This window comes from Panthera pardus, unplaced genomic scaffold (genome assembly GCF_024362965.1).
Source record: "Panthera pardus isolate Hobbes unplaced genomic scaffold, ASM2436296v1 HiC_scaffold_21, whole genome shotgun sequence".
NCBI lineage: Eukaryota > Metazoa > Chordata > Mammalia > Carnivora > Felidae > Panthera > Panthera pardus.
This window is the reverse complement of record NW_026526777.1, coordinates 33627769-33699857: the sequence shown is the minus strand read 5'-3', so window position 1 is coordinate 33699857 and position 72089 is coordinate 33627769. Positions and strand designations below refer to the sequence as shown.

The window sequence follows — 72089 nt, the reverse complement described above, 5'->3', positions numbered from 1 at the left end:
TCGAGCCCCGCATCGGGCTCTGGGCTGAAGCTCGGAGCCTGGAGCCTGCTTCGGATTCTTTCTCTGCCCGTCCCCCACTCATGCTCTGTCTGTCTTTCTCTCAAAAATACATAAACATTGAAAAAAAATTTTTTAAAAAAAGCGAAAAGTGGCCCTCTAGATTACCTCTGAAAACATACACAATTGGTAACAACGGTTACTTCAAGAGTGATAAGCTGGATGATGGTTCAGACTTTTAAAATATTGTATATATGCATGTGTTAATGAGTCGATAAATAAAATAAAAATTTGTAAGTGTTTCCCCTGGCTGGGAAGAGACGCTACAGTCAGAACTTTCCTGGAGGCTCTACTTTTTTTAGTCAGGGTCATCAGTAAAGTTGAGGTTACCTTTACATTCAGGAGCCGAAGCCGACCAGCGGGAGTTTCTGCAGGTGATTTTGGACTGTCCAACCAGAACGTAACCTTCATTGCATTTATACTGCACCGCAGTAGTAAAGGAGAAAAATGAGCTCACGTCTTTATGGAATCCATGGGCAACGCTTGGGAACATTTTGCAATCTTGAATGATAAAAGAGAAGGGTGGAAGGCAATGAGCCAAATACAGTGAACAATTCCGAATGAGGGACTCTTCCTGTTTCATAGAAGGAAGTCATTAAGTTATACTGTAGAGGGGTATTTTATTTCCTTGACAAAATCAACAGGAATGATTTGCCGAGGTCTTAGCAACTTGCTAGTCACTGGGTTAACCATTTTATATGTCATACCAATTAACGCTCACACCAGCTGAGTCACTATGATCATCAAACCCATTCTAGAGAAAAGGAAACACAATCTTAGAGGGATCAGATGTTCTGCCAAAGGTCACAGCTAGTAAGTGCTTGCAACAGGAATCGAATTTAGACATTGAAGTAAGGTTTGCCTCCAAGTCCACGGGTACTTACTGGAATACTGTTATTTTCTTTTCTCTGCCGTGATCATTGGGTACTTATTCTACGTGGCATCAGTGGGTATGTAAAGGCCATCAAACGGAAGTCTTTGTTCTTATTTTTTGCAAAGTCAAGTGGCATCTCATAATTGATGAACTTGGTGGCTCAGAATCAGTTAGAAAACCCTTAACTCCTTTGCCCAAACCAAAGGCACGAAAAGATTAGGAATTTCATTTTTGTCACTTAAATTAGTCTCAGGTGAGTCAAATGAGGTGGGTGCATTTCTCCTTCGCAGTGACAGGGCGCACTGAGAAAGCCCAATACATCTCTTTTCAACTCGGAGGGACATTAGACACAGTGGCCTAGTGTCGAGCTCCTGCCTGGGAAATTGAAACTGCAAAGGTGGGCTGCCTAGTGGCCCTGCTGGTGAGAGAAAAGGACAGATTTCTGCTGCCTTGAGAGTGGCCTGTACTCCTGACATCATTCGGGACAAGGGATGAATACATACTTCCGGTGAATTGGAAATGGGCCGCATGAAAAAGACAGCCCTGGTGGTGTTGTCTTCAGGCCCGTGCAGAGGGAGCCCTGGAGGTGGGAAGAAAGCCTCTGTGTAGATAAAATCTCCAGGAGTCACCAGGTATTTAGGAGACAGGAAAGAGGAAGTGATCAGCCAGTATTGGAGATGGACCCGGGATCAAGCCGACCAGGGGACTGCACTTAGCAGATCCTCAGCCATCGTGACGAAGGCTCCACCAAGAAACAACTACAAAAACACCAGCGAGAGAGCACGCCCGAAACACTCTTGCTGGCCAGACTCGGCTCAGATCGAGTACGGTTTCCCTTACCTCTGCTGTTCGCAAAGCTGCAACTCTGAGGCGTTCAGAAAGCATAGGCATAGGAATCCCAAAGTCAGTTCTGTTTTTGTTACGAGGAAAAAGGAATCGGCCTGTGTAAGTCAACAGCTTCCATAGAGCTTTCCTTGAACTGCAGATCAAGCACCCCCATAGAAATATCAAGAATAGCTCTTCGTTTTTATGAATAAACATACAGAGGGAGTTTTGTAGCTCGGGCTCTTCAGGTAATATTAAGGAAACATACTTGCAACGTACTTAGCAAGATAAGATGTCGCCGCATGCGGAGTTATACCACTGTCCTAGTCACTGCAGCGCCAGATTCGGACCGGAAGCGAGTGCTGTAGGAGAAGGTGTTGGCAGAATGGAGGGAAGGCCTCCAGGTGTAAGCTGGAGATACATCCTGAAGGACGGGTGAAAGCTGAGTGGTTGATAAGATAGGAGAGGCAGCGTCTTACGGAGGCAACGAGCCAAGTCTGGGATCAGAAGCTTATTACCGTGAAGGAAGGGAGGTTCAAGTCAGAGCGGACAGACATTATATACCATTTCAGAGGGTTGGGGCCATAGGGAACAGGAAGAGAGGAGGCAACAGCAGAGAGAGAGGGAGGGAAATGGACACATGAAGAAATCATTGGGAGACTTGACAACTTTGACGGGGCCTTCCTCTGCTACCTCCGACTCCAAGAGAGAGGGACTCAGAGATGAAGCTGGAAAACTAAAAATCCCCCGAGCACGAGGTTCTTTATCCTGCATCCACTCTACAACCTAAAATTAATACTGCCACCCAACAATTTTCATGCATCTGATGTGAGAAGTCATCCTCCAGAGAAGGATGCTTCCTTAGTAAACCCACGCTTTCCCCCCCGCGACCACTCTCAGTGACGAAGAAAGCATGGCTTCTACACTCTGAAATCAGTAAGAACATGCAGCCCTTGCTCTGGGTTGGGATTTTCCAGCCAAGCCATCTCAAGTCCTCAGTCTTCAGGCCATGCAAATCTTTTCAGAGAATACGTTTATAAATATTTTTAAATGTGAAACATTAGTTCTCTCAGACAAAAAAAAAATAATATTAGATAACAAAAGAGGAAAATCTCACTTTGCTTAAAGGACATTTCCATTTAAATAACATAGAGGTAAATTTTTTTAAGTTTATTTATTTATTTTGAGAGAGAGAGAGTGTGAGAGAGCACACAAACGAGGGAGGGGCAGAGAGAGAGGAAAAGAGAGAATCCCAAGCAGGTTCCTCACTGTCAGCACAGAGCCCGATGCAGGGGGGTGTTCGGACCCACGAACTGTGAGATCATGACCTGAGCTGAAGTCAAGAGCCCGACGCTTAAGCGACAGAGCCACCCGGGCACCCCTCACATACCAATAAATTAATTACCATAGCAGCAGGTCTTCAATCAGTTCTGGTAAGTTCTCTCAAACACTTTTGTTTCTCATTCTGGTAAAAACTTCTCTATAACGTTCAATAACAACGCCTCACATTTATACGATGGCTTACAGTTCACAAAGTGCCCTATAATTTTACTCTAGAAAATTTACTCAGTATTTGGTAACAGAAAATATTTTAAAATTTTTATTTATTATTAGTTTTTAATTCCAGTATAGTTAACACACAGTGTTATATTAGTTTCAAGTATACAATACAGTGATTCAACAGTTCTCTACATTATTCAGTGCTCATCATGATAAGTGTGCTCTTAATCCCTTCACCTGTTTTACCCATTGCCTGCATCCCTCTCCCCTCTGGTAACCCTCAGTTTGTTCTCTGTTTTTTAGTTGTCTCTTTTCTTTCTTTCTTTCTTTCTTTCTTTCTTTCTTTCTTTCCTTCTTTTCTTTTCTTTCTTTCTTCCTTTCTTCCTTCCTTCCTTCTTTCCTTCCTTTTCTTTCTTCCTTCCTTCCTCCCTCCCTCTTCTTTCCTTCTTTTCTTTCTTTCTTTCTTCCTTTCTTTTGTCTTCCTTCCTTCTTTCCTTTTCTTTATTCCTTCCTCCCTCCCTCTTTCTTTCTTTCTTTCTTTCTTCCCTTCTTTTCTTTTCTTTTCTTTTCTTCCTTCCTTCCTTCCTTCCTTCCTTTTCTTTCTTCCTTCCTCCCTCCCTCCCTCTTCTTTCTTTCTTTCTTTCTTTCTTTCTTTCTTTCTTTCTTCCTTTTGTCTTCCTTCCTTCCTTCCTTTTCTTTATTCCTTCCTCCCTCCCTCTTTCTTTCTTTCTTTCTTTCTTTCTTTCTTTCTTTCTTTCCTCCCACACATGAGTGAAATCATATGGTATTTGTCTTTCTCTGACTGATGATTTCGCTTAGCATTAAACTCTCTCAAACCACCTGACAACAGAAAATATTTTTGCCTTTTGGATGGAAAGTATTTCTAATCAGTCAGTAACTAAGATTTTGGATGGCACAATTAACCTATTTGGAAAGTAAATTCGTCTTAAGCATTTTGCAGTATTTAAATATAAGACATTGATTTGAAAATTCAAGATTATTCCTTGCTAAAGCAGCCTCACAAGGATTTGTGCATATCAACGTGTTTTTATTCTAGACATAATCACAGCTTCTACTTGCATTAAAATAATTTCTTTTATATCTTAAAATTCTTCATTTTTATTAGTATATAGTTGATTATACTCTCTCAAAAAGGTTACGAACTACCACTACTTGACTAAATTCAGTTAGTTCTTTATTAGATATTTGTCCTCCACATCTTAGAGAGACTACCCTCCTTTCCCCGTAACTGTTGTACTCACCACACAAGCCAGAAGGGCACAGAAGTAAGGTCAAGACCCCAAAGAGACACAGTGCTGGGAAAGCGCTCTGCAACTTGGAAGGCATGGCACAGTCTCAGAGGTGCCACACTGGGGCTCAGTGCTTCCAGACCCTCGAATCGATATGAAGAAAAGATCTCTAAATAACAGTTGAAATGGTGCGTAAGTCAAAGCCTTGGCAAAGTCTCAGTTACGTGTCACTAAAGGGGAGGGGCTGGGGGAGTGACCAGAAGACCAAGTGCTGAGCACAGCTCTGATAGGGTAAGCTTTCCGTCTTCTTGGGGAGAAGAGTCTGGAGATTGATGGAAGAGCCCTCTGCAATTCTGTATGTAGTTACTGTTGTAATCCCAAGATTCTCTTGCTGTCCAGATGGGGCACATGATGAGTTCCTTTCTGGATATATTCACGATTCCTCTCCAAGTAACCAAAAGCAAAAAGGTAAAAGGGACTGCAGCCCATGATGCATAGTGCCTGTGGTGGGTTCTACAGGAATTAGAAGTCATAGCATGACAGAAAATAGAACATCTGAGAAGTGGTATCTGTTTGGGAAGTGGTTTCTTTAATCAGGAGTAGGTATAAATTGCCCATAGAAGAATGGATTTTTTTTTAATCTCAAAAATTAAATGTCTTTCCAGACAGCACATGGTCTAACCAGAATAGAGTAATATGAGTCTCCAAGTGTGAAAATACTCAAGAGCTTGGTCCCTATAATTACAATTACAATTATAATTACAATTACCGTATTTCAATGGTAACTCCTTTTCCCTATCCTGGGTTTTCTTTCTTTTAAAAAAAATTTTTTTGTTGTTTACTTATTTATTTTTGAGAGAGACAGAGACAGCGTGAGGGGGGTAGGGGCAGAGAGAGAGGGGGAGAGAGAATCCCAAGCAGGCTCTGTGCTGTTAACACATAGCCTGATGCAACCAAGAGTCAGACGCTTAACCAACTGAACCCACTCAGGCACCCCTGGGTTTACTAACATACATAAAAACACCAAATGATTCCCTCTATGAAACTATTCCAGTGTGGCAGTTATTCTAGTCTGTGCTGCAACACGGAAAAAGCATGCACTGAAAGTTAAATGGTTGAGGATGATTAATTAAGAAAAAAGGAAGATTTATTATGCTTTCAGAATATCTGAATGATGCTGGATCCAGGAGAAGCTCGGCATTTTGTTTCTAAGCACTAAAGACAAGATGATGGAAGGCACATTCGTTATTCTTCTTGGATTGTTAACCCTAAGACTATGGTCTCCTTAAGCATCTAGGCTTGCCTAGATATTCGTCCAGATCACTTCCTAAATTTAGTATTCTTAAGCGGGACAGATGAACCTGCCAACCGGATTCAGTATCTTGCCCACCAACTGTGGATATCTGTTCCTAGAAGAGACAAAGACAGTTGTCTAAATAAAAGAGCAAACTCTGGAAATTGTCTTCACTACTCAGCTAGTACTGGAATGACTGCTACATACCAATAATAGCCAAAATGCCTATCTCTCAAAAATAAGAATTACCAAATATAACTGAACAAAACTCTTTGGAATATTGAGGAAAGCACAATTAAATTTCAACTTGTTAAAGAGAAAAGTAAATAAGTTAAGTCTACCAAATGGCTGTTTCCTTTAAAAAGAGGAACCACAATAAAGAGAAGTAATTTAAATGATCACCCAACATGTTTTGTTAACCTGTTTTTAATCTTTAAGCACGTAGGATGCCAGAACTCTACATAAATTATTGTAATTGATCCTCAAAAACTCCTGTGACAGGGCTCTTGCCTTTCTTGTTGCATAGATGAGGAAGCAAGTTCAGCTAGATTAAATAAACTGTCCCCTAACCTCCTCAGATAATTAGAGGCTAAGCCAAATTCTGAACCAAGACTGATACTTTTTATTTATATAAAAAGTTTATATAAAAAATTTATATTTATTTATATATTCAGCTTTTTATTTATACCAAAAAATTTTGCACTTTTTGGCCAATCACTATTTCCCGTCAGGACACTAAAATAGTCATTTGGGAGTCATTTGGGAGTTACCCAATGGTGTGCCCACCCTCCAGATGCTGCTAGCACTACAATTAATGGCTTAGACCTGTGACCTCCAAAGCATGTACTGTGATGACAAGGGCCACCTCATCCTGATAACCTAGAAAGTGATACCCTGTACCCCTAGGAGAAACCAATGCCCAACTGGCATTTGGATACCAAATCCCCGATTCCTTGCCTCGAGTCTGGACAATTCTTTGGTGCAACTGATGTCCTAGAGACCGCTGTGGATCGGGTAAAGATTACACTTAACCTGAGAGTACATTTTTGCTCAGCTCCTTTCCCTCTTGTTGTTTCATTCTCTGATACTTCGCCCCCGCCCCCACCCCGAAAAGCATACCATCAAAAGCTCACATGCATCTGAATCCCGTCTAGAGACATTGACTCAAGAGAGTTTATACCATAAATGGGTCTAGGGAGCAAACTCTAAGAATGAGATTCTAGAATTGGATCACCCACCAGCCAACTGGCAATCAAGACTCCATCATTAGGGAGAGATGAAGTATAGATAGCCCCGGCCGGCAGCAGCATTGCAAACATGAACATTTTCGCTGTCTGGTAAACTGTCATGAAACATAGACGGAAGAAGATGCATTAGCTAGTGAAATATCTCTGACATTTGAGAGCTACAGTGGAAATAGCAACAAAAAAGGATTGTGAAGTTGGGTGACTGAGTACTGTTGATGCAAGCTCAGTGCCCCTTAGCTGCAAATGCAAGTTCAAGGAAATAAATAAATGTGAAATCCAGGAGGCCCCCCTGTTAGTATTTAAAGAAACTCTTATCTCAGCTAGCTTGGAGATTAATTATTTGAAGGACCAGGGTCAGGATATAATCATAAAATAATAGTAAAACATCAGTAAAAAAATAAATTCTTAGCCCTGGCAAGTCTCTACTAAAAGGAATGTTATGGAAGGAGTGGCGCCTTTAGACTTGGCATTAGGGTATCTGAGCAGATGCATTACAGAACCTCGAACTCCAGATTTCCCTAAACCCAAAGAGCCTGCATAATTGGCCTGCTTTCCCTTGTTATAAGACAGTGCCCCTGTTGTTTGAAGACCATGCATAGTAATCAAATACAGCAGGTTTCTTCTAAGGGCATAACTGCTCTCCTCAAGATCCGTCCCCAACTCCCCTCCAGGCATCAGAACAGTAGCTGACATCAAAACTTGGTATGCACGGACTAAGGACATCTGAGCCTGCTAAGAGAGGAAAGGAATCATATACAGGATCTGTGAGACCTAGCTAGCATGTGTTAGCAGGTGAGAGAGTAAACGTAGGAGGGGATCCTAAAGCTGGGTAAGGGAGAGTTTGTCAGGATGGGGACACTGTTCCATAACACAAGATAGCAATGCAAGTGCCCTGGGGGTCAGCTCTTCGTGTACTTCTAGGATGCTTTGGGAAGCTTAGGAAAAATGATGGTCAATAAATGGAATAAAGATGCCAGAACTGCTAAAGGAGACTAAGTAGGAAATGATTAAGGACTCAGAGAAGAGGACATATTAGAATGATCTATTTTATAAAACCAGAAGTCCTACCAGCTCTTTTCTTCACAGGAACACTGAGGATATACCATTTACCAGGAGAATAAGGAATGCACCAGTGACAGGGACCAATATTATAGAGAAACTCTATTGTGGCTAATCATCTGTAGGCTACATTTTTGGTAGGAGACGCTATTATCAAATGTGGCTGCCTAACAGCAGTAAGGATTATCGAATCCTGGGATAGCAGGGTTAAGTGACAGCCCTTCACCTTCAGAAGCAGGTTGGATGAAAACTACTAGAGGGCCGGGACTAGGTGATGCAAGAATGTGCCTAGGATGCAAAATCAAAGAAGGCACTCATTCTCAGCGTTTTGCAAATGCCGACCCTCAGAAGGAGTGCCTCTTTAAGAATAAGGCGTGTAAGGCAGCAAGGTTGGGATGCAGGCAGGGGAGAAGACACCCTGACCTGTAGGAATCTCTGAAGAGCGTTAACAGAATATGGTGTTCCTTAGGGTAAGGGTCAGCCCACACAGAATGAAATCTTGCCATTTGCAACGATGTGGATGGAACTAGAGTGTATTATGTTAAGCGAAATAAGTGAGTCAGAGAAAGACAAATACCATATGATTTCACTTATATATGGAAGTTAAGAAACAAAACAGATGAACATAGGGGAAAGGAAGGAAAAATAAAATAAGATAAAAACATAGAGGAAGGCAAACCATAAAAACTCTTAACTCCTAATCATAAGAGAATAAACTGAGTGTCACTGGAGGGGAGATGGTAGGGGGAAGGACTTAAATGGGTGACAGGCATTAAGGAGGGCACTTGTTGTGATGAGCACTGAGTGTCATATGTAACTGATGAATCACTAAATTCTACTCCTGAAACTAATACTACACTATACGCTATGTGTTAACTAACTTTACTTTAAATAAAATCTTGGAAGAAAAAAGAAAGGTCGAGAATGAGTGATCCAAAGACTGAGATAAGCAACTCCAATAAAAGTCACGATCTCTTGCCCAATTATCTTTTTTTTTTTTTCTTCTTGGCAATCTTCTCCCCAGTTCTCAGACTCAAATTAAGGACAGATTCCTATGAGGAAGGACCATGCGACATCACAGCAAGCATATATAGTAGTATTTCTCCAATCCTTCCCGAAAGAAGACGCCAGTGACTGACTTTAGTAATTGTGCACTAGAATCTTTAGGGACGTGTTGGATCTGAGCTGTCTCTGAAACCTGGGAACAGAAAGTATCGCCATTACCCCAGGGAGCTACAGGAGCCAGGCAATAAAAGGATCCCTAGTTCCTGTTTATCTCACAATGACCCATTGGGTTTATGGACCCACCTGGTGGTCATTTCTATGGCTCTGAGGTGTGTACAATTTGTAGGACCCTCACATTAGTTCTTTGATCTTTGGAACGGGAGCTATCAAAGTAAGAAAACCCATGTAAAAAATTCTACAAATAATATTTCATACTGAAACACTGAGTGATTTTCCCTTAGATTAGGAATCAAAGCAGGGAGGGGCGCCTGGGTGGCTCAGTCGGTTAAGCATCCGACTTCGGCTCAGGTCACGATCTCGCAGTCCGTGACTTCGGGCCCTTCATTGTGCTCTGGGCTGATGGCTCACAGCCTGGAGCCTGCTTCCGATTCTGTGTCTCCCCCTCTCTCTGCCCCTCCCCCGTTCATGCTCTGTCTCTCTGTGTCTCAAAAATAAATAAACGTTAAAAAAAAAAATTAAAAAAAAAAAAAAGGAATCAAAGCAGGGATATCTACTCTCATCATTCCTATTCAGCAATACATTAGAGGTCCTAGCTAGTGCAATAAGGCAAGAACGATAAATAAAAGACACTCATTTTGGAAAGGTAGAAACAAAACTGTGCTTATTTTCAGATAACATGATTGTTTATTTGGTAAATGCCAAAGTATTTGTAGAAAACCTGCTAGCACTTGTGAAAGAATTTCATAAGGTCACAATATACATGGTCAATAGAGAAAAGTCCATTGTATTTCTACTACTAGCAATGAAAAATTAGAAATCAAAATTTAAAAAGTCCTACCATCTCAAGGGCAATATGCTAGGTGACAAAAGCCATTTTCAAAAGATCACACATTGTATGATTCCATTTTGTAAAACTCTGACAAGGTGACAAAATGATAGAGGTGGGGAAGAGATTAGTAGCTATGAGTGGTGGGCATGGTGGGCCAGGGGAGAGGGGTGAACATAAATATAAAGAGGTAGTTCAAGGGGGATCTGTGATGATGGAATAATTCTGTACCTTGATTGCTGTGGTTGTTACATTCATCTACACTGTGATAAAACAGTACAGAATTATACATAAACATTGACTAATGTCAATGTCCTGATATTATCAGTGTTATTATCGTTCTCTAAGATGTAACCATTGGGAGAAACAGGGTGAAGGCCACATAGGACCTCTCTGTACTATCCTTGGGATTTTCTGTGAATCTATAATTATTTCAAAATAAAAAGGTCTTAAAATGACACAAACTCTATATGGTGCGTGGTAGCTGAAAACTCCAAAGTATTCATGAAAGAAAACAGAAAACCTAATTAAATGTAGTAATATACCGTGTTGAGGAATTGAATTCAAAGACTCGACATTATTAAGATACCAGTGATCCTCAAATTGATCTAGAGATTCATAACATTCCAAACCAAATCCCAGCAGATGTTTTGTAAAAGTTGATGAGCTATTTCTAAAATGTACACAAATAAGGCAAGGCCCTAAAATAGCCAAAATATTTTTGCAGAAGAATGAAATTTGAAAGACTCATACTTCCTGATTTCAAGACTTGCTGTACAGCTACATGATCAACCCATTTTGGCATTGGCATTGGGAATGGACTTACAGATCTATAAGGTCCAGAAATACACTAACACATATATGGTTAATTACAGACAAAAGTGCCAAGGTAATTCAATGGAAAAAAGATAGTCTTTTCAACAAATATTTCTCAATGGCACAATTGGACATCCATATACAAAAAAAATTTTTTAAAAATTGAAAAAAAAAAAGAACCTTGACTCTTACCCTTCACCATATGCAAAAATTAACTCAAAATGGATCATAGACACAAATGTTAAACTAGCCAATTTGGGAATTACTAGTTTATTTTATTTTATTTTATTTTAGGAGATAGTATTTTTTTAATATGAAATTTATTGTCAAATTGGTTTCCATACAACACCCAGTGCTCATCCCAGAAGGTGCCCTCCTCAATGCCCATCACCCACCCTCCCCTCCCTCCCACCCCCCATCAACTCTCAGTTTGTTCTCAGTTTTTAAGAGTCTTTTATGCTTTGGCTCTCTCCCACTCTAACCTCTTTTTTTTTTTTTTTTTTTTCCTTCCCCTCCCCCATGGGTTTCTGTTACGTTTCTCAGGATCCACATAAGAGTGAAACCATATGGTATCTGTCTTTCTCTGTATGGCTTATTTCACTTAGCGTCACACTCTCCAGTTCCATCCACGTTGCTACAAAAGGCCATATTCATTCTTTCTCATTGCCACGTAGTAGGGAATTACTAGTTTAAAAGAGATACTATTTATGTATTTTTCTATGTATTTCACAATCTAATCTTTGTTATAAAATTAGATATTTAGCACATGCATGCCTGGACCTCAGTAACACTTTGCAAAAGAGTCAATGCTGACTTATGTTTTACTATGTCATCTCAGTTTCAATATATTTGGCTTTCTGAAAAACCCATGAACTGAAGTTGAAGGCAATATTACATTTTTCACTGTTCCTTGTAAAATAATTCCTGTGGTTAATTTACTTCCTATTTTCAGAACAGAAAAACAAACTTCTCCTAATATTTTCTTTTACCAAACAATGTAAATATTTGATTCATTATATTTTCCACTTATTTTGACTGAAAATAAACTCAATTGCTATATGAATTAAATTTTTAAAAATTAACTTCTATCTCTTGGGGTGCCCGGATGGCTCAGTTGGTTAAACATCCGACTTCAGCTCAGGTCATGATCTCATGGTTCATGAGTCTGCTTTGGAATCTCTGTCCACCTCTCTCTCTGCCCCTCCTCCACTTGTACTCTCTCTCTCTCAAAAATAAATATTTAAATATATATATAATATTATATATTATAATATATTTAATATATCTCAATAATAAATATTTAAAAATATATGTGTATATATATATGCATATATATACGTATACATATACGTATATATATGCATATATATATGTATATACATATATGTTTTTTAAAAAGAAAATTAACTTTTATCTCTTACACAATTTTAATTTTTCATTTTTATTTTAGCAAGTTTAAATTATGCATGTCTACTATAAACTGATATATTCTACTTTTTAAAAAATTATTAGGCTTCTACTGGGTGCTGAGCAAACCATAAAGGAAAGGAAAACTACTTAAGAAAACGCTTTAGCACGAAAAATGTTCAGTTATATGAATATGCATCATTTGTTAAGTATAGATATTCATAATGAATGGTAATTAATCTTATTTTTAAACCTAAAACTATCAGTACCAGAAAGTTGATGATCTGCTAAAAATGATGGCAATACAGGATTAAGAGTTACTCACAGGACTATTTGTGAATCACAGAAAATTTTGGAAAACAATGTTCCTTTTCTGATCGTTTGCATCCCTCATTACAAAATGGCAGCTAAATCCATAGTCTCCATTCGTACACAAATTCTCGTCTGAAAGCCTCTGATTTACCAACTTCCTTCTCCCCAAGATACTTTCTTGGGAAGGGAACAATCATCTGAAGGAAGAAAAAGGCTGTCGGTGCTGACAGAGTGAAAATAATGTTGCATTAGAAATAGGCTGAGGAATTTAGGGAGAAGCAGAGGAAGTAATCCCATCTTGCACAGTAGAAATTCAAGTTACTGTGAAAGATTCAAGACTGGAGAATCCTCTTAAGAAACTGAACAGCAACAGAGAAGACACCTATAAACACTGATATTTGGGGAATCCTCTGAATTTGTCAGTGTGAATTTGCTAGTTAAGCTAAGCTGCTAAAACCAAGGCAGGAGTTTACATCTCTTTCAGGCAACAATCCAGAGGCAGAAACGTATTCAGGTTGATCAGCTGTTCTGTCCAGCAAGGGCATCTGGGGATAAGGTCCCTTCCTCTTTGTCACTTTAACATCCCCTGGGGCGTTGTCCTCAACAGCTCACCAGCACCCTGTCAGCATCTGAGAGGGAAAGAGGAAGTAGAAGACAAGCAGCTTCTTTTTTAAGAAAGTGACTAGGAAGTTGCACCCAGTAGGAAGTTGTGCCAAGGGAGCACATGTCCTGCTGATATTTAAAGGGGCGAGGGTAGTTCTATTACCTAAAGCAGGTAGGGGGAAATGGATACTGGGAAATAATCAGCAGCCTCTGCTATAGCTCCCAAAAAGAAAAGCACGGCTTACTGTCTAGTCTCTCCATTTACGTAGAACTTAAACCAGCCTGTGTGGGTCTTATCCTTAAGAATGGACATGTAACCTAGAATCATTATCAGCAGAGGTTTGCAGACAATAGAACTTCCAAAGAAAGTATTATTAATATTCTGACATATGTGAGTAGTTGTTACACCCATAAAGAACAGAACACCTTTTTATTTTTTTTTTTTATTTTTTTTTTTAAATTTTTTTTTTTAACTTTTTATTTATTTTTGAGACAGAGAGAGACAGAGCATGAACGGGGGAGGGGCAGAGAGAGAGGGAGACACAGAATTGGAAGCAGGCTCCAGGCTCTGAGCCATCAGCCCAGAGCCTGACGCGGGGCTCGAACTCACGGACCGCGAGATCGTGACCTGAGCCGAAGTCGGCCGCCTAACCGACTGAGCCACCCAGGCGCCCCCAGAACACCTTTTTAAAATAATGTGAACATTTTATAAAATTGATAAGACAATTAAAACACAAAGGCAAGGAAATATCCTCAAAGAACATGGGGGAGGGGTGAAACAGAGATGATGGTATAGGAAACAAAAAATATATATATAAGAAAATGACAGGATTGACGAAGAGGTCCAACACCTGAGCAGTAGGATATCCATAAAGAAAAAGAAAAAAATAGACAAGAGAAAATTACTGAAAAAACTCTACCAAGAAAATTTCTCAGAAAAAAATGAAGGCGTTTCCTTATGGAAGAAAAGAGATAAAGAGAAAAACCCTATACAATCTGTAATAAAAATAGCTTCTGGGGGCGCCTGGGTGGCCCAGTTGGTTACGTGTCCAACTTTGGCTCAGGTCATGATCTCGCAATTCATGGGTTCGAGCCCCTGTCAGGCTGTGCGCTGACAGCTCGGAGCCTGGAGCCTGCTTCAGATTCTGTGTCTCCCTCTCTCTCTCTGCCCTCCCCCGGTCGCATTCTGTCTCTCTCTCTCTCTCTCAAAAATAAATAAAGATTTTAAACACATTTTTTAAATAAATAAATAAATAAAGCTTCTGACGTTTCGATTGCAATACTGGAAACTAATGTACAAAGAAGATCCTCTTTAAAAGTTCTAAAAGAAAATTACTTTTAACCCAGTTTTCTACCTGCAATGAAATTATCAACCAAATATTCAAATAAAACAATTTCAAATATGTAGAAGTGCAATATGTATTTTACTTTCTACGTGTCATCTCCTAGGCAGCTTATTGAGGAAGTCCTCCAGTAAATAGAGGAAAGAAACCAAGAAACAGGAGAACATGAATCACAGAAGCAAACGCAGAGCAGGAAGGCGAGGCTACAGATGTGAGATCACCCATTCATATTAAGTAGGTAGCAGATGCTATCAAGTTCCCACCCATTTTACTAGGGTTCTATTGCTTTGGCACACTCTTGAAAACCTGTAAAAGGCAGTATCTGCTTTGTTTGCTCAGGTTTTTTCAAGAACTATTGAAGGTTACTCCGACAACATGCCCAGCAGGTCAAACATAGCAGGTAATTAACACCTCCCAGTAGCAGACCTTAAGATCCATAGAAGTTACTGTATCAAAACACCAGCTCCTTTGCGGTTTGAGTGGGATAACTCTCGGGTTTGTGTTTGACGCCCCTTCATAGTTTCCCGTGGGTTCAGGTCACTCACAGAGGTAGGTGGCTTGACAATGCACCTCTGATCGGCTGCTAGAAACATTTTGAGCACCTACATAACAATGCATCAAGTGTTCTGAATATATAACACACGTAAAACATTGGTTACCTAAGTATCTATCACTCAGTGAACTCAAGAATGAGTTTTTGCAAGCAGAATGCAGTGCTATGGTACAATACGAAGTACAAATTAGGTGTCCATTCTATTCTCAAAAACAAAAATCGTTTATTCTACTGTAAATGACCAGTGGAATACCTTGTTTAAGATATAAAACTAATTCAAATAGCACTTAACAAAGAAAATGAGAAGCAGCATTTACATTTTATTTTTAAGGATTGAAGACCTGTGAGCCAGTCTTGGTGGCAACAGGGGGGACATGGGGAGGGTCTAATCACTCTGGCTAGTGGGAGAAGGTGAGTGAAAATTAGTGAGAGCAAGTGGGGAAATAGTTATCCATATCTAACCTTAGGGAACTGGTTAACATCCTCTTTTTCAGGCCATGTGGGCCTTGGAAGTACATAGAAAGCTCCACTTCAGGAAGCTAAATACATAAAATGGTCATCTGTTGATGGTGTGACCGCACTGGTGGTTCACCAGCATCCTGAGGACGGTGATGGAGGGAAAGCAGATGTTGAGAAGAGACAAGTTGCCAAGGAAGCGGAACATGAGGCTGTGGAGGTGAGGGTCCAAGGGGATGGCCAGGATGTTGAGCAGATTCCCCATGTACCCAGTCAGATACAGGCTGCAGGACAGACCAAAGAGCACCTGTTGCTACAGGGGCCACTCAGAGAGGCAGAGGAGGAGGAATTCAAAGACTCAGGTTTGATGGTCCATGTCCAGACAGTTATTTTTTTAATGTTTATTTACTTTGAGAGAGAGCATGTGGGTGCACACACACACGAGTAGTGGGGAGGGGCAGAGAAAGAGACAGAGAGAGAATATCTCAAGCAAGACTCCCTCTGTTCTCAAGGTGGAACCAGACTTGGGGCTTGATCTCAGGAACCATGAGAGCATGACCTGAGCAGAAATCAAGAGTTGGACGCTTAACCACCTGAGCCGCTCAGGCACCCCCGAGACACTTCTAACGCCAGAAACAAGGGCGTCAACAATGAGTGGACCCCCCCCCCCCCCGGGAAGAAATGGATCATCATCCCATTACTGTCCTTCCCACCCACCCTTCATGGTGCATCTCACTAACCTTTTCTGAGCCTCAGTTCCCCATCTGTTTCATGGGACTAATAATTCCAGCCTGTTAGGATAATTACGGATTAAGTGAGAAAAATATTAGGGCTTAATTCGATACCTGACATATAACATGAACAATTATTTTTATTACTGGGAACTGCTAGGGAGGCTATCAAAATAAAGAGTGATATGTTACATAAAATAAAATAAAGTGGGAATGTGTTAGGGTTTCCGTTGCTTACAATCACGCAGCTCCTGCTGACGTGAGACTGTTGGCCATTCAGTTTTTGTTTTTGTTTTTTATTGTGATGCGTTGGCCCACCTCCCGATAAGGCAATGGCAATTATTTTTCTGTATGTTTTAAAATTTATTCTTAATATTTGGTATAAAATTATTTAGGCTCTTTCCCTTTCTCTTCCTCCAAGATTCAATGAGATTCAGATTGAACAGGCTCCTCTCTTATAAATTCTGCTGATAAGTCTTTTTGGTGCCTCTTGGTCTCACCGGCAAACTTAACAGTCTTCTCTACTTTCATAGATCAGATTTTCAGTAAATAAAGTGGAAAATGGTATTTAAAATGCACGGGACATTAAGCAGTGAGTAGCAGATTTACTCCTCCTGTGAAAATGTCTAAGTTACGCCAGGGGCTCATGGCACATCCTCACGCCCTGAACCCAAGAGGGAAACTCAATATTGGTCATAATGGATTTTTCACTTATTTGTAAATTTTAATTAAGTTGTGTTTCAGGAAGGTTTAGTAAGAATTTGATTTGCGAGCCTGCAGATAACAAAAGATACATCGATAAGCCCAGAGTCCAATGGCAGATAGAAAAGTAAATGACTAAGAAACTGAAAAGAATTCTGGTAGACACAACTGATATAAAATAGTGCAGGGATCGGATAAAAGGAGGGTTTTGAGTAGAGAGAGAGAGGTAGACCAGAACAGATGTCAGAAGAGAGCCATAGAGAAAAGGAAACTGGAAGAGGCCATGTGTGCCCTGCGCACGTCCCGACCCTGGAGGCTACTGCAGGCAGAGCCAAAGAGCCATCGGGCCACCAGGGTCTCTGTGCCTGATGGTGCTCCCTGGCCACAGGAGACTGCCCAGGGGGCCCACAGGGTTGGCTGTCGAAGATGTTGGAACAAGTCTCCACCAATGGGAGAGGGGAATTGGTGGACAAACGTTCCGGGTCCTCATCCCTGGAAGGACTCTGCAGAATTGTCATCCACAGGCTCTCAGAGAACAGTCTCGGAACTGCACACCTGTCTGCAGCCTCAGTCGACACCCCGAGAAAGCTCCCTTCTTCGCTGTGTTCCCTTTCTCATCTTCTCATCCCGCTACCCACTCGCTCACCGTGCTTTCTGGGGCCACCTTCCGAGGAAATTAGTCACCCACAAACCTCTGTCTAAGATGCAATCCAGAATAAACATCTCTTGGGTTCCCAGAGGCTGGGGCAGACAAATGGCTTCCAGGACCCTCAGTGGAACCTTCCATGCCAAGTGGGTTTCTCTCGCAGTTCCAGCCCATCTGGGACATGTAAAGTTCAGCGAAAGCCTGTGGGACACCAGTGCCTCTGCAGAGTACGTTTGGGGAAATTGAAACAAAGAGGCCAACGTTCCCCTAGAGAAGAGACTCGCTGACGGAGCGAGTTCAGAGGACGCAGCCATCGGAGGAGGTGGTGAGAGAAGGAACAACAGCCTCCAGGATGCCCCAAGATATACAGGTGATTGATGGGGGTTTCTCCTCACGTATGGGATAGTCGCTCAGGCCGCGTCACATTTCCATTAAGGACAACGGGGCCAAATCAGATGGTGGACTTGGGAACACACAGGTGGCCATCAGGTGGGCCTCACATTCGGCAGCCTTTAGACTTTGTTCCCTAAAAAAGGAATCAAGAGGTTCGGACACAAACACAAATCCCATTCGTGTCAGGTAGAAGTTGAGGGGCAGCATTAGAGAGGCAGAGGCCAGGTTCATGGGGTTTGGTAAAGGACGTGACTCTCTTCAAAGGGGGGAGAATGGACGAGGATTTGAGGGTGTATCGACATTTCATCTAGATGCCGACTGACTTGCACATGGGAAACTGTGCGGTGAGGCAAGTTGGAGAAATGCTTTTCTGTGAGCCCACATCCATGTCCAAGGCCCTTACAATGAAGTGAAGGTACAACTTTAAGCAATGGGTTTGTTCAGGTTCCTCATTAAAGACAGAGTGGTAATGACCACACAGACAAAACTGTTTCTGATACGTAAATTTTTTACTTGAAAGAATCATGGGCACTTGGTGTCCAAGAAAGCAAAAACATGAGCCACGAGATGATCAATAATTCTAGAGTCTCAAAGCACTAAATGTGAACAAATTGTCCTTTCTAGACACTTATTACCATGAATGATGGTGCAAAGGGGACAGGAGCATTGGTAAGCTGAAGTGATCCGCGCTGAATTGAAGGCAGCGTGTTTTTCCCTCTTTTGGGAGAAATTACAGTGGGGAGTCCACAGTTGTTTTCCTTGCGTTGTCTCTTTGCAATTCCAGTAGTTCAATCTCTAAAGACAATTTATACATCTCCAGGGATATTTTCAGATCCTCGGGGCTGGGGAGACACTGCATGATCTTTCTGCCTGCGAGCATATGCTCACAGCCTTCAGGCACAACCTAAAAGAGACATAGGTGTTGAGTGTGGTTGACTGGTTTCTCTCCAAATCAGAAGGGGTGGGGGAGGTGGGACCTGCTGACAATGACAAGGCTACAGGCTCAGGGCCAAGGCGAAGCCCAGAACTTGCGGGTGAGCAGGAAAAACAGAAAACACCTCGGGCCCCAACTTAGTCCTCCCTAGATGAATAGGGACGGGTTCTCAGACAGCTTCACAAGGGGCCTCTGTGAAGACAGAGGCTGTTTCTGAGACCATCCAGAAATGGAACACAGAATATAAGATAGTCTAGAAAAAGTCAAATTGGGTCTCAGTGTTGCGGGCATCCGACACCCTCTTCTCCCTGAGGGGCTCAGGTTTTCCTATCTCCAGTGAGAGAGGAAAACTTGTCACTCCTAAGGGACCACAGTGCTTCAAGATAAAAGAGAGTTCCTTGGAGGGACTCAGGAGGAAATCCTGACAAGTCAGATCTCACCATTGCTGGCTGGGACAGCGCTTGTGGAGAGGCACCATTTTTAGGGTTTGATAGGACTGGAACTTTCCTTGAACTGTGCCACTTACCCACTCACACTTGGGCACCTCGGGGTCCCAGGTTGTGCTCTCTGAGCAAGTGATGCTTTGGGGACCGACCAACTTATAGCCAGAGTCACACTGGATGTTGACATTTTCAGCTTGAACGTATTCAGTCTTATCCACGGACAGCTTTCCGTGGGCTATTTCCGGTTTCAGACAGAAAGCTACAAAGAAAACATGGTTTCAAGGAATCCATGAATCTAAGAAAAAGGACACGACAACAGGCTAGGATTATAAGATTAAACTATCATGGGTGCTGCTAATTGCTTTGTCTTTTATTCGGTAGCAATAATATTCATTAGCATTTTTGTTGCGCACTGACCACATATCAGACGCGAGCTAAGCATTTTATATGATTCTCTCCGCTCTGTGAAGGGAGGACTGTTATTAGTCCCATTTTACTAGGAGAAAGGTGAGATATAGACAGGTTAAGAAACTTGTCTGAGGGGCACCTGGGTGGCTCAGTTGGTTAAATGTCCAAATTGGACTCAGGTCATGATCTCAGGGTTCAGGAGTTCAACCCCGCGTAGGAATTTCTGCTGTCACTACAGAACCTGCTTCGGATCCTCTGTCTCCCTTTCTCTCTGCCTCTCCCTCTCCCGCTCTCTCTCTCAAAAATAAATAAACATGTTAAAAACAAAAAACTTGTCTGAGCTCTTCATACATGTAAACATGATAGGTCACATGATAGGCTATATAAAAGCATGTGACCCCAGGTTCTCAGGATTCAAAGCAATATCCCTCCCATCTCGATCCCAGCAAGACTAGGTATTCTATAGTCTAGAAAAAGTCAAGTTAGGACTCAGTACTCCCGGGTATCTGACACCCTCTTCTCCTATTGCCCCCTGTGTGCAACGGAGCCTGTGGTGACAAATAATCCCCGCAGTTGCTGATGGCAAAGTGTTAGTAACCTGTGGGCATGTAAAAATCAGAGCCAATCTGGACTCGTCCTGTCCCCACTACGGATGGTCACATGCAGCCTGCATCGTGGGCAGGGGGTGCATTTGCGCGGGGCTCTGATGGAAGGACTTGGCCACTTTGTGATGTTTGGAATTAGCCCATGAGAGCCCACGTTCATGCCAGAGCAAGCTTCAGTGAAAATTTTGCTACAGGCCATATATCAAATGTTGCACCTGCAGAATATTTCTTGAAAGTGGGAATCGGGCTGAGATTTATGACTGGGAGAAAGACTGGGGAGGTTGATGTTAATGTAGCCCCTTTGTAATGTTTGCATCCGGAACACAGTAATGATTTCAAGTCAACCACATCAAATGTTTCTGTGCTGCCCCTGGCAGGAAGAAGCTGTACTCTCGGTGCTTTTGTGACATTCCACCCACCTGACTGGAAAGGGAGCAGGAGTTACCTTTACATTGAGGGGCTGCAGGAGACCAGCCTGAAGAACTGCAAGAGAGTCGAGCTTCACCAACCAGAGTGTATCCTTTGTCACATTTATATATCACCTCCGTACGAGCGAATACACTGAAAGCTTGAGTTCGCACATAATATCCATGGTCAATGGTAGGAGGAAAATCACAGCCTTGATGGTAAGAGATAAAAGTGACAGGACATGAGCTTATAAAATGTAAAATATAGCTTACACCAGAATCTGCGTGGTTTGTAGGAGGCTTCATTCTGTCCTGTCGTCCTCTCTGCCCATAGGATCACTTAGCCAAACCCAAGACCTGGGCTGCCCTCCTATCAGCCTCAGGCTGAGGAGCCACCATGGCCCCCCTCATTAGACCACTTGATGGTCATTGCCAATATCTTCAAAAGTATAATGGGAATAAACAAAATTAATACTTGGTCCAAACCCCATATCGAGTTCCTAGTCTATGGGGTAGGACAAGTCATGTTCAAGAAATCAAATAGAAAATACTGATACTGTCCTACCACTCCCCCTGAAGCAAAGACACTATATTAAAAATTATATCATATACCAAGGGGAAAGTGGAAATGGGAAAATTGGTGCCACTCTTGAAGAACAAAAGCTATGTTCCCATCGTATTGACATTTACTTCCCCAATCTGTCTACCAGGAAAATTAGGATTCTGGGAAATTACAGTAAAGTATTGAAAACTGAACATTTTAGTCTCATTTCACATGGGGCATCTTTGCTAAAGTAGATTTAGTTATCCTCAGGTAAATGGGGTCACTGGTTTAGCTAATGCCTTCTTTTCATCCTAATCAGGAAAAAAAAAGGGTCAAAAACAGCATACACATGAAATGATCAAATCACACATTTGTAGTTTTAGACCTGGGTATGATTAGTCACTTGTCCCTGTCATAATAGAGCCTGAAGATACTACAACTATCTGGACATCCACACTGATCCAGTATATCAATGGCATCATGTTAATTCTGCTGTATGGGCAAGAAAAAGCTAATGTGTAGATAGATAGATATGTCATCTAGATCTAATTATAGATATACATATGACATCATGGACAAGAAGAATCTAGCATGATGTCATATATATATAGATATCTAGAACTAGATGATAGATAGATCAATAGATGATAGAGAGATAGAGAGATAGATGATAGATAGATAGATAGATATCTGTCCCAGTTTCTGATGCAGACTTCCTAAACCCTTGTAAATTGCTAAGTGCTGAGAACCCTAAGAACATCTTTTGTTCTACTGAGGCAACTTGCAGTGGCTCCTGGGTGGGAACCGGTCACCAGAAAGACCAAGCCATGAATAAAGCATGGAATTTTTCAGCCCCACTCTCCTCTCCAAAGAAGGGGGAAGCAGTGCCAATAATTGATCATGCTACAGAGGGTAAGCCTCCATAAAATCTTAGGAGGACATGGTTTGGAGAGTTGCCAGGTGGGTGACGCATCCGCATCCTGGGAAGGTGATGGATCGCAATTCACAGAGACAGAGGCTCCTGTGCTTGGGACCCTTCACCTAAGTGCTCTTGGTGACGGAGAGGTAGACATTTCACACTGAGCAGAGTCTGAAGGTGAACAAAGAGACAGCAGAAGGTAAGAGGGAAGTTTGAGGAAGAAAGGAAGCAAGTTTAGACAGATGGTTTCAAATAGGTTTGAGTGGGTATTAAACTGCAGATTAAGGCATATGGATCAGAAAGAAGGCAAGAAAAGATAAAAATACCAGGAGAAACGAGGCAATAATTGAAAAGTCCAGCTGATCTATTACATGGGGCCGATTTCCTGATTCAGAAAAGCAAAGCGAAGCAAAGCAAAGCAAAGAAGCAAGGTCAAGAAGATGGGAATAAACAATGGGGGGTGGGGGGGAGGAAAGTTGGATAGGGGGTGGGCAGTGTTCTTTAACAAATTTATCCACTCCAAAAACCGTGCAGGGTATACAAAATCTTTTAGCGAATTTCAAACCTTCCCTTAATAATCTCCATCGCTTTGATACAAAGAAACATCTAAAATAACACAAATCCAAAAGCTCTTACTCTCATCACATGTTGGTGTCTTGGGATACCACTTGCCATCTGCTTGACATCTAGCTTCAAACTGGTATTTCTCATGACACGTATATAAAATTGTATCTCCGTTGAAAAAATCACAGCTACTGACAGAACTAGATCTCTGTTCATTGATTTTGCCATTCTTCAGCTCTGGTGTTGGGCAACATACCTCTAAAAAATTAAAAGTGAGACTAAAGGTTAGTAAAATCACTTCAGTGAAGTTCCTATGGATAATAAGCTCATTTCCCCCTTCCGAGGATGTCACCACTGAAGAGAAATTGGAGAAACAGAGGAGGGTACCAGGGACACTTGGGTCTGCTCTCCTTGCCCCCGATTGCTAAAGGACTCCAACCCAGTCATTTCCCTCCAACTAAAGAATTTCATCAGGAGCCTCCAAAACGAGAAGTGGGATGAAACCTCCATGAAAATGTAAATTTTCAGAAGTATTCAAAAGCAATGACAAATGACATCCATCGCTTTGTGTGTTCACTAGGGTCACAGCATTACTAACCCCGCTAATAGCTTACGCTGCCTCAGTCACAGGAGGAAAACTGTCCTTAAAAGTTTATAGCCACCTGACAACTAATGCACAGAAAGACATTTAAATTCTTGCATATGGCCAGGAGTTTTCTTTTTTGATGCCAAATTTAAGAGAAAGAGTTATTAAGGTCTTTAATTTTAATGCAATAAGAGCTGATATAAGGATATAATTTCTTATTCATTAGTAGAACTACTTTAAGGTAGAACTTGATATAGTTTGAGGTAAAGAAAATATCAGAGCAAATTAAAATGTCCTATTCTTCACATGAGGAGATTGACTAGCATTACAATGGGGATACTTTTGGGCATACTCAAATACTCTCACCACTCGTTTATTTATAAATTACAATAAAAATATCCAAAACTGATATGTTTTCTAAATTATAACATTGATATTTAGGTAATACTGTATAAAATACTTGTATTTAAGTCATGAGTGCAATTCCACACTGAATCAGATTTTCTGATTATTTCAGAAGTAATTCTATTATTTCAGTGAAATAAATTCCATTTCACTTCTGCTTTTTATTTATTTTTTTAATAATTTCTTTATTTTAAGTTTATTCATTTATCTGTTTTAAAATTTTTTTTAACGTTTATTTATTTTTGAGAGAGAGAGAGAAAGAGACAGAGCGCAAGAGAGGGAGGAGCAGAGAGAAAGGGAAACACAGAATCCAGAATCTGAAGCAGGCTTCAGGCTCCAAGCTGTCAGCACAGAGCCCGATGTGGGGCTCGAACTCACGGGCCACGAGATCATGACCTGAACCACGCAAGTGCCCCAGTTTATTCATTTATATTAAGAAAGAGAGAGAGAGGGAGAGAGAGAGAGAATGAGCCAGGGAGGGGAAGAGAGGCAGGGGGAGAGAGAATCCCAAGCAGGTTCTTTGTTGCCTTATCTCACGAACCTTGAGATCATGACCTGAGCTGAAATCAAGAGTCAAATGCCTAATTGATTGAGCCCCCAGGTACCCCTCACTTCTGACTTTTAAATGGTTAAAAAATATACTTTATTACAGAATTAAATCAATAAGACTCTAACGGGTAAAATAAATATGAGTTTAAAGTAGGTTTTCAAATTTCCAACAAACAAAAGCCCAAACCTGGTAGCTTCACTATTCACAGATGAATTCTACCGAACGTTTAAAGAAGAGTTAAGAAACAAGCTGAGGGTTGATGGGGGGTAGAGGAGAGGGGAAAGTGGATGATGGGCATTGAGGAGGACACTTGCTGGGATGAGCACTGGCTGTTATATGGAAGTCAATTTGACAGTAAATTATTTTTAAAAAAAATAAAGAGTTAATATCTATTCTCGAACTATTCTGAAAAAAGGAGAAGAAGGAAAAATTCCAAGTTCATTCTACGGGGACAGCATTACCTTGATACCAAAGCCAGAAAAAGACACCACAAAAAAAGAAAAATGTAGGCAATAATCCTAATGAACACAGATGCAAAATTCCTCAACAAAATATTAACAAACCAAATTCACCAATACATTAACGGGACCATCCAATATAATCAAGTGGGATTTATACCAGGGATGGAAGTATGGTTTAATATTTGCAAGTCAATGAATGTGATACATCAAACAAATAAGAGGAAAAATTTTAAGATAATATGATCATTTCAAAACACGCAGAAAAAGCATTTGACAAAAGACAACACCCATTCGTGACCAAAAGTTTCAACAAAGTGGGTTTAGAGAAAACATACCTCAACATGATAAGGTCACATATGAAAAACCATAGTTTTTCATCATAATGATCATGGCAAAAAACTGAAATCATTTCCTCTAAGACCAAGAACAAGACAAAGATGCCCACTCTTGCCACTTTTATTCAACATAGGACTGGAAGTACTAGCTGCAGCAATCAGACAAGAAAAAAAAAAAAAAAGAGGCATCCAAATGGTAAGGAAGAAATAAAATGATCACTATTTGCATAGGACCTGATACTATATATAGAAAATCCTAAAGACTCCACCCAAAACCTATCAGAACTAATACATTCAGAACAGTCATAGGACACAACATTAATATGTAGAAATCTATGATGTTTCAGGGTGCCTGGGTGGCTCAGTCAATTAAGTGTCCACCTCTTAATTTTGGCTCAGGTCTTGACCTCACAGTCTGTGAGTTTGAGCCCTGCATCAGGCTCACTGCTGTCAGTGCTCCGCCCACTTCGGATCGTCTGTCTTCCAATCTCTCTGTACTCCTCCCTGCCCCCCACGCTCTCTCTCTGTCTCTCTCTCTTTCTCTCAAAAATAAATACATACTAAAAAAATTACTTGTCTGAGGTCCTCATACTCTTAGGATGATATAACAGCATGTGACTTACAGGGTATATAAAAGCATGTGACCCCACTTTCTCAGCTTTCAAACCTAAGGCCTGGAAAATAAGTCATAACCACATAATTAGCAAAAACACAACTTCAGTCAGTTTACAAAAATGTGTCCAAAGACAAGCAATACCAACAAGATAGGCATAAAAAAGAAAAAAGAGAGAGAGAGAGAGAGAGACAGAGAGAGACAGAGAGAGCCAAGGGAGAAAACATAAGGTAACACTTTCTAAGGGAGGCTGGAAGTATATCTTACGTTTTGGATAAAAGTTGCTTGGATGGATGAGATACAGGCAGGAATTTTGTCTTGGAGCGAGAATGTGAGCAAAGGTTTACAGCAGCAATAAGTTGGTACTGAAAAATGAGGAAGAAGGCAAGCTCAGAGACCGAAATGAGACAGATTGCAGTGTATGTTATCCTGAACATGGACCAGAAGAAAGGTGGGGTATTGAAGGAATAGAAGAGACGGGGATAAATCCAGAAAAATCTAAAGGTATTGTGGCAGGTCTCAGTGACTTGCTGAACATAATCTACCTTCACTGTTTTGTAAAGGAAGAGGAGGCCAAGAAGACCAAGGTAATGGTACTCATGGAAAACAATGAGAGCGTTGGGAGTGTGGCTGAGCTTTGGAAGAACAGAGGCAGCCATTTCAATTTCCAACCGAGGAGAATCACCCAGGATATATGAACTTCTCTACCTAACATTGAAATTTCTCTTAAAATACCTGCCACTATGATGAGGTAAAAAAACTTCCCAACTAAAATGCTTCAGCACTCCGCTTACAAAAAAACTCTGAAGTTATTCTATACGCTTAGGAACATTCCTAAAGCCGGAACAGCACGGGATCATTCTGGGGCTCGAGAAATTAATCTTGACAAAGGATGACAAGAGGGCACTTTGGACCTCCGCATTCTTCTGCTTGGCAGGTAATCCTTGTATCATCAGAATTTGGAAAACACCCAACATCATGTAACTAGAAAACATAGGCCATTGAAAAACACATAGTTCTTGGGGAAATTTCTTCTCTGTTGAGTGATTTTGTCATTCTGTGCAAAATGCTCGATGTTAAATGCTCTGACAAATGGTTTAAGGGACACGGATGTAAATATTTTTAAAATAGTCTTCTTTTATTTTTTTTCAACGTTTTTTATTTATTTTTGGGACAGAGAGAGACAGAGCATGAATGGGGGAGGGGCAGAGAGAGAGGGAGACACAGAATCGGAAACAGGCTCCAGGCTCCGAGCCATCAGCCCAGAGCCTGACGCGGGGCTCGAACTCACGGACTGCGAGATCGTGACCTGGCTGAAGTCGGACGCTTAACCGACTGCGCCACCCAGGCGCCCCAAAATAGTCTTCTTTTAAAGAAGAGATTGTATTGGCAGATGAATAAGAAATGTTACTTTTATTGGCATATTTCCACTTACAAACTAAAAAAACGCTCATGTCTGCATTTATAATCAGCACTACCTTGGTGGGGCCTGTAGGTCCTGACAACCCTTTCGGGGCTCAGTGGTTAAGGACAATTATTCCCTGACTTGCAATACGATATCTTGCACTCATATAATGTTTTCAGTGTATACAGGGCTTTGTAATCTTACTCTGATAAATTCGCTCATTGTTTGTGATAATATAAAATTTTACTTTCTGGTTGGCAAAAGTTTTCTACTCAGTTATTAATGCCATAGAAAAATAATGAAACCTGTGAAAGACTGAAATCTTTAAGAATTGAACAGCATCCATTTAAATATAATACATTAATATAAAAATTAAGGGGCGCCTGGGTGGCTCCGTCGGTTAAGCGTCCGACTTCAGCTCAGGTCACGATCTCGCGGTTTTTTGAGTTCAAGCCCCGCGTCGGGCTCTGTGCTGACAGCTCAGAGCCTGGAGCCTGCTTCGGATTCTGTGTCTCCCTCTCTCTCTGCCCCTTCCCTGCTCACTCTCTGTCTCTCAATAATAAATAACCATTAAAAAATTTTAAAAAGAAATAGTGTCATGGCACTGTTTGTAAAAAATTAATTAATTAATTAAATTAAAATTAAAAGATTTTTGTGACTAGATGGGTTGCTCTTAGATTTGTTATATTATGTGTTCTGAGTTACCATGGCCTGTATCTGAAGGACTAAAATTATTTAAATATATTTCTCAATACATACTTCATGGTTCTTCTCCAAAATTGTACTGAATTATTGTCATACGATTATATGTAACTAATTCTTAATCAGGAATTATTTTCCATACCTTGGTTTCAACTCACCCCCTTTCCTTATCATGTGTGTACTCACCGCACAGGACAAATGGGCATTGCAGTAGAGACAAGACCCCAAGGAGACACAGTGCTGGGAAAATTCCCTGCAACCTGGGGGACATGGTGAAGAGTCTCAGAGATCGTGCGCTGCGACCCAGTGTTCTCAGATGCCCCGAATGAGGCTGAAGTGAAGCTCTAAGTCAGTAGGAAATTGATGCCCGAACCAAAAGTAAGTCTGAGTCACTAAAGGGGAGGGGCAGAATTAAGTACACTCAGTACTGGGCAGGATCTGATGGGGCTCCAATAAAGCTCCAGGTCTTGGGAGAATGATATGAGCCTGACATGAATGTTCTCTCGGATTCCATGAGGATTTATAGATGTGACCCCGAGAATTTCTCAGTGTTGTGGGGGGCACTTGGTGGCTTGTTGTCTACCTACAGACAATATTTCTCTTGGAGAATTCTAGATAAACGAGGAAAATGGTCCGGGATGCGTGGCCGTTTCTTCAGGGATGAGGGCGAGGTGCTGCTCTATGCCATCTTCCTGCTGTGTCCTGTCTTCATGCACCGGTGTGAATTCCCGGTAGAAAGGCAGGAATAAAAAAGACGTGTAGTTCAATTTTATTTCTACACCCGTCAGAGCCTAATTGGAATAGAAAAAGCTTGCAAGTCTACCTTGTGGAAAGACAAAAATATAGTCAAAACAGCAATTATTCCCTCAGTATTGAAGTTTCCTTGAGTATCTATGATGCCAAGTGTAATCAATTGTGGGGTTACGCCATTTGGAGAGTCAAGGGAAATTTCTCAGCGTGGTGTTTACAGCAAAGATAAAGCGCGCATGGAAAATTAAGTGGGAGAGGATCAAGCGTGATAAATGGACAGAAGGTCGCGACAAATTCACGACTTTCTCAATGGCACTGGATCGGAGTGAAGGAGCTTCCAGCCTAGCATTGTATTTCTAACTAAAGCACTAACTTCTATATGGTAGAAGGCATATTTGTTCATTTCCAGACTTAGCTTATTAATAGCTATCGGGGTGAAGACTGGTCCATTAATCACTGCCTTAGTCTTTCACTCAGCTTATTTCTTTTAGTCTCTGCCAAGGGCACAGAAGAAGTTACCAACCTGAATTTCGTGTGTTCCCTCTTGGACCAGCTGTGTATATTTGTCATTTAAAGATACACAGGTATTCATCCACAGAGGATCATAAGCACTGGGAAATGTCTGAAAATGACCTATGCCGCCCAGCTGAATTGAGGTAAGTGCAAATGAAGCATGCAACAACCAAAGTGCTTAGCTCTCAAAACTAAAGAGGAACATTCCTCAGAAATAAGTGACTCAGAAATAAGTGCATCCGTCTGTAATATTGATGACAGCACACAATTCAATTTCCTTCCCTGGAGAGAAAGGAAAGTGGATAAACACACCATACAGTTGCTTCATTTTATGAAGAGGAACTAGAATAAACCCTGAGGATGTCAGATAAAAGAGGTGATTTCAATAGTTTAACAGAAGATTATTTTTTAGAAAGCACTTCTGCTTATTAATCATATTCCAACGTCTACATAAATCCTTGCATTTAATTTCTTCAAATAAAAATATGACATAGGTGTTATAGCTCCATGTAACAGATGAGGAACCTAACTGGGAAAGACCCAGTAAATCTCCCCCAAACCTTTCTCCTCAGTGGTCGTGTCAGATTCTGAACCCAGATCGGATTCACATCCTAAGCTCCTTCCATTGTGCCTTTTGGGGAACGTCATCGGAACGATGGGACCACCAGTTTGCCTATGAGCTGGGCCTGTACCCTCGAAGGCTCCCATGCCTCCCCTGTCCTTGGAATGTGGGTTCCTCTCTCCCTTTCTCACTCCTCCAGGCTGCTTGAAGGACATATCCTTGAAATAGTGATGTGGTGTTGAGAACAGCTGCATGGTATATGCGACTGAAACCAGTTTAGGCCTCTTTATAAACTAAAGATTTGGTGGGAAGGTACAGGGCTCCATCTGTCTTCCCGCCACCCAGGACAGTACTCACATGTCAGTTCCCTTTGCTTATTAAAACCACCCATCTGGAGGGGCCTGCCTCTTCTGTCTCTCCCTGCCCTCCTCGTAGAGGGGTCAGTTTCCCATTATAGCTGGGAAGCTACCAGGAGTGTTGCAAACCAACGGTGTCAAAGAATTTCCATCTAAAGTATGGGATCCTGAATCTATTACTTAGGGGAGTATGCCTAGGAACATTCTGCCTCTACCAGGGTGGAGAAGACCCCAGAACAACTCCTTCTTCATCACGTTGTATAAATGTCAACGCCTCCTTAACTGACCCATGGATACATTGCATCATAATCGAGATCAATAGCATTTTGATTTAAACAAATGATAAGCTGATTCTACAATTCATATGGAATGTAAGGGATCAAAAGTTGTAAGAGCAATCTCTAAGATGAGGGAGGAGAGAGATGGAGGGGGGATGAAGGGGATAAGGGAGGAGAGGAGCAAAACCAAAGAACTACATGGCCACATATCAAGACCCGTTATGAATCTTCAGTAAATAAGATAGTGTGGTATTCGTGTAGGAAACCAAATGGACTAAAGGTTAACAATTGAGAGTCAGGTAATAAGCCCCGAGCAGGCATGATCAATTGATTTATGACAAACTGACACACTACAGAGCAGTGGGGGAGACGAAGGTCCTTTCAATAAAAGGCACCAGGTCAATTGGATATGTACATGGGAAAAAAAGGAATCTTGGTTCTTTACTCACACCGTGACAATTTGGGGTGGTCATGAATATAACTGTGAAAGTAAAGCCATAAATCTCCTAAAAGAAAATATGGGCAAATACAGTTGTGATCTTAGGGCAGACATAGATACCATTTCTTTATTTCCCCCCCTTTATTTATATCTATTTTGGCACAAGTTTATTTTTAAAAGGCATACAGGCAATAACCAAAGAAAATATTTACTCCAACCTTAACTCCTGCCAAGTATTGTCTGTCATAAAATTGTTCCATGAAGTTCCAGTCTGCTAAAGATTTTAAATTGATTCATCGTCATCCTCATCAGAATGTCTTTTCTTCTGTTGAATTGAACTGTTGTGTTTCAAGAGTTTCCACTAAACTTTGTCCTGATACCTGCCCACTTAGTCGTCTGTCTCTTGCCGTCTATATAAAGTCGTTCTCTATTGCTTTCGTCTTGGGGGACTTTTCAGGTGCTAAGTGGTCTGGCTGGCTGACCCGCCACTTGGCTTGCTTCCAGTTCCACTACCTCACCAGGACCAAAATAATTAAAAGCTGGGCCTAGAGAAGGGAACGGCATACTTTCCACTTACTGCCATGTTTTGTTAAGCTTCTAAAGCCATAACCTGACAGAACATTTTTGAATACAAGCAGACGTTAGGGAAGAGAATTGCTGGACTATGAAACGGCATTTTACGTGGTAAGAATAATCTCTGGAAAATAAAACGTCCTTCAGTATGGGGGATGCCGATGATTCCAATGGCCCTTCCTTCCAGGCCATGCCGCTCCATCCCTGACACAGGACGCTCCCTCTCTTTACAATACCGTGGTTATTTGAACGTTTTGTTGATAGGATTAATGTTTAGTAGCTGGCTCCTGCCCTGGACTATCAGCTTTTGTGGAGTGTGTGTTCGTCTATTCCCTGCTGTACCCTCAGCACCTGGCACACAGCAGACTGTCAAAGAATGTTATGATTGTTGAGGTCGAAACAACTAAATTCTAGAAAAAGATTTGGCATATGGCTGGAACACTAGTTGAAGCAGGCTAGATCAAGTAGCTAAGCATACAGAGTGACCCAGGAGCCTTGAGCATTCTGCCTTGAACGCCTACCTGAGCACAGCAGAGTGGATAAGCACACGCCTTGCCTGTGCACTTAGTGGGCTTGGCCACATGAGCCACCAGGCAGTAGACAGAGGGGCTGAGGATGCCAGGCAAGGGATGAAGAGAGGGACTAAGGCCACTAGGATAGATTTCTTAAACAGGATACAACCCCCACCATAAAACAAAAAATAAAACAACAAAAAAACACACAAAACATACCCCCAAAAAAACCCCAATAATCAAACTGAAAAAAAAATTTTTTAAAGAACCAAACCACTACTTAAAGTAAAAAAAAAAAAAAAACTTGAAAAATTATAGCCACAAAAACGTAGGAAAGTATGCTTATCAAGCACCTTATGAACATTAAATAAAAGCTACCAGAGCAGGAATACAGAATTTTACAATACCTAACTCATCAGAGACTTTTTTTACAGATAATGTTAAAAACTCTTACAAATAATCAGAACTAGGTAGACCACGGAGCACGGATAAAAGACTTGCCATAGCACTTCACATTAAGATGATATCCAAATGGTCAACAAATACAGGAAAAGTAGTTCAACCTCAGTAATCAGGAGGGAAGTGCAAGTTAAAAGCACAATGTGATACCATTTCATACCCAGCAGAATATCGCAAATACATACATACATACATACATACATACGTAAACAAACAAACAAACAAAAAATAGCAATATTGTAAAGAACTTGCACGTTGTGCAGGGATAGGGTGGGAGGCTACCATCCGGTACAACCACTGTGGAAAACTGCTGAACAGATGCACCCATCCAGCAGCTCCATTTTTAGGTATTTGTTCATCAAAAATAGACGTGTTCAGGGGCACCTGGCTGGCTATGTTTGTAGAGCATGCAACTCTTGATCTCGGGGCTGTGAGTTCAAACTTCACAGTAGGCCTAAAAAATAAAATTGTTTTTTTTTAAAAAATAGATGTGTTCAGCAAAAGACATGTGCAAAAATGTTCCTGGCCACAAACAAATGGAAAATACCCCACTGTTCTTTAACCCTAGAGTAGGCAAGTGAACAGTGTTAGATTCATGCAATGGTGGAATGCTTAACAGAAATTAAAATGACTGAACCTTGACCACACACAACATGGACGCATCTCACAAATATAATGGTTAGCAAAAAAAATTAAAAGACATGGAAGAAAGAACACATAACGTATCATTCCACTTCTACGAAGTCAGATAGCTTCAAACCAATCTGTGCTGTTAAAGTGAGGAGAGCAGAATTCTTTGCAGGTGACATGAAGGGGGCCATGACTTACTGAATTTTACTTTGAAGAAATATAAATGTAAACATTTATCCCATATTTCTGATATATTTTAAGAAGTAAAAAATGTAATTAGATTTGTTTGCTCGGTTAGATCACTGTGATCATTAAGGATGTGATATAGCGACCAGTTATCCATACACATGTATATTCTTGAATATGGTCGCACTTGCTCGTAGGGAAACAAGGAAAAGGGATATATATTTGATATCCTTACCATGAGAAAAGTATCTCCGTGTGCATTCCTAACCGACTTCTTCCAAATAGCTTAGGCGATGATAATTGTGAAGACAATTTTGATCAAAGATTGCCATTTCAGATAAAGAATTCAGTGAGTTCCTCAGAGAACATTCCCAAATAAAACAAAAGCACAGGTGAGAAAAATAAGTGTTAATACTTACTGGCACAAAAGACAACAGTCCTTTGGGCCCCTAGCATGAGAAGTAATACAGAGTGAGCTGATTCTATGACAGCCAGGATGGCTGCTGTATTTCAGGGCAGTCCCAGTTTTGAAGTGTGTCTGACACAATTTGTTTATTGGAGAAGCCAGTCAGCAAATCAGGTGGAGGACCACCATCGCCTGGACACCCAAATGACAAGGAACATCAAGTGGTAGCTTGAACACAGTATCTCAGTGCTTCAGCAGGAAACTCTTTGGAACAGACACCATGATTTTCTTTCATCAGAATTCCTTTGTCCCACTGTTCAATGAACCCCATGAGTAATCCATAATGCATGTTTGTTGGTTGATGGCAATGACAGGAAGGAAAAAAGGCAGAAACATTTCATCTGTTCTTTCCTGTATGTGTGACAATTAGGAATCCCAGGAATCAGTGAAAGGATTATCTCAACACCCATTGTACCTGCGGGCGCTAAACACAGCCGCTCAGAATGCTTCTCAGAGGGGGGGCACGTGGGAAGTTAACAATCCCCTCATGCCTGCCTTCCTCTTTCTTTGTCCTTCCCTCTGTGTCTTCAATCGCCTGTGTCACAGGACACATATAAGAAGTTGGGAAATGTTAAACTCTGACAGTAAAGCAAAATCAGAGTTAAAGGTCAACGTTTATAATCAGTCACCTTCAAACACAAGCTAGTGAATAAAGAACTCCAGCTCAAAGGGCTAACTAAGTATTTTGCATTCTTGAGAAATCTCCATCAGTTTCTCATTCCAGTGAGTATTTTCACATTTGCACTTTGCTGCCACAAACTGAGTGTCCTTTTTTGAGTATAGATTCGTCACTTAATGATCTGCACTAGGAGACTGAAAGAAAACACTTCGTATCTTTGTAATTTTTAAAAATCCGTCCACGAAAAAAGAGCCAGCTCTTCCTGTAGGGAGAACATTCTCTGGGAGGTACTCTAAGGCCAGTGAGTCCATGTCATTTCTGGTTCTTTTAACAGATTCCATGGTGCCACCCTCGTCCTCTTCCAGATCAGGAAGCCCATTCAGCAGTATTCTTCCTACACAGCTTGTCCTCTCGCCAAGATTCGTCAATCAAATCCAAGATCCTTCCGTCTCTCTGCACCTCACTGTCCATTCTCCTGCCGCTTTGATCTTGTCAGATCCGTGTTGAGGCAGTGCTCCACCTGTTTCTGCCATTAAAGTTCTATATATATCTAAAGTTTAATTATTTATTTTCGAGAAAGAATAAAAGTGCAAGCGGGAAAGGAGCTGGGAGAGAAAGAAGAGAGAGAGAGAGAGAAAAAATCCCAAGCAGGCTCAGTGCTGTCAGCACAGATCCCAAGGTGGAGATCGAACCCACAAACCATGAGATCATGACCTGAGCAGAAATCAAGACTTAGACACTTAACCGACGGAGCCACCGAGGCGCCCCAAAATTATATATTTTAATAAAAGCAAATAAGGTCCTTTTTCAGAACTGTGTTTCTTTTCTCAACCAATAGCAAATATATAATCATCGTATTTTCCTTGTTTTCCTTGCCTGAAAATAAACTCAAACAAAATGACTATCCTAATCTAAATTGTAATACATCTGTTGCTACTCTTCTGGCACTTCCTCTCCCACGGTCTACCTCTGAGCAATCCTTGCGTGGTTTTGACTTTGCATGTTTACTTTAGCAACTTCCAGCTGTCGTGCTGTGCCAGTTAGTGCTATGTTGCCTTTCGGCTCTACAGTCACTGTTCATCGCAGCTCGGAGGTATGGAATCAGAACTGCTTGGAGTTTCTCAAGGTGATCGTGACGTTGAACTTTCTCAACAGAGGGTGCTAGAGGGACACTGAAGGAAGAAAGGACTCTCCCCTGTTCCCTGCTGCTTCCAGGTAGGTTAGCCCAGTGAGAAGGAGGTTCTGCAGCGGCACCCTGCCCCAGGCTTGTGCCCATCACACAGAGTCCGTCCCATGTCAACCTTGCAGCCCTTAAGTGGCCCGGCCATCACCTTCCTGTGGTTCTCCCGACAGGGGTGCTATCTCAAGCCTCTTACCATGCCAGCTTCCATCTGCAAGCCCAGATACCTGACCCACCTCCCAGCTCCTCCCTGCAGGATTGCCGTGGGGCTGGGCTCCCGCTCGCCGAGCACACCCTTGTGCCTGGCCACCACGCGCCGTTCACGTCACAGTCACCCAGTGCTCTGGTGCCCCTTCAGCAGCCCAGGTCCATGTTGCAGCCATCACCTGCAGGTCACTTATGCGCTGCCTGAATTCTGGAGGGTCGGTTTCTGCAGATCAGCTCTGGTGCATGCCATGCCGCCCGTGAACTTCCCTGGCATCTAGTGGGTTCCAGCTACAGCCTTGGGAGGGACCCTGTTTGAAGTTTATTCTTCTCTCGCTACCCTCTCCCAGCCCTGGGATTACCATGTAGAGTTTCTTTTATATCCTATAGTTAATCTTTTATTGAAGTTTAATAATGCTTCATTAAAAAAAATACGACATGATGTCTGCCTCGTGATTGGCCCCATTGATGCTTGCACATTTTGGCCTACAATAAAGGTAAATATAACTTAAAACTTGTAATATTCGAGCTTCCACTGGTATTGAGCCAGATACCATCTAAAGTTTCAAATAAAAAAATGGCATTTTAGAAATAAAACTTTCCAAACTGCACAAATCCATATTTAAATTTCTTAAATATTTTGAATAACAAGAATTCATACCTTTAAGTCTGCAAATGGGTTCACTATCAGGATCAGAATGTTGAGTATTTGCCTAAAGTTGACAAAAACGCAGAACTGGGAACAGTCACTCCTGGACTCACAGGAATTTTAGAAAGTAACATACCCCCCCACCCCTTATAGCTCCCATCAATGCAAAACGGCAAAACTCTTACTTGAGTTAAGATTTTTTGTAGCAGAGCCTCTAGCTTACCAATGTCTTTCTCCCTGTGGTTATTAAACCTGGAACAGAAAAAAAAATCACTTGATTTTAATTTATATTCTTCTAGTCAGAGAATAGGTGTTAGCAGGGGGTTCCTGGTTGTTTTTCTGAGGCTGAATTAAACTGTAGCACCAAATGAACGTTTCATGTAACTTGCTACAGTGTTTACTCATGGTGTAATTGCTCAGCACCACCGTGGACAAACCTCTGCAAGAAAGGTGAGGACAAATGAGTCATAATGGAGGGTAAACACTTCACCTAAAACAAGGAAACGCGGGCAAATGTCCTACCTTCTAGGGTTGGGAACAATCAGTTCAGGAAAGAATCAAAGGCTCTCATTGTTAACGGGGCACAAGTAATGTGATCGTGGAAATGGGCGCAGGAACGGAGGGAGGAATCGGAATTCAGGGAGAGTATAGAGGCGACAGTCTCCTCACCTGGCATGGTAGAAAGTCAAGTTGTAAAGAAGCAGGCAGAAGACCAGAGCATCTTTCTCTAGAGAAACCAGACGGTGAGGGAGAAGGCACTAATATTCACTAGGATCTGGAGACTCCCACCCCATACTTGTCAGCAGACAGGACACCCCAAAACTTAGTGGTTCAAATCATGTAGAACTTGGTTTTTCTTTCATGGAAAAAAGAGGCATACGAGCATGTAGGATGGTCAGCAGCCCTGCCCAATATGGTCAACCAGGGACCACTGTCCCTTTCTGCTTATTGTCTCCACATGCCTTGGGGTGCTGTCCTCCTCAGCAAGGCGGAAGTTGGCTCCAAGCACCCTGTCAGCCCTTTGCATGAGGAAAGAGGAAGCAGAGAACAAGCAGGGGAGTGACTGGGAAGTTGCAGCCATGGGGAGGCTCTTGCTGAGGGGTCACGTGTCCTGCTGATATTTAAAATGGTGGAAGTGATTCTGTTCCCTAAAATAAAAGCAGGAGGGGTTAATTTAGGAAACCAAGGAGCAGTTTCTGCCACAACTGCAATTTAAATGCCTCACTGTACCATCAACCCTGCAAGTAAGGCTAATGCCGGCAAAAGTTGTTCATATCCATAGAACTTTAAATTAGGTGATTTGGGCTTTGCTCTTATAAAAAGAAAAACTGACCAATGATCGTTCACACACTGTAAAGAGAATGCCTCTCTATTTTAAATAGCTCCATGGAGACAAGAATGAATCTAGGTAGAAAGAACAAGATGCAATTTTTTGGAAAAAAGAGTAAAAATCTTTTGGGAGCTATAATGAAATGGTCTTAAAAGAAATTGAAATATCCAACAGAGGGCCTGGAATGTAAAGCCAAAGAAATTTCTCGAAAAATATGTGGAGTGTTGAGGGTAGGAATGAAGACAAAATGTGTAACAAAGATGCCTAATGAACAAAGGGAAACAATATTGGGTTAATTTTATGTCCGTGAAGAGAAAACAATGAAGAATCGTTATTAAAGAAGTTATATGAGAAAATTTCTCAGAACAGAAGAACATGAGTTTATAGATTGAAAGGGCTCATCAAGAACTGCATATAATACATGAAAAGATAAAATTTAGCAAAGTTCTTGGCATGATATTTTAGAACATCGTGGGTAATGAGTGTATCCTAGAAGTTTCCAGGGTAGTGGGAAACATCAGGTCAGAAGGTAAGATACCCTCTGACTTCTCAGTAGCTGTCCTGGAGTTAATAGGACAATGAGGAAATTCTTTTTCCTTTTTGACAACGGAGAAATTCTTTCAAAATGAGAGGGAAAATTATTTTAACCTAGCTTTCTATACCCAGCTGAATTCTCAATCAAGCGTCAACCTAAAGACGGTTTCAAATATGTTAGGATGCCTATTTTTACTTCCTATGCATCATTTCCCAGGTAGTTCCGAAAGGATAGGCTCCAGGAAAATAAAAAAGCAACAGAGAAGAAAGCACGGATCCAAGACCCAGAGCAAGTAACAAAACCGAATCTGCAGACGTGAAAGCAGTCACTGCACAATGCAGTGTACAGATGTCCCGTCTATATCACTAGGACGCTCCACTTCAGCACAGTCTGGACAAATTCCAAAGGTCACTTCTGCCTCCTTTTGCTCAGACTTCTTCCGGAATCATTTAAAGGTACTCTGCCTTTTTACCTGTAAAGACAAAAGGGAGGTAATCAATCAACACCTTCCAGAAGCAGATCTCACTTAACAACTGATGGCAATTATCGGATCGATACCCCAGCTCCCTCACCTGAGAGTGGTTACCTACTTTGAGGTGTGAATTCATCATCTTTACCAGTTTCCCTGGGATTAGGCTCTGCTCATCCTAATAGACCTTGGGAGAACCATCCATGGAGACTAAAAGGGGAGTTGATAAGCATGTGTTGTCTCCAAACATTGGGACAATTTCGATGGACTGAAAAATCTCTTGGAGCACTTAGGAGGACTTGGAAATAGAGGGATAAGGAAGCAGGCAAACAACATACCTAAAAAGAACACTATCGACCAGCGTAAAATAAGAGACCGTTGTAAGGAAAAGAAACATGCCCACAGAACACTACTTGCTCAGTGCAGTGATAATAAGTAAATGTTATACTACTGATTTAACTAAAATTGGGCAATAGCCACGTTGGAAGAAAGAGCGAGGAAAAGCAGATGATTTGATCTTTGGCTGTGAACGATAGATAAATGGATAATTCATTTAAAAAGAAAAAACATATACTCTCTAAAAAATATGGTGATAAATACCAGGAAAAAAAATGCCCCAAGCGGTGACAGTGGATCTCTGGGACAAGGGAAAAGGAATTGTGCGGGTCTGATTGGTTCACTACTTTGCTAAATGTGCACATATTTTAAATTAATTTCAAAGATAAGTAGAGTTGCTAGGTCAGGAAACGGTTGCACTTGTAAGGTGGTTTGTAATTTATACAATTATGTACAAAAACTGAAATGTTCAACATGAAATTTCAATTAAAAATGGAAAGAGAAAAAGGAAAAAAAATGAAATGGAGTCATTTATACCCAACTTTATTATTTCAGTATTTGTTTGCATATACATGCATTCAATTTAGACAATTTTGAGATGCGTATATACTATTCATCTAGGACCTGAGACATTTATCCACCGAAGAATATACTGTTAAAGAGTGAAGGAAGAATTCATATCAGTGTGAAAATACAACTCTGCACTGCTCACATAGTCATAGAAAGTGTTAAGGAAGGAAGCAAGAAGGATTGGCATTTCAAGCCTCAACTACGTCTTCTGGACAGATAATGAATGAAGCTTGAGGTAGATAATTCTTCGTATGAATATACTCGAATAATAGGAAAATATGATAGGAAAATATAATAGGAAATAATAGGAAAATATAAGCGTATTTTGTTATTCCATTATAATCCACCATAAAAATGGTGTGGAAGGTGACTTTTCAGATAGCAGGAACATTAGTTTTCCTTATGAAATTGGGAGAAAGTATTCATTCCCAACCCACGCCGGTATTCAAACCAATTCATTCGTATCAGCCCAACATTCTTAAACACAGCTGCAAAAATACACCAAGGATTTTTACGTAGATAATACATTTAAAACATCATCTAGTTCTCTAATATTCAGCAGTGATAATATGCAGTATCAGTCAAAATGAGGTTTTCTTGTATGCCAGAGAAAACATGTCTTACGGAAAAAAATAAAGTAAAATAATGTGATATGAATCATAATGAAATAGAAAACTAATTCAAATAGCTTATAACAAAACAAAATAAGCAAACTACTGTTTTTTAAAATTATTACTTAATTAGTGAAAACTCTTCTGAGTCGAAGTTTGGTGGCAAAGAAGAAGGATGGAGGCATATATAGTCACCCTCTCTGGTGGCGAATCAGTGAGAGCCAGTGGGTAAACCAGCAGTCGTCTGATACTCAGCCACATTTCACCCCAGAGAACTGGCCAACACCCTCTCCCCCAGTCCCTGCTGATGTTACAAGTTGATAAACAGAAACACACCAGAAAGACACAGACATGAGCTACACGGTGATCCGTTTGAGTTTTCTCTGCTTGCAATTGCATAGCTCCTGCTAAGCTAAGATGATGCAGGCAATTCAGTTGTTTTGAAATGATACATCTGCCCCGTTCTCATAAGATGATAACATTGTTTTTCTGAATGTTCTCAATTTCATCTTAGATTTTTGGTATCAAGTGCCCAGGCTCCTTTCCTTTCTCTCACTGAAACCCTTGATGAGCAACAGACTGAACAAGTTCCTCTGCTACAAAATCTTCTGAAAAGGTCTTTTTTAAGCCTGCTCAGCTCATGCATATTACTAGCAATATTTTCCACAATTTTAGATCACATTTGAGAAGAAAAATTTGGCCATGGGGGAGGGGAAGGAAAAAAAAGGAAAAAAAAAAGGTTAGAGAGGGAGGGAGGCAAAACATGAGACTCTTAAAAACTGAGAACAATCTGAGGGTTGATGGGGGGATGGGAGGGAGGCGAGGGTGGGTGATGGGCATTGAGGAGGGCACCTGTTGGGATGAGCGCTGGGTGTTGTATGGAAACCAATTTGACAATAAATTTCATATTTTAAAAAAAGAAGAAAAATTTGGAAAAAATAGTTATGATGCACAGCTAATTAAATAATAGCAGCAGACAATGTTGCAATTCTATTCCCAGAATGTCTGCGGGACCCCTGAGGCTCATTCCACATCCTCACTCCCCAAAACCAAAAGCGAGGATTGATGTTTGTTACAGCAGATTGTTGACTTGTTGGTGAATTTTAGTTGTTTTGTACTTAGTGTAGACAATTATTCGATTTATGAGAATTCAGATAACAAGAGAAACCTCAGTGCGAGATAAGGACAAAAGCAAATGTCACAGGGGACCTGATAAAGAGAAATGAGAGTTTAGAGTGGTGAGAGAGAGGTAGACCAGAACAGATGTCAGAAGAGAGCCATAGAGAAAAGGAAACTGGAAGAGGCCATATGTGCCCTGCACACGTCCCGACCCTGGAGGCTACTGCAGGCAGAGCCAAAGAGCCATCGGGCCACCAGGGTCTCTGTGCCTGATGGTGCTCCCTGGCCACAGGAGACTGCCCAGGGGGCCCACAGGGTTGGCTGTCGAAGATGTTGGAACAAGTCTCCACCAATGGGAGAGGGGAATTGGTGGACAAACGTTCCGGGTCCTCATCCCTGGAAGGACTCTGCAGAATTGTCATCCACAGGCTCTCAGAGAACAGTCTCGGAACTGCACACCTGTCTGCAGCCTCAGTCGACACCCTGAGAAAGCTCCCTTCTTCGCTGTGTTCCCTTTCTCATCTTCTCATCCCGCTACCCACTCGCTCACCGTGCTTTCTGGGGCCACCTTCCGAGGAAATTAGTCACCCACAAACCTCTGTCTAAGATGCAATCCAGAATAAACATCTCCTGGGTTCCCCGAGGCTGGGGCAGACAAATGGCTTCCAGGACCCTCAGTGGAACCTTCCATGCCAAGTGGGTTTCTCTCGCAGTTCCAGCCCATCTGGGACATGTAAAGTTCAGTGAAAGCCTGTGGGACACCAGTGCCTCTGCAGAGTACGTTTGGGGAAATTGAAACAAAGAGGCCAACGTTCCCCTAGAGAAGAGACTCGCTGACGGAGCGATTTCAGAGGACGCAGCCATCGGAGGAGGTGGTGAGAGAAGGAACAACAGCCTCCAGGATGCCCCAAGATATACAGGTGATTGATGGGGGTTTCTCCTCACGTATGGGATAGTCGCTCAGGCCGCGTCACATTTCCATTAAGGACAACGGGGCCAAATCAGATGGTGGACTTGGGAACACACAGGTGGCCATCAGGTGGGCCTCACATTCGGCAGCCTTTAGACTTTGTTCCCTAAAAAAGGAATCAAGAGGTTCGGACACAAACACAAATCCCATTCGTGTCAGGTAGAAGTTGAGGGGCAGCATTAGAGAGGCAGAGGCCAGGTTCATGGGGTTTGGTAAAGGACGTGACTCCCTTCAAAGGGGGGAGAATGGACCAGGACTTCGGGGTGTGTCTACATTTACTCTAAATACTGAAGAGAGGGAAACAAACCACGAGAGAGTCTTAACGATACAGAAGTAACATAGAGTTTGTGGAAGGAAGTGGGGGGGAGGATGGGCCACATGGGTGATGGAGGGCACCCCAACTATATTTAACTAAGGAGGGCACTTGTCGGGAGGAGCACGAGTGTTGTACGTGAGTGATGAATCACTGAATTCTACTCCCAAAACGAACATCGCACTGAATGTTAACTGACTGAAATTTAATTAAATAAATAAAAATAATAATAATAAAAAAAACTACTAGAGCCCTGGGTGATGTGTACACATGAACCTGTGTAGCGAGCGATCCCGGGAAACGCTTTGCTGCGAGCCCACATCCGTGTCCAAGGCCCTTACAGGGAAGTAATGAATTAGTTTAAGCAATGGATTACTTCAGAGACCTCATTAAGAACTGAGTCCCGGTGACCACAAATAACGAAACTAAATTTGATGTGGAATTTTTTTTACTTGAAAACAAAAATGGGCACTTTGTGTCCAGAAAAGCAAACAACATGAGCTATGAGGTGATCGATAATTGTACAGTCTCAAAGACTAAACGTGAACAAATTGTCCTTTCTAGACATTTATTACCGTGAGTGATGGGACAAAGGGGGCAGGAGAGTGGGTAAGCTGAAGCGACCAGTGTTGTATTGAAGGCAGCACGTGTTTCTCCCTCTCTTGGGAGAAACTACGGTGGTGAGTCCATAGCAGGAATCCTTGCCTTGTCTCTCTGTATTTCCAGCAGTTCAATTTCCAAAGACAATTTATACACCTCCAGGGCCATTTTCACATCTTCTGGGTTGGGGAGACACCGCATGACCCTCCTTCCTGCGAGCACGTGTCCACAGCCTTCAGGAATCACCTAAAAGAGATGTAGGTATGGAGTGGGGTTGTCAGTGTCCTCCTGACAAGGACAAGACTAAGGGCTCAGGGCCAAGGCGAAGCCCAGAACTTGCGGGTGAGCAGGAAAAACAGAAAACACCTCGGGCCCCAACTTAGTCCTCCCTAGATGAATAGGGACGGGTTCTCAGACAGCTTCACAAGGGGCCTCTGTGAAGACAGAGGCTGTTTCTGAAACCATCCAGAAATGGAACACAGAATATAAGATAGTCTAGAAAAAGTCAAATTGGGTCTCAGTGTTGCGGGCATCCGACACCCTCTTCTCCCTGAGGGGCTCAGGTTTTCCTATCTCCAGTGAGAGAGGAAAAACTTGTCACTCCTAAGGGACCACAGGGCTTCAAGATAAAAGAGAGTTCCTTGGAGGGACTCAGGAGGGAATCCTGACAAGTCAGATCTCACCATTGCTGGCTGGGACAGCGCTTGTGGAGAGGCACCATTTTTAGGGTTTGATAGTAGGACTGAACTTTCCTTGAACTGTGCCACTTACCCACTCACACTTGGGCACCTCGAGGTCCCAGGTTCTGCTCTCTGAGCAAGTGATGCTTTGGGGACCGACCAACTCATAGCCAGAGTCACACTGGATGTTGACATTTTCAGCTTGAATGTATTCAGTCTTATCCACGGACAGCTTTCCGTGGGCTATTTCTGGTTTCATACAGACAGCTACAAAGGAAACATGGTTTCAAGGAATCCATAAGTATAAGAAAAAGGGCACGACAACAAGCTAGGATTATAAGATTAAACTATCGTGGGTGCTGCTAATTGCTTTATCTTTTATTCGGTAGCAATAATATTCGTCAGCATTTTTGTTGCGCACTGACCACATATCAGACTCGAGCTAAGCACTTTATGTGATTCTCTCAGCTCTGTGAAGGGAGGACTGTTATTAGTCCCATTTTACTAGGAAAAATTTCAGAATATTTCTTGAAAGTGGGAATCGGGCTGAGATTTATGACTGGGAGAAAGACTGGGGAGGTTGATGTTAATGTAGCCCCTTTGTAATGTTTGCATCCGGAACACAGTAATGATTTCAAGTCAACCACATCAAATGTTTCTGTGCTGCCCCTGGCAGGAAGAAGCTGTACTCTCGGTGCTTTTGTGACATTCCACCCACCTGACTGGAAAGGGAGCAGGAGTTACCTTTACATTGAGGAGCTGCAGGAGACCAGCCTGAAGAACTGCAAGAGAGTCGAGCTTCACCAACTAGAGTGTATCCTTTGTCACATTTATATATCGCCTCAGTACGACTGAATATACCAAATGCTTGATTTCGTTCAAACTGTCCATGGTCAATGGTAGGAGGGAAATCACAGCCTTGATGGTGAGAGACAAAAGTGACAGAGTGTGAGCTTGTAGAATGTAAAATATAGCTCACCCCAGAATCTGCGTGGTTTGTAGGAGGCTTCCTTCTGTCCTGTGATCTTCTCTGCCCATGGGACCAAGTGTCAAACCCAAGACCTGGGCTGCCCCCTTGTAAGTCTCAGGGTGAGGAACCACCATGGCCCCCTCATTAGACCATTTGACAGTCATATCCAATATCTTCAAAAGTATAATGGGAATAAACAAAACCAATGCTAGGTCCAAACTCCATATTGAGTTCTTGGTCTATGGGGTAAGACTAGTCATATCCAAGAAGTCAAATAGAAGCCATTGATTCTCCCCATCATCTTCCCCAGGAAGGTGAGATACTATATTAAAAAATACATCATATGCCAAGGGGAAAGTGGAATGGGAAAATTGGTGCCACTCTTGAAGAACAAAAGCTACATTCCCATCATATCGCCATTTATTTCCCCAATCTGTCTACCAGGAAAATTAGGATTCTGGGAAATTACAGTAAAGTATTGAAAACTGAGCATTTTAGTCTCATTTCACATGGGGTATCTTTGCTAAAGTAGATTTAGTTATCCTCAGGTAAATGGGGTCACTGGTTTAGCTAATGCCTTCTTTTCATGCTAATCGGAAAAAAAGGGGTCAGAAACAGTTTGCATACATATGGAAGGACCAAATCACACATTTTTAGTTTTAGACCTGGGGTATGATTAGTCACTTGCCCCTGTCATAATAGCATCTGAAGATACTACAACTATCTGGACATCCACATTGATCCTGTATATCAATGGCATCATGTTAATTCTACTGTATGGGCAAGAAGAAGCTAATGTGTAGATAGATAAATAGATAGATAGATAGATAGATAGATAGGTAAATAGATAATAGAGAGAGAGAGACAGATAGATACCTGTCCCAGTTCCTGGTGCAGACCCCTAAACCCTTGTAAATTGCTAAGTGCTGAGAACCCTAAGAACATCTTTTGTTCTACTGAGGCAACTTGCAGTGGCTCCTGGGTGGGAACCGGTCACCAGAAAGACCAAGCCATGAATAAAGCATGGAATTTTTCAGCCCCACTCTCCTCTCCAAAGAAGGGAGAAGCAGTGCCAATAATTGATCATGCTACAGAGGGTAAGCCTCCATAAAATCTTAGGAGGACATGGTTTGGAAAGCTGCCAGGTGGGTGAACGCATCCACGTCCTGGGAAAGTGATGGATTGCAATTCACAGGGACAGAGGCTCCTGTGCTTGGGATCCTTCCGGACTTCACCCGATATATCCCTTAATTTGGCTGTTCATTGTATCCTTCGTCAGATCCTTTAATAAGCTGGTTAATACAAAAGTGTTTCCCTGAGTTCTGTGAGCCACTCTGGCAAATGAATGGAACTCAGGAAGGAGGTCATGGGAACCTCCAGTTTGTAGCCAAGTTGGGCAGATTTTGGTGGTAACCTGGGGACCCACTACCCACATTTGAGATCTGAAGTCAGGAGGGGCGGGGAAGTTTTGTGAGACTGAGTCTTTAAGGTGTAGCATGTGATATAATCTCCAGGTCCATACTGTTGGAACTGAGTAAATTACAGGGCATTCAGATGGTGTTGTGGAGAATTCCTTGTGTCAGAAAAAAAACCACACGTTTGGTCACCAGAAATGCTGTGAGTGTGCTGCGTGAGAAGTAAAAGGGACACACAAGGGAGACAGGAGGTGAAGGGAAAGACTGGGCTTTTCCATCCTTCGTAATGATGCTCCAGCATATAGAAGGTAAAGATTCAAGGGTTTGCCAGATCAATGCAATATTTAGAGGTCCAGGGTACATGGCTTGTTAGGCTATCCCTCCAAACTAAAGTCGAACTATTATAAATGGCACACCACACTAAGGAAAAAAAGATGCACAACATATAATAGAACTTTCCCATTTCCAGAGGCAGGATCTTCCATACGTGGGAATACGATTCCAGCCCATGAGCTAGATGACATAAAACATAACTGGGTTTGTGTGCAGCCCATGTTGGGATACGGCTCGGCAGCTAGTTCACTGTCAGTGAAATCGTCCTGTTGCTTGGACCTTAGGACCCTGCAGAGCCTCGTATATTGAAGGTGGCTCTAGTTGGAAAACATACAAATGTCAATGGCACGATCACAGCATAGACCCTTGAGATCCTGAAGCAAGGCCATGCACTGCTGCAGAGAATTATGTGCTGTTGGAGACACAACTCTTGGCATGTTGTTTGGTCCTGATAGGAACCGTGCCTGACATTGGGTCATGAAGTGAGCATGTGCCAACATCACTCTTCATGAGCTTGGTCTCTCAGAACCAACAAGTTAGAAGGCCAGGCAGGGAGCAAACCGTTCGTTTATAAAGTGGAAGTCGTCATCTGGGATTGAGCATGAGCAGGACCCGATGGCACAACATCTGGCACAAAGAGGCTGCCCGGATCCTACCTGTGCCCATCCACCACTGCCCAAGTGCCTCTTTAGCTCCCGCTTATGGCTATGTGGGAGGTATCCATGATAACCAATTGACAGAACAGAGGAAACCCGAGCCTGGTTCATAGGTGTATATTTGGGGTATGTGTGTGCAATCTAAATGGATGAACACAAAAGGAAAGGAGGAAGTTTGAGGAAGAAAGGAAGCAAGTTTAGACAGATGGTTTCAAATAGGTTTGAGTGGGTATTGAACTGCAGATTAAGGCATATGGATCAGAAAGAAGGCAAGAAAAGACAAAAATACCAAGAGAAACGAGGCAATAATTGAAAAGTCCAGCTGATCTATTACATGGGGCCGATTTCCTGATGCAGAAAAGCAAAGCGAAGCAAAGCAAAGCAAAGAAGCAAGGTCAAGAGGATGGGAATAAACAATGGGGGCGGGGGGGAAGGAAAATTGGATAGGGGGTGGGCAGTGCTCTTTAACAAATTTATCCACTCCAAAAACCGTGCAGGGTATACAAAATCTTTTAGCGAATTTCAAACCTTCCCTTAATAATCTCCATCGCTTTGATACAAAGAAACATCTAAAATAACACAAATCCAAAAGCTCTTACTCTCATCACATGTTGGTGTCTTGGGATACCAGGTGCCATCTCCTTGACATCTGGCTTCAAACTTGTATTTCTGGTAACACGTATATAAAACTGCATCTCCATTGAAAAAATCACAGCTATTGACAGAACTAGATCTCTGTTCATTGATTTTGCCATTCTTCAGCTCTGGTGTTGGGCAACATACCTCTAAAAAATTAAAAGTGAGACTAAAGGTTAGTAAAATCACTTCAGTGAAGTTCCTATGGATAATAAGCTCATTTCCCCCTTCCGAGGATGTCGCCACTGAAGAGAAATTGGAGAAACAGAGGAGGGTACCAGGGACACTTGGACCTGCTCTCCCTGCCCCCGATTGCTAAAGGACTCCAACCCAGTCATTTCCCTCCAACTAAAGAATTTCATCAGGAGCCTCCAAAACGAGAAGTGGGATGAAACCTCCATGAAAATGTAAATTTTCAGAAGTATTCAAAAGCAATGACAAATGACATCCATCGCTTTGTGTGTTCACTAGGGTCACAGCATTACTAACCCCGCTAATAGCTTACGCTGCCTCAGTCACAGGAGGAAAACTGTCCTTAAAAGTTTATAGCCACCTGACAACTAATGCACAGAAAGACATTTAAATTCTTGCATATGGCCAGGAGTTTTCTTTTTTGATGCCAAATTTAAGAGAAAGAGCTATTAAGGTCTTTAATTTTAATGCAATAAGAGCTGATATAAAGATATAATTTCTTATTCATTAGTAGAACTACTTTAAGGTAGAACTTGATATAGTTTGAGGTAAAGAAAATATCAGAGCAAATTAAAATGTCCTATTCTTCACATGAGGAGATTGACTAGCATTACAATGGGGATACTTTGGGGCATACTCAAATACTCTCACCACTCATTTATTTATGAATTACAATAAAAATGTCCAAGACTGATATGTTTTCTAAATTATAATATTCATATTTAGGTAATACTGTAAAAAATACTTTTAAGTATTTAAGTCATGAGTGCAATTCCACACTGAATCAGATTGTCTGATAATTGGAGTAAATACCATTTCACGTCTGCTTTTTATTATTTTTAATAGTTTCTTCTTTTAAGTTTACTTATTTATCTTGAGAGACAGAGAAAATGAGTGAGGGAGCGGCAGAGCGAGAGACAGGGAGAGAGAACCCCAAGCAGGCTCCATGCTGACCGTGGGGCTGGATCTCACAAACCATGAGATCATGACCCGAGCTGAAATCAAGAGCCGGATGCTTAACTGGCTGAGCCATCCAGGTGTCCCTCACTTCTGCTTTTTAAAAGGTTAAAAAATATCCTTTATTAAAGAAGTAAGTCAAAATGACTCTAGTGAGTAAAATAAATATGATTTTAAAGTAGGTTTTAAACTTCCAACAAAAAAAGTCCAGGGCCAGATGGCCTCACTATTCCCAGGTGATTTCTACCAAATATTTAAAGAAGAGTTACCGTCCATTCTTCTCAAACTATTCCAGAAATAGCAGAAGGAAAACTTCCAAATTTATTCTACGGTGACAGCATTACCTTGATACCAAAATCAGAAACAAACACCACTAAAAAAGAAGACTGCAGGCCATAATCCTAATGAACACAGATGCAAAAATCCTCAACAAAATATTAACAAACGAAATTCACCAATACAGTAACAGGACCGTTCAATATAAACCAGTGAGATTGATACCAGGGATGGGAGTGTGGTTCAATATTTGCAAGTCAATGAATGTGATACATCAAATTAACAAGAGGCAAAACATGTTTAAAAACATATAATCATTTCAAAAGATGTAGAAAAAGCATTTGACAAAATACAACATCCATTCGTGACAAAAAAAGTGTCCACAAAGTGGGTGGGTTTAAAGGAAACATCTCAAAATAAGGTCACATGAAAAACCCATGGTTTTTCATCACAATGATCATGGCGAAAAACTGAAATCTTTTCCTGTAAGACCAAGAACAAGACAAAGATGCCCACTCTTGCCACTTTTATTCAACATAGCACTGGAAGTCCTAGCTGTAGCAATCAGACAAGAAGAAATAAGAAGCATCCAGATTGATAAGGAAGAGGTAAATAAGATTGATAAGGAAGAAGTAAATTTGTTAAAGAGCACTGCCCACCCCCTAGTCCAACTTTCCTTCCCCCCCCCCATTGTTTATTCCCATCCTCTTGACCTTGCTTCTTTGCTTTGCTTTGCATGTCACTATTTGCATATGACATGATACTATATATAGAAAATCCTAAAGGCTCCTCCAAAAAACTATTAGCACTAATAAATTCAGAACAACTGCGGGACGCAAAATCAATACATAGAAATCTATTGTGTCTCAGGGCCCTGGGCGGCTCAGTCGGTTAAGTGTCCAACTCTTCATTTCATCTCAGGTCACGATCTCACAGTTGTGAGCACAAGCCCTGCATTGGGCTCTGTGCTTTCAACGTGCAGCCTGCTTGGGATTCTTTCTCTCTTTCCCTCTCTCTCTCTGTCCCCCTCTGCTCTCAGTCTCTCTCTCTCTCTTTCTCTTTCAAAATAAACAAATAAAAGCTTTAAAAAAAAGAAATCTATTCAGTTTCCATATACTAACAACCAAGTAGCAGAAAGAGAAATGAAGAAATTAGTCCCATTTACAATTGTACTAAAAAGAATAAGATGCCTAGGAATAAATTTAACCAAGGAAGTGGAAGACCTATACTGTGAAAACGATACAGCATTGTTGAAAGAAATTGAAGATGACACAAACAAAAGGAGAGATATGCCATGCTTGCGGATTGGCAGAATTAATATTCTTCAAACGTTCATACCACCCAAAACAATCTATGGGTTTAATGCAGTGTCTATCAAAATACCAACAGTGTTTTTCACAGGACTAGAACCAATAATCCTAAAATCTATATGGAACCATAAAGACTTCTAATAGCTAAAATAATCCTTAGGAAGAACAAAGTTGGAAGTAACACAACCCCAGCTCTTAAGACATACTACAAAGCTGTAGTAATTAAAAATGTCTGGTACTAGGACAAAAATAGACACATAGATCACTAGAATAGAATAGAGGGCGCCAAAGTAAACCCATGCTTATATAAACAACTAATCTGTGACAAAGGAGGCAAGACTATACAATGGGGAAAGCACAGTATTTTCAATAAATGAGTATTGAGAAGACTAGACAGCTACATGCGAAAGAATGAAGCTGGATCACTGTCTTACACCATATACAAAAATAAACTCAAAATGGACTAACGACCTGAATGTGAGACCCAAAACCATAAAACTCCTAAAAGAAAGCATGGGCATTAATCTCTTGGACATTAGCATCGGCAACATTTTTATGGATCTATCGCTTCCAAGCAAGGGAAGCAAAAGCAAAAATAAATTGTTGGTGCTATGCCAAAATAAAAGGCTTTTGCACAGTGAAGGAATCCCTCGACACAGCAAAAAGGCAACCTACTGAATGGAAGAAGATATTTGTAAACGGTACATTCAGTAAGGGGTTAATATCCCAAATATATAAAGAACTTCTCAAACTCAACACTGAAAAATCAAATAATCTGATTAAAAATGCCTGAATAGACATTTTCCTAAAGAAAATATACAGATGGCCAACAGACACATGAAAAGTTGTTGTTCAACATCACTAATCGTCAGGGAAATGAAATTAACCACAGTGCGATATCACCTCAACCCTGTCAGATCGATTGGTAGCAAAAGAACAAGAAATAGCAGGTGTTGGCTAGGATGTGAAGCGGGCTCCAGGCTCCGAGCCGTCAGCCCAGAGCCCGACGTGAGATCATGACCTGGGCCGAAGTCAGACGCTTAACCCACTGAGCCACCCAGGCGCCCCCCCCCCATTTGATTTTAAACGAGGATAAGGAAAGGTTATCATTCTCAGCTCCTCCAAGACTTGCATGATCCCTCCTGACAATAATATTGCACTATTCTGTTGAATTATTATAATTCTCAATTTCTCTTGAAAGATAAAATTGCCTCCATTTAAGGTAAAAAAAAAAAAAAAGAAAAGAAAAGAAAAAAAGAAATACTAGCCCAGGTTGGGCATTTAATATACAAAAAGATTTAAAAAGCAGAAACTCACCCTTACACTCTATGTGCGGGGTCCAAGTCAAATTTTCCTGACATATCACATTCGTAGGCTCAGCTGAAGTAGGTTTATAGCCATCACGGCACCTGTATTTCAGCATAGCTCCAATAGGATAAACTCCCTGTTTTGTTGGCATCTGGTAGTTATACATCTCCCAGGAGGCATGTGGGATGTCTGGTAAGCCAAGACAACTATCTGCTCGTCAAAGAAGAACAAGGGGGAAGCGATGCCGTTACTCGGGATGCAACCGTGATCATCGACTAGCCTGTCCTACCAAGGGATGCCATGTGTTCATTCAGTCAGGAACCATCTTGCCCTGGCTGATGGATCAGCCACACCAGAAAACGGACTAGCACCAAGTTATCGTTATTAGTATTAACGTAATTCTCAGTGACTCACATAAGTTTATAATTGCAGAGTGTCAGAATCATAGTTAGGCCATATAATCCTTTGGTGGAAGTCAGGAAAAGGCATTCCCCCCCTCCACACGGGACACTTTATTATATTTCAAATCAGTTATCATAATGTAATGATTTTTTTTTTTTTGGAACAAAACAATTTTCTACTAACTGCAAGAGAATTGTTGAACGAAATATACTAATCTACAATGTTAATGTCTCCCTTTAGGGTTGGAGAGTCCACAACCTGCACAAGTGGACTCTAATCATTTTTTTCCCAATAACTACAAGACAAAGACAGTCATTGATCTAAATTTAAATGTTCACGGTGGGGCAAGTGGGTCTAGGCATACAAGTATGCCCTCACCAGCATTTCTGGGTAATTTAGATGGAAACATTGAAATCCTTTCATGGCCCGTACTTACTGAGCTCACAAGTGGGAGGAGGAGGGTCCCAGTTGTTATCTTCTTCACAGTGGATTAAACTGCTTCCTTTGAGAATAAAACCTCTATTGCAGTCAAACACCATGGAGTCTCTATAAGTATAGTGGGGTCCAAATCCCAAGATGATTTTTCCATTTTGAATCTCTGGCTTAGGACAAGTGACTTCTAAAGAATCACAAGAAGAGACAAGTGGGTCTTAAGAGAGAAATGGCAATGAAGATATTACTGTTGTTGTTAATCCTGTGTCAACTATAACACAAAAGCCTGATACACTATATGTCAAGTGGACCCATAGGGAACATTTTTTAAACGTTTATTTATTATTTTGGGGAGAGAGAGACAGCGAGCAAGCAGGAGAGGGGCAGAGAGAGAGGGAGACACAGAATCTGAAGCAGGCTGCAGGCTCCGAGCTGTCAGCACAGAGCCCGACGCGGGGCTCGAACTCTCGGACCGTGAGATCATGACCTGAGCCGAAATCAAGACTCAGACACTTAACAGACTGAGCCACCCAGGCGCCCCCAAGGCTCTTTTTAAAAGCCAGGGCATGATTTACTTTTCTCTCTTCACCCACTGAACAGATTTTGAAAGCACATGTTGATGTGGAAATACCACAAGATCAAAGCTGCTAAGTTTGTTGCTAAATTTCCACCTAGACTACAGCTGCCCTGGAGTCTTCTGGACACTCAGCAGACTGAGTGTGAATGAAAACCAACCTTTACTTTGCAAAGCCAATGAGATATTGGTGCTGTTTGTCACTGCACAGCGGTACATCATGCATAAGTACCAGTTGAGAGAATACATGCATACATCATGGCAATAATTAGTCTTGTCATCATCCCATTTCCCCCAACAAATTCACCTTCCAAGCCAAATTCACCTTCCAAGTCAAAATGCATCATTGTGACTTAGCTTTTTTTTTTTTTTAAGTTTTTTAATTATTTTGAGAGAGAGAGAGAGTACGCATGAGTTCGAATGGGGCAGAGAGAGAGGGAGAGAGAGAACCCCAAGCAGGCTCCATGCTCAGGGTGGAGGCTGATGAGAGGCTCCATGTGGGATTCGATGTGGAGGAGAGGGGCTCGATCTCATGACCCCGAGATCACAACCTGAGCCACTGTCAAGGGTCAGATGCTTACCCAACTGAGCCCCTACAGGCACCGTGACTTACTTTTACAAGTAGGAGGACTTGGGCTCCAGACGCCTGTTTTTTTATTTTTCACTGTGCAAGAAATGGAGGCTTTGCCTAAGAGCGAGAAGTTGGGGTCACAGCTGTAGGTGACAGAGGAGCCATATGTATACAAATCTTCATCTCCACCGTTGTGCTTCCCATTACTGATGGCTGGAGGAGGATCGCACTTGGCGACTGGGATGAGTGAGTGAAGAGAAAGAAATCATCAGGGAAGGTATCCTTGCAAATCTAAACTTCATGATGCAGATTTTAATGGCGGGTAGAAGACGCAGCAAAGATACACGGGAGTTTTAGTACCGAACATGGTTGATGTAGGTTTGTGGTCAAGTCAGAAAAAGTCTTTACTTACTTATACATTGTGGGAGAGGATCACTCCAATCAACTCCTCTATCTTGGATCTCACAATGACTAGTGGCTGAACCAACTAAAACGTATCTGAATAAGAGAGGGCCAAAGATTGTAATGAAATTCCTCTGACTCTAAATGAAGCTGGACAAAGGGGTCTAAATACATTAACTGCTTACGCAATATTAAACAGTGAAGAAACAATATTTTCTAAACAGCACTTCCCACCGAGCTCTCCGTTCGGTAAAACTTATCACCGCAGTGAGATGTGTGTGTTCGTTCATTCATTCTTTTATTCTGGAATCTGTTGGCGGGCAGCGACTATCTGTCAGGCATGGGGTTTATCCCGAGCTCAAACGGGACGATGTAGGGTAAAAGGCTCATTCGAGTGTCTTCCGAAGTGTTTTGTAGATGTCGGTACCAGCCAGGTTACTGGCCCCAAACGTTCCTGTCCTCGGACAGGCAGCCTCCCTCTGACTTACAGGTGCTTACCCTCTCCAATACACCATTAGCTCTCTGTTCACGATCCCCATTTTTATAGCTCTTGACAAGTTCTAAGCTTTCTTCAGTTTGTCTTACTGCCCTCTGTATGTTATGGTAACAGAAAGAAAAAGCACTGTTAGTATGTCTTAAAATTGTGCTATCATCAAGGAATAAATGTACACTCCGATTGAAGATTAATGCAAATGGGACCTCCAGTTGGCTTTATTTAATAATAAATAATAATACGTAATAATCCTAGTTGGATTTATTTAATAATGACTTAAAGAAAAACTAATCTTTTAATAAGACAAGAGACACTGAGATGTAAGCATTTCGTCATTTTGAAACTTCTTAAAAAGGTACATTTTCCAAACTACTCAGGAAACCAAGTGAAAAGTGTGGTTTCCAGCTATTCCGATAGGAACACTTTAGTGTTCCGACAGCACTTGCGTTGTGAATCTTCTCGCTTTCTGTCTTGGGAGCCATAAGGGATAAATAAGGATAAATGTGAGAAAACCAAACTAAAGGGAGCAACAACATTAGAGGAAAATGTTAAGCACAGATAGCAAGCAAAGGAGAATCGACACATACTCAGTCGGAGAACCTGAAGAAGGAACACAACACAAAGCAAAATAGCTATTTTGAAATGCATATCAAGCAAGTATTACAGAAGTAAAATAATAATCTACATTTTAAAATAGCAGCTCGCGGCACAAAATGTTGCACTAAGTGACCTGTTGCAAGACAACAAAGAGTAAAATTACTAAAGATTATTTTGAGCTAAAAGCACTTGAAATGGCAGACATAGGAAGGGCACTTGGACTTCTTTTCTTTCTGAAAGCAGGAGATAAAACTCTTCATGTAGAAGATGCTCTCCCTATACCGCGACCGCGAGGAAAAAAACAATCTTTTCACCAGAGATGAGGAGTTGAAGCCAAGAGAAATCTATACAGACAGACCTTGCGGAAATAACCCTTAATCTTCCTGTAGCCTCCCCATGTATTTTGTTACTTTTCTACAATTGCTACTTTTTATTCAACCTAGCATATAAACACTTAGGCCTAATCACTTCTTGGGTCTTCAGTTTTCCTGTGTAGGCTCCCATGTATGTCTAAAAATAAAATGTGTATGCTTTTCTCCTGTTAATCTGTTTTATATCAGCCTAATTCTCAGGCCCATTCAGAGAATCTGAGAGGGGAGAGGAGAAGTTTTGCATCCCCTATAAGAACCTGTTCTTGTCCAGGGAGACTCAACATTAAAAAAAGAAAAAAAAAAAAAAGCCTATTCTTCAAAAATGAAGTTAAACACTAATCCAGCACTGATTTTTTTTATTTTTATTTTTTGCATTTTAATATAATTTATTGTCAAATTGGCTTCCATACAACACCTGGTACTCATCCCAACAAGTGCCCTCCTCAATGCCCATCACCGACTTTCCCCTCTCCCCCAACCCCCCAGCACTGAATCTAAAATATGCCTAAATTTAGGGATGCCTGGGTGGCTTAGTCAGTTAAGCATCCAACTTTGGCTCAGGTCATGATCTCACAGTTCCTGAGTTTGAGCCACGTGTAGGGCTCTGTGCTCTTCGCACAGAACTTGCTTTGGGCCCTCTGCCCCTCTGTCTCTGCCCCTCCCCCTCTCATTCTCTCTCTCTCTCTCTCTCTCTCTCTCCCCCCCCCTGTCTTTCAAAATAAGTATACTTTTTAAAAATAAAATAAAAGATGCTTAACTTAAAACTTTATGTAGAGAACAAGTATTGTCAGGAAAAATTTTTTTAAAGGCAAGGAGGCAGGACTACCCATATTGGCTATTAAAACACATTATGAAGTCTTGATAAGTAGGTCACTGTGAAATATGTATATTAATATACAGGCAAAACAATGGCTTTGAGTAGAAACATATATAGATACATACACGATATATACAAGACACATATGAGAATTTATTACAGTACTGAAAAGCACTCTCAAATTTGTAAACTGAAGATGGACTTTTGGGGTAACAGGTTCCAGTCATATGGAAAAGCATTGCCTAAAATAGGCACCTCGTGCTGTATATTGTATATTGACTCCAAATGGATCAAAGCTTTAAACATCAAAAAATATGAAAACGTACAAGCAGTAGAAGAAATCTAGGCAAATCGTTTAAAATCTTGTATTGGAGAAGGGCTTTTAAATGAAGACCTAAAATCTAGAAGTTATTTTATTTTATTTTATTTTTTCACTTATTCATTTGAAATGAAAAGAGAGAGAGTGCGCATGCAGGGGAGGGGCAGAGGGAGAGACAGAATCCTAAGCAGACTCCAAACCCGGCATAGAACACACTCATGACAATGAGATAATGACTTGAGCCAAAATTAAGAACCCAACACTTAGGGGCGCCTGGGTGGCTCAGTCGCTTAAGCGTCCGACTTCGGCTCAGGTCACGATCTCGCGGTCCGTGAGTTCGAGCCCCGCGTCAGGCTCTGTGCTGACAGCTCGGAGCCTGGAGCCTGTTTCCGATTCTGTGTCTCCCTCTCTCTCTGCCCCTCCCCTGTTCATGCTCTGTCTCTCTCTGTCTCAAAAATAAATAAACGTTAAAAAAAAAAAAAAAAAAAAAGAATCCAACACTTAACTGTCTGAGCCGCTTAGGCACCCCCAGAAGCCATTTTGAAAAGAGAAATCTATAAACTTGAAACCAAAGTACAGCATTTCCTTGAGAAGAAAAAAAAAATGTATCAATACCAAGTCAAAATAAAAATTATATACTTGGGGGGAAAGTCTGCAGTTCATATCAGAAAAAAAGGTCTAAACCCTAATATGCATAGGTTCATGTGTATATATCTGGTGTGTGTGTGTGTGTGTGTGTGTGTGTGTGTGTGTGTGTAGGTTTATGTATGTACATATCTACCCTAGAAATTAAGAATAAAAATTTCAACAAATTAATTGAAAAACTAAGCAAAGGAATATGGCAAATAGTCCACAAATAAATACAAATGTCTCTTGAACACATAAAAATATGCTCAACCTCACTCATAATAAGAGAAATATATGTTGAAACTATGGTGAGCTTCCAGTTTTACGTCTTAAATTGCAAAATTTTCAAAAAGTTTACAAGGTTTCTAAAGATTGACAATACAGAAAGTTTTTGAAGAGAAAGGCATTTACATACCCTGCAAAACACTGGAACTGCTAAGGAGAGCAATTTTGCAATATCTTTAAAATTTTCAAAGACGTGTACTTTTTGACCCAGAAATCCCACTCTGGAAATTGACCCTATAGATATAACTACATCTGTAAAAATTTATATATGTGCCAAGTAATGCATCAGAACACTGTTCGGAATAGCAAAAATTGGAAATATCTATGGATCCATCAAAGAGATTGCTAATCCGTGAAGCATCGTACGATAACATTCTTTGATGTTGTAAAGGCAAATCAATAAGAAACTTCTAGGCACAAACATGAAACTATGTCCTGTATACACTGATGAGTAGAAAACAAGGCAAGACTCAGGGGTGCCTGGATAGCTCAGTCAGTTGAACACCCAACCCTTGATTTCAGCTGAGGTCATGATCCCAGGGTTGTGGGATCAAGCCTGGCATTGGACTCCATGCTGAACGTGGAGCCCGCTTGGGATTCTCTCCCTCCCTCTGCCCCTCTCCCCCACCTGCACTCTCTCTCAGAGAAAGAAAGAAAGAAAGAAAGAAAGAAAGAAAGAAAGAAAGAAAGAAAGAAAAAGAGAGATAGAAAGAAAGAAAGATTCAAAGTTATGTTCGTTATTGGAAAGGTGCAATAAAAACGTATACTAATTTCTTAACTTGTATTTTTAAAGATAAACACCAGAAAGATACAGAAGAAAGCAAAAAAGTGGATCCCTGTTTAAGGACACAAAGGAATGGGTGGAGGGTGAGAGAGTAGAAGTGACAATCCTCAGCGTATACGGTCTTATATCACTTTTACTTTTGAACTATATGAACACATTCGCTACTTTTTAAAAAATTAATTGAAAAGAATTGTTTCTAGATTGCTTCGCACTCACCCTGTCGAGCAGACGAATTCTATGCGTGATCCAAACAAGATATCTGTCTTAACTATCACTTGCCCGTTTTGTAATTCTCCAGGATGTTTGCATCTTTTCTCTGACAAAAAAAAAAAAAAAAAAAAAAAATTAAAATGATAATTAGTGATTCCAAGTATTCACAGATAAGGCATTAGACAAGAAGATTGATTGATTAGCTCTGGCCTATGCTTCCGGAAAGACCCAGAAGCTGAAATTCAAACTTATTTCTGATCCTGAATCACTAAATGTTTACTTCGGGGGATAAATGAATACAAAACGTGATCCCATATTTTTCTGGTACATTTCACCACTAGAGAAAAGGACTCCGCTAAATCACTGTGGTAATGGAGTCTACGACCCAGGATAGACACTGATTAGGGAGCTATGGTCCATTCTATATTTGTGGCATATACTTTGTATTGAGGCCAGTCGAAAATGCATGTCATGAGTTACAAAAGGTACAATAAAAAGCGTAGACTGAATACCCTTTCTATTGGAAAAACGTTACGGAATATATTCTCAACCACAAGTGAATCACAGAACCTTCTTCCAAACACAGCAAATATTTTGGGTGAAGTTTCTTTGGAAACTACATTACCACTCTCTAGCCACATAACTTTTTGTTTTAAGTTTACGTGTTTATTTTGAGATGACAGAGTGCATGCAAGCAGCGGAGGGGCAGAAAGAAAGGGAGAGAGAGAGAATCCCAAACAGGTTCCGTGCTGTCAGTGCAGAGCCCAATTTGGGGCTCAATTCCATAAACCGTGAGATTATAGCCTGAGCCGAAATCGAGTCGGAAGCTCAACCCACTGAGCCGCCCAGGCATCTTTGTAAAGAATGAATATGGTTTTCAAAATAGTAAAATTGAATTTGCAGTTCACTTTGGAAAGAAGTGTTTACTGAACTGCGTTGTAAAGGATAAACTTATTTTTCACTGCAACTAGGTACTTTGTAATTTTTGTTTTCTTTGGTTTTTTTATGTATGTTTTTCAAAAGGTAGCACGCGTGGGTACATTGGAATCAGTAACTGACAACTGGATGGTTTCTCAGTAACCAAATATCATCACTTGCAGTCAGAAAGCTTAATTCCTGAGACAATTTTGCAAAGAGGGGAAAAGCGCAAATAAGAAAAATAAATGTTCATACTTACTGACACAGAACTCATCGTAGTTCCATGACTTGTATCGGCAGGTAACATCCTGACTTTTGTAAGGATCCCTAGTGTAGCCAGGACGGCAGGTGTATTTCAGGATAGTCCCAGAGTTGAAGGAAGTCTGGTTCAACACATTTATTGGGGAAGCAAAGAATAAATTCGGTGGAGGACCACAACCACCTGAAAATGACGAAGAATGGCGGAAGTTAATGCCTTGAAACACAGCATCTTAGTATTTCAGTAGTATGATTTTTAGGGGAAGAACCATTCGTTTCCCCTCTAATCAAGAAAAATTACAACTCCTATTATCCTCATTGTTCAAGGAATCCAGTGAGTGATGAGTAACACGCATTTGCTGGTAAAGGATAATGATGATGGTAATGATAAAAACGTCGTGTCAGATTGGTTGCCTCAGGAAAGGGAAAACCCCGGGGGCTGGGAGATGGATAAGAACAACATTTTTAATTGGCATTTTTTTGTACATGCTGGATTTTGAATGATATGAAGGAAAAAGCATGGAGCCCTTGAAACATAAAAGCCTTAATCCTGCTGACCTTGCAAGAATTAAACTAAGAGGATTCATTTACATTTGCAGAGCCCTAGTAGAAGTCTATACTTAGTTCCCCTCTCTATTCTAGATAGACCCAGAAGCAGTGAAAATTGCTCAGTCAGGCTGATAGGTCGTATAGATTTGTTTCAAGTCATGCTTGGGAAACAGATTGTTTTGGAAATCCCTGGAGGAGAAATGGTAGGAGGAAGTGTCTAGAAAACTGCTTCCTTTGTGGATAAAACAAAGTACCCTTAAATCCCAAATAACTCCAAATCCTCTTAACCTTCAAATTCTAAGTTTCTGATCAAATAAATCCCTTGTTGCTGAATGTGGCTTTCTGCTCAAAGTTGAATCATCTGTGAGTCTTAAGAGTGAATGAGTGGATGATCTTGAATATTTGTTGCCAATCTGAACATACCTCTCTATTACTCACCAAGAACAGTAGCAAATAGAGCAGCGACCAAGGTCATTTGGAACAGAGTTGGATCAGAGACTTTCCACAGCCTAGGTAAGGGCCAGGCTGCCATTTTCTTTTTTCTATCATGCATCCCATTTAGAGGAGCACTGGGGTGCATGACCTGATGCTTCTCCCACAGTTTTCTGCCAAAAGAACTCAATTTGATAAACAGTCATTGAGGGACACTTGGGTGGTTCAGTCTGTTGAGCAGCAAACTCCTGATTTCAGCTCAGATCATGATTCCAGCGTTATGGGATGGGGCCCTGAGTTGGGCTCCATGCTGAGTGTGGAGTCTGCTTGGAATTCTCTCTCTTTCTCTCTCTCTCTCTCTCTCACTCTCTCTCTCTTTCTCTCTCTCTGCCCCTCTCCCCTGGTCACTCTCTCTCTCTCTCTCTTTCAAAAAACAAATAAACAAAAATGAATAGTCATTGAATTCCTACTTGTCATAATGCACCAGGATAAATGCTGTGGGGTCCACATCTTCAAGAAAATTAAGGCCTAGAGTGGAAGAGAGGACATGAATACAGTGTCACAGCACAAGACAGTGAGTGTTAGTCTCTGTGGAAGTACTTTGCTCAGAGGAGAGGAGAGGGGGTTGCTAAGAAGGGGCAGCTTATACATGTGTCTGAATAGGATGTAAGGGTCAGGTTTAGGAATTTATAGATGCTACCCTTTAGGGAATAAAGAATCGTTGTTTTTTGTTTTGGGTTTTGTTTACCCTTTGTTTACTTTGAAGCTAAGGAGTGACTCATTACCATGCTCTGAAAGGAGCAGTATGGCAGATGTGTACATGACAGACTGAAGTAAACAGAGAGAGGAAACAGGGTAGTTAAGGAAGACTATTGCAATTGGCCACGTGAGCCGCAAGATGGTCTGACCAAGGAAATGGCAGAGGAGTTGGAGAAGAGGGAACAAATGTAAAACAAAATAAAACCAAAAGGCAAGCAAATGATGAGACAGAGAAAAGGAGCCAGATCTGTGTAGTATTGAGAGTTCCTCATGACAACTGTCAACAAAGACAATAAACCATCAAGCAATTTGCAGTTTTGAAAGAATGGTTTATGGAGAGATACATATAACTATAGATATACATATAGATATACAAAGAAAAGTAAAAATTTATGTGACAAATGTACTTTCATTATTTAATCAGACTATTTAAAGACATGATTTTAAGCAAAATCATGAGGGACACTTTTCTCTCCACCACTCCTGTTCTCTTTGGGAAAAACAATGTATCTTAAATTTACATTAAAAATAGTCCTCGTTCTCTGGGACGCCTGGGTGGCTCAGTGGGTTAAGTGTCCGACTTCAGCTCAGGTTATGATCTCGCGGGTCATGAGTTCAAGCCCTGCATCAGGCTCTGTGCTGATGGCTCAGAGCCTGGAGCCTGCTTCGGATTCTGTGTCTCCCTCTCTTTCTGCCCCTCTCCTGCTCACACTTTCTCTCCCAAAAATGAACAAACATCAAAAAAAAAAAAAAATAGTCCTTGTTCTCAAAGGACTGTATGAAGTTAACTCCTAAGGAAATACTGAATTTCATCTTTTATTCTGACACATATTAGATCCAGATAATTCTACACTCCCCATGTGTCCATAATTCATAATATGAATTATGTAAATAAAAGGAGTAAATAAAGGGAGTGCCCTCAAAATTTCACTCAGAGATATTTCTGTCCCACGTTGTAGAAGAAAAAAAAACAATTTATGATGACCTATATTTCTGTTCCACGTTACTGGGGGGAAAAGGCTTATAATGACCCTTCACACTATGTGGAGGGCCTAACGTCCTCATTGAGTAATGGCTCATTTAACCTCATCTTTCCAAAATTCATTTCTGATGAAGCCATGCCTTCAGCTGCTGTCGGCTGTGGGCAATTCCATCTGATGCTCAGCCTAGTCCCTGAGCTCCAAACATAGCTGCTAAGACAGTTCTGCTGAAAAAATAAATTCAATCTGATGACCAACTTATCAAATGCATTCTCTTACTAAAATATGTTTACAAAATTTGTACCGAATACATGCAAGCTGTCTAAAGAGGTAGAAAGGAGCCAGGACCAGATTTTGGGCCCTTACACACCACCTTTCTTTTTTGTTTGCACCTCTCTTTTCTCCTTCCTGATCTCTAGTCTCTCTCTTCCTCTTGGCTAACCATCTGGATGAGACAGGAGACAGACGGGGGTAAGGCTGGTTCCACATAGTGAAAAACAATCCACCAAATCATCTGTGAAATTTGCAAGTATGATAAATTTCTCCCATCCAATAAAAATTGTTATGAACTGTAAAAACAATAGAAATGAGTTTCTTCAATTTTTGATAAGTTCATGTTTGTTGAATTTCAGTGAGATTGAAGAAAGAGATACAAGAATACCCATACGTATTTTTAAAAAATTAAATGGAAGCTTTTTAATTAAAATAAAATAAAATAAAATAAAAATACCAATGCATTGGCAAAATAAAATTTGGCTATAAAAACTCAAGAGGCTAGTAGTATAAAGTGAAAATTACTCATATGAATTGTTGCAGTTGTCATGTTCACAATAAAAATATACACATTGGATATACCAGGGGAAAATATTCATGAGAATATTTATAAAAACACAGCCATAAGATTAAATCCCTACCTTTAAGAATTTGAATAGAAATACCTAAGATACTGCTACAAAGAACATATTCGTTAGTCATGTTCAAAATTCATATATTTGTAATCATTGAGTATATTCAAAATGCATATTTAAAACAATGTTCAGAACTGATGAATGGATAAAGAAGATGTGGTTTATATATATATAATGGAATACTACCTGGCAATGAGAAAGAATGAAATCCTGCCATCTGTAGCAACGTGGATGTAACTGGAAGGTATTATGCTGGGTGAAATAAGTCAGTCAAGAAAGACAGATACCATATGTTTTCACTCATATGTGGAACTTGAGAAACTGAACAGAAGACCGTGGGGGAGGGGAAAGATAGTTACAAACAGAGAGGGAGGGAGGCAAACCATAAGAGACTCTTAAATACAGAGAACAAATTGAGGGTGGATAGGGGACGGGGGAGAGGGGAAAACGGGTGATGGGCACTGAGGAGGGCACTTGTTGGGATGAGCACTGGGTGTTGTAGGTAAGCGACGAACCATGGGAATCTACCCCCACAACCAAGAGTACATCTTACACACGGTACGTGAGCCAATTTGACAACAAATTATATTAAAAAAATAAAACAATGTTCAGTAAATTGATAATCCGATAAATTCAGCAAATTTGGTTTCAGCAAACTGATCCTTCAGGAATTGGCACTCACTCAACTGGCTTCTGGCAAAGACCTTTTCGGGGGTTTGGTCTGAGCCCCCATGCTTTGGCTGGCCTGAACAACCTGGATCTCTGACAGTCCCAAATACTTTCCTAGGACACTCCTGCCCATATCACCTGCTGGTCCTTCTTCCCTCTTTAATTCCTACTCATTCTGCCAGCCCCTTATCCAATGGCCCCTTCTTTCCTCCAAGCCAGTCTCCATATTCTAATTACAACTCAGTGTTTATCATTTTGATTCTGACTTGGCTTATAATTAACATCCGAAGTCTGTCCGCAACACTAGACCGCAAGGTCCTTGAAGTCAGAGGTGGGTGCTCACTCGTCTCTGCCTCACCTAGTACCTAGCACTGTGCCTCACACAGTTAAAGTACTCAATAAATGTTTGTTGAATTCACATGCAGAAGCATTTCGTGACAGGGGCGCCTGGGTGGCTCAATTGGTTAAGTGTTCAACTTAGGCTCAGGTCATGATCTTGTGGTTCATGGGTTCAAGCCCCAAGCAGGGCTCTCTGATGTCAGGGTAGAGCCCACTTCAGATTCTCTGTCCCTCCCTCTCTCTCTGCCCCTCACCTGCTCACACTCTCTCTCTCAAAAATGAATAAACATTAAAAAAAAAAAAGCACCTAATGATAAAATGTTTTAAAGAAAGGTAATACTGCCCCACATCCATATCTACTCTTACAGTGTTTATTTTGTCAAGGCTAGAGCTTAACTGATTTATTTAAAATTTTTTTAAAGCTTATTTATTTTGAGAGAGAGCGACTGGGAGGGGCAGAGAGAGGGAGAAAGATTAAGAATCCCAAGCAGGCTCTGTGCTGTCAGCACAGAGCTCGACGTGGGGCTTGAACTCCCAAACCACGAGATCATGACCTGAGCTGAAACCAAGAGTCGGATGCTTAACCGACTGAGCCACCCAGGCGCCCCTGAGCTCCTACTGATTTTAAGGTAAGACACACCTGTCCCTTAATGAGAACAGGCCACAACGATTTTACCCCAGGCTCTTCCCCCTCCTTAACCTGAAGTCCTCATATCCTCAACCATTCAACAGAGGACCGTGAGGAGGGAAAGAATGAACAAAAACTAGTTCCCCTCCCTCCACAGGCTATGACAGGAGATAAAAGGAAGCCACACACACAGACCCTACACTAGAGTGAGGAATTCATGTCTCAGCCTCACGCCGAGGCCACAGGCACAGTTCTGGGGACACAAGAGGCCAGTATGTGGCCAGGCCCTGGGGCATGGGCTCTGGAGTCAGATCCAGGCTATGTGGATTGAATCTTGGTTCCACCAGATGGGAACTGTGTGGCCCTGGGCCAGATACGCAGCTCCTCTAAGCTTCAATTTCCTCTTTTATAAAATAGGAATGAAAACTATACACGCCCCTCGGAATTGCTGCGAGGTAGCTTGGCGTGGTGCACAGCTGGAACTCAGAAAACACTGAGAAGAAATGTTAGAGAAGGAAGTGAGGGGATCGGGGTTGGCATGTGACCCTAACGGGACCAGAATTCCTGGAGTCAAAGCATCATCAGAATAATGATATACAATTGCAATGACGTCTGCCTGCATCACAAGGGAACTTCAATTAAACCCCAGCGCAGAGGAAAGCCCACTCGGACTTGACCCAGAAGTCATTGGTTGGGTCTTCACTGTGGCCTTTGGTGATCGTGAGACCCAACACTACACCCAGAGCAGAGACTCTGGCACCCCTGGGGGCCTGTTCTGGGGGGTTCTTTTTCCCCCAGTCTTCATCATCTTCCGGAGAGGAACTCACCTACTCCCGTGACGATGACCATCACCCAGGAATCACTCACAGACCTCTGAGCCCAACTGTCTTCTGTAGGTGCAAAAACTTACACGCTTCATAAACTCTGTCGGTAACAAAACTCTTATTCTGCCCTATTCAGTCCCATATGTAAATTTTGAGTCTCCAAACTGTCAAAGTTTCTACAAGTTAGTCAAAGAAATCTCGGCAAAATAAGGAGGAAATATTTTGTCTTCCCCTATAGCCTCACAAAAGCAGGTACCTGCATCATAAAACTGACCTTGCAGAGGTTATTTCTAAGACTTTAGAGATCATTACTCTGCCGCTTGACTGTAACTTTCAACTCTGGAAAAGTCTACGATTCCAACTGGTTACCTTCACAAATTATTTTTTGTCTGGGATCATATTTAAATTACACTGCTGCTTTTGACTGTGACAAACACCTATGAGTTTTCTTTGCAAATCCAGAAATAAAATCAGCGCACTTGTCACATGTAATCCTGAAAGTAAACTCAAACTTTTCACTCTGTTGGGTTTCTTTTTTTAAATATCAGCTTTATTGAAGTGTAAGTGACTAAATTTTAAGATTTTTAAAGAACATATCACGCTGATTTCATATTTGTGCACCTTGAGAAAAGACTCCCCCGCCCCCGCCCCGGCCACCCATCTTTTTATTTTTTTAATTTTTCAATGTTTATGTCTGAGAGAGAGAGAGACAGCGTGAGCAGAGGAGGGGCAGAGAGAGAGGGAGACACAGAATCCAAAGCAGGGTCCAGGCTCTGCGCTATTAACGCAGAGCCTAAAGCGGTGCTCGAACCCACGGACCATGAGATCATGACCTGAGCCGAAGTCAGATGCTTAACCGACTGAGCCATCCAGGTGCCCCACCACCCATCTTGTTGATGAACACATCCACCATCTCACACACTTATCCTTTTATTGTGTGTGAGAACATTTAAGTTTTACTTTCTTGGCAAATTTCAATTATATAATACAGTGTTATCAAATATAGTCCGTGTGTTTTATTTTAGATCCTCGGAACTTCTTCATCTTATATACGAAAACTTATAACCCTTTACCAAGCTCTCCCTATTTCCTCAACCCTCCAGCTCCTGATAACTGATTGTTAGATTTCTTATTGAAGCAAAAATCTTTTCTCTTCTCTTTGTTTTTTTTTTTTTCTTTTAAGCTTAAGGTCTAATTCCCAAACTCCTAACTGCTTCCTTTGTATCTCCCAGGCACCTCGAATCCAACATATCCCAAATGAAACCCACTGTTTTCTCTCCAACACACTTGACCCCCGTGTCAGAGATCTCAGCTAAAGTAATCATCTCCACGCAGCCGCCCAGACTAGAAACCTGAGTCATCCCAGCCTCCTCTCTCTTGTCCCTTCCCATATTCAGAGTCTCGAAGTCCTATCACGTTGGCCATAGCAGCACTAGAATCTGCCACTCTCTCCTACAACCCTTGTCCATAGTCTGGGTTTAGGTTGCCATAATTCCCTTCACCCACTCTCGGCCACTGCAGAAACCTCCAAACAGGTCTAAGCCAGCTTCCAGGCTGATGCTGTTATATTCCTAAAAAGCAGTTTGCTTGAAACTCCTGTGGTCCTCCGTTTACAAGGTTTCCATACCTCTCCCAAACATCCCTCTGTTTCTGCTCACTTGAAACACTGCACTTCAACTTCATGCAGGTGCTTACCTTTCCCAAAACACATCCTGGATTTATTGAAACACCTGCAAGCATTTGCATATAATATCTCATGTGCGTGGATGCGCTTAACCTCCAAACTCCTCTTAAGTCACTGTCCAGGTCAAATGTCACCTCCTTAATGAAGAATTGTCCAACCCCACCGAGAAATATCAGCCTCCTCCAGGCTCCCCTAGTATTTTGCTGATGCCTCAGTTGTAATACCACATTGTATCGTATCTTTCACTATCTATTCACTTTTGCCTCCTAAAATAGATTGTGGGTCCCTTGGAGACAAGGATGCTTGTTCAACTTCCTGGTGCTGATCTGATATTGGACCCGACACATAATAGTTATCCAATAAATGTGACATAAATAAATCAATATAGTTTTCCCTTCCGAGTGAGAAGGATTAACTGCCTTCCTGAGGACCAAATGGAATAATATCTGTGAAGTGCTTTGCAAGTTGTGAAGACATAAATGATACAGTGAGCCCACTTTCCTCACTGGTTCTTAGTGAACTAAAGAGTATGGTGACTCGGTGGGCCAGGGGTGGTATCCACCATTTGCCATCACTACTCCCTGTGGTTCCTCAGCAGAACCCACACAGGATTCAGCAGACCACAGAGGATGGGGTTGGAGGCTAGGACTTGTGAGCCAAGGACCTGAATTTGAGCCTCAGTCAATACCACAGTCTAATTCTGTGATCTTGAAGAAGCCATGTCAGCTCCTTGGGTCAGTTTCTCATCTCACAAATGATGACAGGAAACTTAGATCATCTTTCCATTCTGTACAAAGTCTAGAATTCTATTAGCTGCCCACTGAAAAGCTAAGACTTCCCTAGTAAATATCCTCGCACTTCAATGACATCATCACCTTTTGAATTCCAATAAAAGTGAAACCAACTCAAGAGCTACAGTCAACGTGACAGGTGTGTGGTGGAAAATATCATTGGTGGGGTGCCTGGGTGGCTCAGTCGGTTAAGCATCTGACTTTTTTTTTTTTTACTTTTTTTTCATGTTTACTTTTGACAGAGAGAGACAGAGCACAAGCAGGAGAGGGGCAGAGAGATAGGGAGACACAGAATCTGAAGCAGGCTCCAGGCTCTGAGCTGTCAGCATGAGCCATCAGCACAGAGCCCGGTGCAGGGCTCAAACTCATAGACTGTGAGATCATGACCTGAGCCGAAGTCAGACGTTTAACCGACTAAGCCACCGAGGTGTCCCTGAGTGACTGACTTTTTATTTCAGCTCAGGTTGTGATCTCATGTTTTGTGAGATTGAGCCCTGCGAAAAGTCAGTCACTCAGGGACACCTCGGTGGCTTAGTCGGTTAAACGTCTGACTTCGGCTCAGGTCATGATCTCACAGTCTATGAGTTTGAGCCCTGCACTGGGCTCTGTGCTGATGGCTCATGCTGACAGCTCAGCATTCTCTCTCTCTCTCTTTCTCTCTCTCTTTGTCTCTCTCTGCCCCTGCCCTTCTCTCTCTCTCTCTCTCTCTCAAAATAAATAAATAAACATTTTTTTTTAAATGTTATTGTTAGGCGTACTGCAGTACAATTTGAGAGGTGCTAGGAAAATTCTCAGCCCCCAAATTTCTCCTTCCATTAGAGATTATTTTTTTCATTTTTTAGAGGGAGAGTCGGGGAGAGTGGCAGAGAGAGAGAGGGAGAGAAAGAGAGAGAGGGAATCTTAAGCAGGCTCCACACTCAGTACAGAGCCCCATACAGGGCTGGATTCCATGACCCTGGGATCATGACCTGAACCAAACTCAAGAGTCAGACACTCAATCAACTGAGCCACCCAGGTGCCTCAGTTAGAGATTACTTTTTAAGTATGTGTATTTATTTTGTCTACGCTTCCTCTTTTAAAACTTGGATGCCTCTGGAAAGGGTAATATTTTTCTTCAGTCTCAGCTGATATCTCCTTGTTTATACCTGCACACTCAATCACATCACTTTAAGATTCCAGAACTAGCTTCCACACTTTCACCTCTTTCCTAGAATCTCTTTATCTACATCAGCTCCTTGCTTGTGTGCTCATATTATATTCAAGTGTATCAAACCTTCTCTGATACTTCTGCCCACTCTGGATACTTGAATTGTCATTCTCTTTGTACTACCATATTTAGCAAAAGAACGGGAGTCAGCTAAGAGTGGTCAAGGAGTTGGAATGAGGACAAGAATAGTACTGTGTCTTGCCCAACCAAGAGAGAAGGAAATTTGAAGAAGGAAGGGTAATCAACATTGCCAGGTTCAGAAAGTGAGGAAGAGAAAGGAGGTGAGAACAGTTAAGGTGTCTAGCTTCAGAAACTAACTGGAGGCTGACTGACGTCTTCTCATCATCAAATCAAAAGATCTTTCTTTGCTGGTGGTGGTGGAGGAGACGTGGAATGGTTCATAAAATCTCCGAAGGGCACTGCACCAATTTTTAGAAGGTAGACTATAAAAACCAGGTCTTCTATGGACCCCTCTGGGTAGTCTGGTCTACCTGTCAGAGGTATCCTAGTCTTAAACTCCCCTATGTGGAGAGATAGTAAAGAATCAATGAACCAACACGCTCGACCTTTAGATACAATAACAAGAGTGACATCTTACTTCCTTTCTGCTTTAGTTTATTAATATGCATTATTATTCCCCCATTTCTAGTAAAAAACAAAACAAAACAAAATAAAACAAAACAAAACAAAACATTGAGGATCAGAGGGATTAAAAGTACTTGTGAAATCACATAACCTCCTAAAAACTTCTGGAAAGATTTCTGCTGCAAATACCCCCAAGTGTTTGTTTGTCTTATCTTTCTAATCTTGTCCTCTTTAAAGGGCTGAACCACCAGCCTTTTCCCCAAGGTACCCCAAATAATCCACTGACCTGGGGGTAGCTGAGGAAGAAGCAGAAGACTCTGTCGTGGTGTCTCAGGTTGTTTCTCAAGGGAGAAAAGCGTCTGGATCTCTAATAGCTTTACTTCCTCCCCAGATCAGAGTTTACCAGACTACCCTGAAGCCAGCTGGTAATTGCACCACCAAAAAGTCCCTGAATTCAGCCCTGTAGCTGACTGGTCAGGGATGGCTGAATTGTAGTGGATGGGGAGAGACTTTCTACCAGCCTCGTGAATGATTAACGGAAATAAAACACGGGTGTTTACCTAACCCTCTTCCTCTGCACAAACCCTCATCCTTGATAACATGTTGCAATCACTTATTTGCTCCTCCGCCAACCATTTCCCCTAAGTGGAAAGATAATATGAACTTGATGCCAGAATTCTTTTTTTTCTTTTCATAATCACAAGACAGACATCCACAGTGCACTCCAGCTAGCCTAGAAAACTCGGATACTGTAGGGTTGAGACTAGGTCCACGAAAATGATCCACTTCCCGTGATGGTAGGTCCAGCAGGCCCTCCTGGGGCTCAGGGACTGGTGACTTTACCCTCTGCAGGTGTTCATTCCACCCCAAGATGGTAAAATGGCGGTGGGGGGGCGGTTAACAAATTCACTGAATCCCTGCCATATGCCGAGTTGCCTGGAACAAATCAGCACTCAATACGTGTTAATTAACGACTACCCCCACAGCTACTACTGTGCGCTGGTCACCAGATGACTTCCAGAAGTTGGTCAATTATTGAGCGCTGCTCAGAGAAATGCAATGAAGGGCCAGCATGCTGGTGATCATACAGATCTAGGAAGAACCCCAAACTCTGACATTATCTAATTAACGTTTTAATCCTCAGGATTAAGATTTGTGTGCTCAGGAGATTGCTATTAAAGAGCAATTTTTCCCAATAATTTCCCTTTTTCTGTCATAAACACCAAGAGTCTCATGAAGGTCTCAGAAAAGATGGAGTCGAACCACCACAGAAGCTTTGACAGAGGTAGGAGATTTGAGCTGGGCTTTGAATGAAAAGTGGAAATATTAGATGAAACTGAGAACGCTATTAGAAGTTAAGAGAACATAACCAGGTCACAGGGTGAGACAGATTTGTTGACTGACCAAAATGAGAGTAGAGGAGGATTCCAGATTGTGCCAGGTCTTGAGAGCTAAGTCGAAGGAAATACCACCTTTCAAGGGGAATCTTCAAAATACCATTTCCCAATCTCTTGGAGTGCTTTTCCTTACTTTCCACAGTGACTGCTCCAAATTTTTCTCTTCAAGTCACCAAATGGTCTTCCTCTCAGCAGGCGATATTGCCTCCTACTCTACCAAACAATCGTTCCTCGGCTTCTTCCCACCTGAGATTTTCTCTCCTATTCACTCTTGTTTCAGAAGAGATCTCTTTTGCTCTTTTTCTCATTTTCGAGGTGACTTTCATCCTGAAATATTCCCCAAATCTTGCCAAAA

The 72089-nt window shown here is 41.5% G+C and overlaps 2 protein-coding genes across 3 annotated transcripts in view; both read right to left on the bottom strand.

Moving 5' to 3' along the window:
- The window catches only part of LOC128778833 (apolipoprotein R-like), an 8217-nt gene extending 3529 nt beyond the window's left edge, over window positions 1-4688 (bottom strand). The window contains exons 1-2 of the mRNA XM_053909113.1: window positions 4519-4688; window positions 388-558 (exon numbers count right to left, since the gene is read on the bottom strand). Of these exons, the coding sequence (XP_053765088.1) occupies window positions 388-558; window positions 4519-4603 (256 nt within the window). The 5' untranslated portion in view covers window positions 4604-4688. The remainder of the gene's footprint in view (window positions 1-387; window positions 559-4518) is intronic.
- A 13881-nt stretch (window positions 4689-18569) lies between these two features.
- C4BPA (complement component 4 binding protein alpha) lies at window positions 18570-70839 on the bottom strand. Of its 2 annotated transcripts, none has more exons than XM_019430109.2 (12): window positions 70624-70833; window positions 60970-61136; window positions 59984-60166; window positions 58813-58912; window positions 54314-54399; window positions 53944-54138; window positions 52761-52943; window positions 51932-52132; window positions 47843-48028; window positions 20915-21088; window positions 19540-19715; window positions 18570-18983 (listed from the first exon to the last, which is right to left on the bottom strand). In XM_019430109.2, the coding sequence occupies exons 2-12, from the start codon at window positions 61109-61111 to the stop codon at window positions 18810-18812; spliced, it is 1800 nt and encodes a 599-aa protein (XP_019285654.2). In that variant the 5' UTR covers window positions 61112-61136; window positions 70624-70833; the 3' UTR covers window positions 18570-18809. The 2 variants fall into 2 exon arrangements, with proteins under 2 accessions (XP_019285654.2, XP_019285664.2); XM_019430119.2 differs by lacking the exons at window positions 18570-18983; window positions 19540-19715; window positions 20915-21088 and adding exons at window positions 43141-43435; window positions 43961-44136; window positions 44614-44787 and having other exon boundaries at window positions 70624-70839.
- Window positions 70840-72089: the final 1250 nt, after the last annotated feature.

Excerpts from the sequence above, each read along its gene's own strand:
- C4BPA (XM_019430119.2), bottom strand. The coding sequence starts at position 61,111 with ATGCACCCCAGTGCTCCTCTAAATGGGATGCATGATAGAAAAAAGAAA. Across the intron at positions 58,913-59,983 it reads CTACGATGAGTTCTGTGTCA|AGAAAAGATGCAAACATCCT; the intron begins GTAAGTATGAAC and ends TTTTTTTGTCAG. Across the intron at positions 43,436-43,960 it reads AGGTGCCCAAGTGTGAGTGG|GTGATTCCTGAAGGCTGTGG; the intron begins GTAAGTGGCACA and ends CATCTCTTTTAG.